We start from the raw sequence: 72,089 nt of genomic DNA, 5'->3' as shown, positions 1-72,089 counted from the left end.
CAGCTTTGTAGTAAAGCTTGAAATCAGGTAACATGATGCCCCCAGTTTTATTTTTGTTTTTCAACATTTCCTTAGTGATTCGGGGGTCTCTTCTAATTCCATACAAATTTTTGGATTATTTGCTCCAGCTCTTTGAAAAATACCAGTGGAGTTTTGATCGGAATGGCATTAAAAGTATAGATTGCTCTAGGCAGTATAGACATTTTAACAATGTTTATTCTTCTGATCCAAGAGCATAGAATGGTCTTCCATCTTTTTGTGTCTTCTTCAGTTTCTTTCATGAGTGTTCTGTAGTTCCTCGAGTACAGATCCTTTACCTCTTTGGTTAGGTTTATTCCCAGGTATCTTATGGTTCTTGGTGCTATAGTAAATGGAATCGATTCTCTAATTTCCCTTTCTGTATTTTCATTGTTAGTGTATAAGAAAGCCACCGATTTCTGTACATTGACTTTGTATCCTGCCATGTTAGTGAATTGCTGTATGAGTTCTAGTAGTTTGGGAGTGGAGTCTTTGCGTTTTCCATATAAAGAATCATGTCATCTGCGAAGAGAGAGACTTTGACTTCTTCATTGCCAATTTGGATACCTTTTATTTCTCTTTGTTGTCTGATTGCTGTTGCTAGGACTTCTAATACTATGTTGAACAAGAGTGGTGAGAGTGGGCATCCTTGTCGTGTTCCTGATCTCAATAGGAAGGCTGAAAGCTTTTTCCCATTGAGGATGATATTTGCTGTGGGTCTTTCATAGATAGATTTTATGAAGTTCAGGAATGTTCCCTCTATCCCTATACTTTGAAGCATTTTAATCAGGAACGCATGCTGGATTTTGTCAAATGCTTTTTCTGCATCGATTGAGAGGACCATGTGGTTCTTCTCTCTTCTCATATTAATTTGTTCTATCATATTGATTGATTTGTGAATGTTGAACCATCCTTGTAGTCCAGGAATGAATCCCACCTGGTCATGGTGGATAATCTTTTTAATGTGCTGTTGGATCCTGTTTGCTAGGATCTTGTTGAGAATCTTAGCATCCATATTCATCAGTGATATTGGTCTGAAATTCTCCTTTTTGGTGGGGTTTTTGCCTGGTTTGGGGATCAGGGTAATGCTGGCTTCATAGAAAGAGTATGGAAGTTTTCCTTCTGCTTCAATATTTTGAAACAGCTTCAGGAAAATAGATGTTATTTCTTCTTTGAAAGTTTGGTAGAATTCCCCAGGGAATCCGTCAGGTCCTGGGCTCTTGTTTTTTGGGAGGTTTTTGATCACCGCTTCAATCTCGTTACTAGATATTGGTCTATTCAGGTTGTCAATTTCTTCCTGGTTCAATTTTGGGAGTTTATAGTTTTCCAGGAATGCATCCATTTCATCTAGGTTGCTTAGCTTATCAGCATATAACTGTTGATAATAACTTCTGATGATTGTTTCTACTTCCTTGGTGTCAGATTCAAATTAAAACCACATTGAGATATCACCTTACACCAGTTAGAATGGCCAAAATTAGTAAGACAGGAACAAAAATTAGCAACATGTGTTAGAGGGGATATGGAGAAAGAGGAACCCTCTTACACTGTTGGTGGGAATGCAAGTTGGTGCAGCCTCTTTGGAGAACAGTGTGGAGATTCCTCAAGAAATTAAAAATAGAGCTTCCCTATGACCCTGCAATTGCACTACTGGGTATTTACCCCAAAGATACAGATGTAGTGAAAAGAAGGGCCATCTGTACCCCAATGTTTATAGCAGCAATGGCCACGGTCGCCAAACTATGGAAAGAACCAAGATGCCCTTCAACGGACAAATGGATAAGGAAGATGTGGTCCATATACACTATGGAGTATTATGCCTCCATCAGAAAGGATGAATACCCAACTTTTGTAGCAACATGGATGGGACTGGAAGAGATGATGCTGAGTGAAATAAGTCAAGCAGAGAGAGTCAATTATCATATGGTTTCACTTATTTGTGGAGCATAACAAATAGCATGGAGGACAAAGGGAGTTAGAGAGGAGAAGGGAGTTGGGGGAAATTGGAAGGGAACCATGAGAGACTATGGACTCTGAAAAACAATCTGAGGGTTTTGAAGCGGCAGGGGGTGGGAGGTTGGGGAACAGGTGGTGGGTATTACAGAGGGCATGGATTGCATGGAGCACTGGGTGTGGTGCAAAAATAATGAATACTGTTATGCTGAAAATAAATTTTAAAAAATAAAATAAATAAAATAAAACAGTTATAGCATTTACCCATTCAAAAAAAAATTCTAAATCAATGATGAGTATTCAATGTATGTAGACAGGAAAACTCAATATAATCAAGATGTCAATTCTTCATAATTTGATCTAGATTCAACACAATCCCAATCAAAATCCCAGGAAGTTATTTTGTGGATATGAACAAAGTAATTCTAAAGTTTATATGGAAAAGGAAAAGACCCAGAATAGCCAACACAATATTGAAGAACAAAGTCAGAGGAAAGACCCCAAATAGCAAACATAGTATTGAAGGAGAACAAAGTCAGAGGACTGATACTGTCTGACTTCAGAGGTTATTCTAAAGCTACTATAATCATGACGGTGAGGTGTTCCCAACAGAATAAACAAACGGATCAACGGAACTAGTCTCTGACCTTTGACAAAGGAACAAAGGCAATCAATGAAGGATACTTTTGTAACAAATTGTGCTGGGAACAACTAGATAGCTATGCATAAATAAATAAATAAATATAAAGACAGGTCTTACACTCAAAATGAATCAAAATGGGTCATAGACCTAAATGTAACTGCAAAACTATAAAATTTCTTGGTTATAGCATAAGAGAAAACCTAGGTGGCAATGAGGTTTTTTTTTTTATACAACACCAAAAGTATGACCCACAAATGAAAAAATGGACTAAGGGTGACTTCATGAAAATTTTAAAACTTCTATTGCAAGAAAGAGATACAGTTAAGAGAAAGAAAAAAACAAGTCACAGATGGGGAAAAACTTTTGCACAATGCATATGTGATAAAGAACTGGTATCCAACCCAAAATAATAAGAAGAATGCAAACTCATTAATAAGAAAATAAACAACCCAATTTAAAACAGAGCAAAATATCTGAACAGACACCTCGCCAAAGAAGGTACACAGATGACACATAAACATACAAAAAAATGCCCAACATCATATGTCATTAGAGAATTTCAAATTAAAACAACAGTGAGATACCATTACACATGTTAAAAGGCTAAAATGCAAAACACCAACACTAAAATGCTGACAAGGCTTATAGCCACACAAAATCCTGAACATGAATGTTTATAATAGTTTTATTTTTAATCACTAAAACTTAGAAGAAACCAAGATGTCCTTCAGTAAGGGAATAGATCAACAAACTGGCATCCATACACTGGAATATTATCCAACGACAAAAAAGAAATGAGCTAACAAGGCACAAAAGGATATGCACATTGCTAAAGAGTTCAATTGGGAAAGCCTACATCCTGGATGATTCCAACAATATGAAATTTTGGAAATAGAAAAGCCACAATGATAGAAAAATAAATAAATAAATAAATAAATAAATAAATAAATAAATAGTGAAAGATCAGTGGTTACACAGAGGGTTGAAGAAGAAATGAATACAGTTGGAGCACAGAGGACTTTGAGGACAGTGAAGCTGATCTGTGGGATATGAGTGGTGGGTACATGTCATCATGCATTTGTCAACATCCATAGACTATGCAACTCATGGTGAAGCTTAACATAAACTATGGACTTTAGTTAATATGATGTATCAATATTGGATCAATTATAACAAATGCATTGGTAAAACTGGGGGTAGAGGCTTAACCTGGGAAATCTATATGTTCACTCTTGTGTAAACATAAAACTGCTCTACAAATAAAATCCATTCATTGAAAAAAGTTGTAGCCACTAACCTGCATATTTCCAAATGTTTACAAAATTTATTAATTTACAATATAATTTTTGTCTGATCTTATAAACTACTTATATCATATAAAAATAAAAGGCAGAGTTAATCTAGGTTTATTCTGATGATTAATTCTTTCCTGAATTATTGTTAATAAAACCCATGCTTGCAAACAAGAATAAAAATCCTTTGGTTGCACCACTACATGAGCCACAAATAAAAAGACTGTTACATAGAAAAAATCTGTAGGTAATTCATTAATCTATGGGTAATTAAACAGTGTGATGTTGATGAAACAACAGATAAGTAGAACAGAATCAAGAGCCCAGAAATACACATGCACAGACATGGTCAGCTGATCCTTGACAAAAGAGCAAAGGCAAATAAATGGCCAAAGGAAAGTCTTTTCAATAAATGATACTAAAAAAACTAAACACTACATGCAGGTGGAATTGCAAGGGACAATGAATAGCAAACACAGTCTTGGAGGGACACCTGGGTGGCTCAGTGGGTTAAGCCTCTGCCTTTGGCTCAAGTCATGATCTCAGGGTTCTGGGATCAAGCCGCACATCAGGCTCTCTGCTCAGCAGGGAGTATGCTCCCCCCCACCCTCCTGCCTCTCTGCCTACTTGTGACCTCTCTCTCTCTCTCTCTCTGTCAAATAAATAAGTAAAATCCTTTAAAAAAAAAAAGAATCTTGGAAAAGAAGAACAAACTAGGAAGACTCATACTTTTAGGCATTAAAACTGGCCATGAAATGGCTATGAAATGGACATAGGACACATGTTTGCTTTTCTTGCTCACAACACTTCCTCCAGAAAGTGGAAATTTACAGAATACTTTATCTATTGCAATTATTTAACAAACAACAATACCTCTGTCCAGAGATCACATTTATTGGCAAAGAAAGAAAGGCAGTGGGCTCATGTCCACACACAGCATGGTCTAACCTTCAAGCAGAAGCAGCTGGCTTAATTAAATTGTGGAATGCAGTACTGAAGACTCAGCTCTAGGGCCAGCAAATATAGTCTTTATCAAATGGTTCTTTTGGATTTTTTCTAGTATTTTGCAAATATGAATAATTTATACAGTGAATGCTTGTGCACACATAATTTTATGCTTTTGCCAATGTAACTATGGATAGTTTCCTGGAAGAGGGATTTCTGGATCAGTGAGTAAATGCATATTTGATTTTACTAGGTAATGCCAAATTTCCCTCCCTAGGAGTGTACAATCTTGCATTCCTATCATCAAAGTGTGAAAATTCCTGCTTCCTCATATCTCCAATAGGACAAATTTTTTTACAGTCTAATATGTCAAAAAATAATGTCTCAATTTAGTTTTTAATTTTCATTTCCCTTATTATGAGAGAGGTTGAACAACTTTTAACATGTTTAAGGGTCATTTTTTTTTTTTTTAAGATTTTATTTATTTGAGAGAGAAAGAGAGAGAGTGTGCAATCAGGGAGAGGGAGAGGGATAAGCAGACTCCACACTGAGTGGAGCCTGATGCAGGGCTCAATTTCAATACCCTGAGATCATGACTTGAGCCTAAATCAACAGTCAGATGCTCAACCTACTGAGCCACCCAGGTGCCCTGATTTGATACATTTCTATGTTGTGTTATGATGGTCATTGTAGCAGACTTAGCACCTCTGTCACATCATAAAACTGTCATTTCTTATTTGTGGTTGGAATAATTTAAGATCTAGTCTCTTAGCAAGTTTGGTGATGACAGTATTACTGCCTATGGTCATTACATCTTTACATCATTACATTGCCTATATTGCATTACATCTCCAAGACTTATTTACCACTAGTTGCAAGTTTTTACTCTGTTTTTATGAGTTAAGCTTTTTTAGATTCCATACATGTTATATAGTATTTGTCTTCTTTGACTTCTCTCACTTAGTATAACATCCTCAAGGGCCATCCATTTCTTCTAAAGTGGCAGGACTTCCTTCTTTCTCATGTCTAAATAATATTCATGTGTGCGTGTGTGTGAGTGTGAGAGAGAGAGAGAGAGAGAGAGAGAGAGAGAGAGAGAGAGAGAGAAATACATCACATTTTATCTATTCATACATTGATGGACACTCAGGTTATTTATATATCTTGGCTATTGTAAATAACACTACAATAAGCATGGGAATGCAGATATCTCTTTGATACCCTGTTTTCATTTCCTCTGGGTGTATACTCAGTAGTGGAATTACTGGAACTGTACGGTATTCCTATTTTTAACTTTCTGAGAAAACTCCATGCTGTTTTCAATAGAGGCTGCACCAGTATACATTCCCACCAACAGTGCAAGAGTGTTATCCTCACCTATGCTGGTTATCTCTTGTCTTCTTGATGGTGGCCATTCTAACAGGTAGGAGGTGATAGCTCATCATGGTTTTAATTTGCATTTCCCTAATGATTAGTGAGGTTGAGCATCTTTTCATGTAGCCGTTAGCCATTTGGCTATTTTCAGCATGTGTTCTTTAAACTGAGTTTAACAGTTTAAACTACCATCACATGGTAAACTTTCATTTCAGGGGTTGTTAGGAGGGTTCAGAGTAGAAAGGGGAGGAATCTCAATTCAGTAGATATTTCTGTGATTTTGTGTACCTATTTGGGTTCCAAGGAGTTAGGGAAAGACTGCTCCCCTCTCGCACCCTGCCATCTTGGCTTCCATCATTTATATTAACAGGTCCCTCTGTGTTCCAGTATGTGAATAATGCCTGGCACATTGTATGCTCTTAATATTTTTCAGAAGAATTAACCTTACTATTTTAGTACAAATCTTAGTATTTTGGTTCTTTCTTTTAATCGGAACATTCAATTTTGAAAGTCACTTACTGTGTTATTACTCTTCTTCAGTTTTTAAACACTGTTCATTAACTAGGAATACTGATCCAACTTAAATGTCCTAAATGTCTGAACACATATTTTTATTATTATTGTCTTTGAATTTTGAATATAGGAGCGTTTTCTCTATATATTTGTAAGGTCACCCACTTTTTTAAACCTTTTAAAACTAGTTCCCCTCACTCCTGCTCTTGAAGTGTTTTCCTTGCTACTCAGATATTTTCTACATGGTTTTTATAATCAGTTTGTCTGGCTACAAGAAAAAACATACATTTTTGTTATGAGTATACTAAACATAGAAAACAGGATAAAAAGATATAGTTGTAATTTCGAACACATTTTGTAATATTAGTTTGCAGTTTAAAATGTTGAATTATCCCTTTTTTTCTGGTGTGATTTTTGTATATGTTGATATTAAGCACTTCATTTTCATCATGTTCTTTTGACATCTCTCTATGTGGTTTGATTGCAATCCTTTTCTGTTGTTCATATTTAAGTTAAATGTTTTCTTCTATTTTTTGTCTGAGAAGAATTCTGTATTTAGTATTTTTATAGAGGGTGGGAGTAAGCCAGAATAGTTTTCCTATCTTCACTACTAGGGGAGGCCTCTGTTGTTACCATCAAGAATCCAAAAATAGGATCTTCCCATGAAGGCACTTCTGCAGTTCTGAGATCTGCTTTCTCTTGGTCCATTCCGCCAATAGCTGGAACATTTTTCTCCCTTGTTCTCAGTGTTTTACTCTACTCTCAGCAGTATTTTCCTCAAAATATATTGCTTTTACTGAAGTGAATTTTTCCTGGACATTGCTGAGGTCCTTAAAGAATTACAGTCCCTCAAGTCTTGCTGACCATCCTGCAAACCTTAGGGAGTATTCGTGGACTTTTTGTGTTTACCCATATACTGGGTGCTCCATTTCTCAATTTCAGTGGTTCTCTTCAGATTTGCTTCCTGAGGCTTCCAGTCAGATGTAGGTCCTCTCTTTAATGACTCAAGAGTTTTGGGGGGGGGGATTTCTGCATTCTGGGGACACCCTCTGGATATCAGAACTTCTCTACCTTGTCCATCCGCAACTTCTACATATACTAAATCTGAGTTACACAGGATCCTACATTTTTAGGGCATAAAGCCCCACCCACTGGTGTTCTAAGTTTCATGGAGTTTACTTTGTCACCAATTTTATTGAAGTTGTCTGTTCTTTTTTTCTTTTTTCTTTTTTCTTTTTCCCTCCTGGTTTTTCTCTCTCTAGTCTGAGGGCATTTGAAAAGATTCAAACACTATACTGCCTTCATCATTTTCTCTTTCTAGAAGTCTCTCATAAAATCTCAAGCAAAATGGTATCGACCAAGAAAGAATTCACTGAAAATTAAAGGAAACAGGCATTTGGACAATTAGAATTGCAATTCAGGAAACATGGATTCAGATAGAAACCTAAATTTTATTACAAAGAAGACAAAGAGAGGGCAGGGTTATAAAAGCAAAAGGTTATAAGAGTAGTTCTCAGTCAGGTCCACTATACAAAATAAGAATTAAAACTAAGTTAACCAGGATTGTTGAGTTAATATGTAAATAGATCAGGGCTTCTTTAAATGTGAAGCATGGGAACAATTCAGGTCATGGTGAAGAGGGAGTTTAAATCCAGGCTGAAGGCTTGCAGTTGGCAAACAGGTCAAGCATGGTCCCTCTGATAAGACCATGAATAAGTTCCTTCTCCCATATGATCTTCTGACCCATTTTAAAAGAGACTCTTTTGACTAAACTTGCTTTTTCCATTGTGAAATCTCCTTTTAGACGTCCTCCCTTTGATCCAGATCTTCCTTGACAAGAAAACACCAAAGATCAATCTTTTGGTTTTGGTCCCGTTGTGTTGCCAGAGTTGTTAGTACCTGCTCTGGGTCCATCATGTCTCCCAGAGTGGGGGTTCTCATATGCTCATATATCTTTAAGCCTGGGACTGCATTTGTGTGACAAGGAAACCTTTTGGGGAAAGGAGATTTGGGCTACATCAATTGAAGTGTTGTTTTCTATTGTCAAAGTATAGAGCAGATGAGTACTCTTCCTTGCTCAGCTAAAAGATAATCAGGGACTATCTTATTAAGAAGAACTTTGGCCAGAGAGTTTAAGGATCTTCTTTGGGCTGCTATTGCTTTAGCAGAAGATCCTGCAATAATTTCAAAAAATAAGAAGAAGTTGTTCATTATAGCCTCAATTACATTTACAACTAATCAGGGAAGTAAAGACTTACCAAAAAAGTGAATCCTGAATCATGAACACCTCCTTCTAGGTCCTTTCTAACCTAACAATATAAATTCAGGGGCGGGAGTTGACCAATGAGATTTCTTATTTTACTTTTGAAAATGAGGGGCAAAATTAGATTTTTCTCTTAGTCTGAAATAAAATGTTGTTTAAAACTCCAGAGGTCACCACTGCTTAGGAATGATCTGGGAGATAAAGATGAGGGTATTATCTTCACAGGCCAATGCCAGAGTAAAGGCAAGGAAATAAGGAGAAAACGCTTTGATGTCTAGTTAAAGTATGAAGTCTTGATGCATTGTCTGGGGCAGAAGCAGTCTGCCCAATGTCAGATGTCAGCTGACAGATGTCAGAGATAGAGGATAGCTACCTTGATGTCAGCTACTTCTCTTCCTGGTCAATTTGATTTAGGGATCTCCAGTGCCTGTACAAGACCAGCATTTTTCAACTGTGAGATGTGTACCCAAGGCTCAATACCTTCTAGTTTTGCGGCAGTGTCAGTGGTCAAGAACACTTGGTAAGGTCCCTTTCAGTGGGGTTTGAAGGCTGTCTTTCTTTGATGACATTTCTAAAATACCTGGTCACCATGCTCTATAGAACAAAGGCTTGAACATAAGACATTAGAGACTTAACAGTAGTTGGCCATAGTAGCACAAAACAAGGGATCAGCAGCAGGTTGTATACTGACAGAATTCCAAGGGGATTGAAAGATTTCATTATGGTTCATATGATTTGTCCAGTGAAGTGGGAGACTCCATGACTGGAGACTGTGGAAGGTGTATCCCAGGTCGGAAACATTCTCTAGCAGTTTTTGTGGTGTTTTTATTGTTTGTTTGTTTGTTTGGTTGGTTGGTTGGTTGGTTGGTTTGGTTGGTTTGTTTTTTGCCATGAAAGAACATCAGGCAGGGGAAATCTTCAGCCCAACCAGAAAACATAAAAACAATAATGAGAACATCTCAATAACACACACTAAGTGACAACTGAAGTCCAGCTACAAGATGTTCAAAGGATCTAGAGGAAAGAGGTCTAAGGCTTCTGGGAACAAAGATAGCTTTCCCAGAATTATAGAATGCATGATTCCAACAACACTGAGATCAAGACCTGAGCTGAGATCAAGAGTCCAGATGCCCAACCAATGGGGCCATCCAGACACCCCAATCCTTAGTTCTTTTTGAACAAAGATTTAGTTTTTCTGAGTAGCCAAAATGTGATAAAGTGTCACTGAATAGGAAAAAATGTGAAATGTATATGAAAAGGTTATTTCAGGAGTTTGAAAAATAAATAGTTGCAGATAGAAGTGGGGGGAAAAAAGCAGAACTCATGTACCATTGGAGTCTCTCAGTATCCCTCAGCCATCAGAAAGTGGGCACCAGGATGCAGACAGACAGAACTGTGGTACATCCAGACAATGGAATATAATTCGCCACTAAAAACAAATGAGCTATCAAGACAGGAAAAGACACGGAGCAACTCCTGTGTGTATTACTAAGTGAAAGAAACCAATTTGAAAAATTGTACAATATTCTGAAAAAAAGACAAAATAGGAGACAGGAAAAAGATCAGTGGCTGCCAGGGATTAGGAGGGAGAGAAGGATGAATAAGCAGAACACAGAGGGTTTTTAGGGCAGTCAAATTATTCTGTATGATACCAGATACATGACATTATCCATCTTTCCAAACTCATAGAAGATACAATGTTAATACTGAATATTAATGGAAACTATGGACTTTGGTGGATAGTAATTCAAACAGGTACCTCAACTGTAGCAAATGTACTACTCTTGTGGGGGATGTTGATAGTGGGAAAAGTAGGGCAACAGATGGGACACCTCTGTACTAACTGCTCAAATTTGCTGTAAACCTGAAACTTCCCTAAAAAATCAAGTCCATCTAAGAAAAAAGAACTCACTGGATGGACTGAGTAGCAGAATGGAGGAAAGAAGAGAGAGGAAAACATTAGGAAACCTGAATATGTCGATGGAAATAATCCAACCTCAAAACAGAAATAAAAAGTATTTTTTAAAAATGAAAAGAGGAAGCGTGACTCAGTGGCACAGCTGGTTAAGTGTCCAGCTCTTGATTTTGGCTCAGGTGGTGATCTCAGGGTCATGTGATGGAGCCCCAAGTCAAGTTCCATGTTGGGGGCGGAGACTGCTTAAGATTCTCTCTCTCTCTTCCTCTGTCCCCCTCAAAATAAATGAATCTTTTTTAAAAAATCAAAAGAGGAAAGTAGCAGAATAGGGAACTCCAGGGCTCTGTCCTTTTAAACAACTGTCCTTTTAAACAACTAAAAAAATAACTAATGAGGGGAGGAGGGGCAAGATGGCAGAGAAGTAAGTCCCTAAAGTGAGTTAAGTATCTACCAGAACACTCTGAACACCCATGAAATCAGCCTGAGATGTAAGATTATACACTTCTGGATCCCCACAGGGGCAGATGCAGCAATGGAGAGCTAGGGTAACTGAGACAGAAGATTGAATTAGTGATCTAAAAGACAAAATGATAGAGAAGAAGGATCAGGAGAGGCCTGGAAGAAACAGCTTAGAAGCCATGAAAACAGAATTAAGGAAATAAATGATGCCATGAAATGTTCCAATTATTATTATTATTATTGGAATCCCTGAGAGGGTGGAGAAAGAGAGAAGACTAGAAGATATAGTTGAGCAAATTCTGGATGAAAATTTCCCTAATCTGAGGAATGTAACAAGTTTTCGTGTCCTAGAGGCAGAAAGGACACTAACCCCACCAAGATCAGTGAGTCTAGAAAGACCTCCAGACACTTATTTGTGAAATTCATGAATCATAGTTTTAGACAAGAGATCTATCTTTTTTTTTTTTTTTTAAAGATTTTATTTATTTATTTGACAGAGAGAAATCACAAGTAGTCGGAGAGGCAGGCAGAGAGAGAGAGAGGGAAGCAGGCTCCCTGCCGAGCAGAAGCCCGATGCGGGACTCGATCCCAGGACCCTGAGATCATGACCTGAGCCGAAGGCAGCGGCTTAACCCACTGAGCCACCCAGGCGCCCGACAAGAGATCTATCTTAAGTGAGCTAGGGGAAGGGGTTTCTTACATACAGAGGAAGGACCGTCAGAGTAACATCAGACCTGTCCACAGAAACCTGGCAAGCCAGAAAGGGTTGCAAGACATATTCAAGGCACTAAATGAGAAAAACATGCACCCCAGAATACTTTATCCAGCAAGGCTTACATTCAAAATGGATGGAGAGATAAAGAGCTTCCAAGACTGACAGGATTTAAAAGAGTATGTGACCACCAAGCTGGCAATACAAGAAATATCAAGGGGAGGGGGGTTCTATAAAAGAGGAACCCAAGAGTGACATAGAACAGAAATTTACAAAGACAATCTATATAAACAAGGACTTCTTAGGCAACATGATGTCAATAAAAGCTTATCTTTCGATAATCACTCTCAATGTGAACAGCCTAAATGATCCCATAAAAGAGCACAGGGTTGCAGACTAGATAAAATGACAGGACCCATCCATATGCTGTCTACAAGAGACACATTTGGAACCTAAATATACATTTAGACTGAAAGTGAAGGGATGGAGAATCATCTTTCGTGCCAATGGGCCTCAAAAGAAAGCTGGGGTAGCGATTCTCTTATCAGATAAATTAGATTTTAAGCTAAAGGCTATAGTCAGAGATACAGAAGGACACTACATCATCCTTAAAGGTTCTATCCACCAAGAAGATATAACAACTGTAAATATTTATGCCCCTAATATGGGAGTAGCCAACTACATGAGCCAATTGTTAATCAAAATAAAGAGTTATATTGATATGGATACATTAGTTGTAAGGGATCTTACCACTCTCAGTAATAGATCATCCAAGCAGAAAATCAATAAAGAAACAAGAGCTTTGAATGACACTTTGGACCAGATGGACCTCATATATATATATATACACAGAACATTCCACTCTAAAACAACAGAATTCTCATTCTTCTAAAGCACACATGGAACTTTCTCCAGAATAGACTACATACTGGGCCACAATCAGGGCTCAACTAATACCAAAAGATTGAGATTATTCCCTGCATATTCTCAGACCACAATGCTTTGAAATTGGAACTCAACCACAAGAAAAGGTTTGGAAGGAATACAGACACTTGCAAGCTAAAGACCATCCTGCTCAAGAATATTTGGATCAACCAGGAAATCAAAGAAGAACTTAAACAACTCATGGAAACCAATGAGAATGAGACATATTGGTCCAAAAACTATGGGATATGACAAAGGCAGTTCTAAGGGGGAAATACATAGCCATCCAAGCCTTACTCAAAAAAACCAAAAAATCCCTAATATACCAACTTTCTTTATACCTTAAAGAACTGGAAAATCAGCAACAAATTAAGCCAACCCCATGCACAAAAAGGAAAATAATTAAGATTAGAACAGAGATTAATGAGTTAGAAACTAGAGATACAGTAGAACACATCAACAAAACTAGAAGATGGTTCTTTGAAAGAATTAATAAGATTGATAAACCACTGGCCAAACTAATCCAAAAGAAAAGAGAGAGGACCCAAGTTAATAAAATTATGAATGAAAGGGGAGAGATCACGACCAACACCAAGGAAATAGAAACAATCATCGGGAATTATCAAAGGATGCCTAGGTGGCTCAGTCTGTTAAGCCACTGCCTTTGGCTCAGGTCATGATCCCAGGGTCCTGGGATCGAGTCCCACATCTGGCTCCTTCCTTGGCAAGGAGTCCGCTTCTCTCTCTGCCTCTGCCTGCCGCTCTGCCTGCTTCTGTGCTCACACACACACTCTCTCTCACTGACAAACAAACAAACAAACAAATAAAATATTTTTTAAAAAAGAAAGAAATTATTATCAACAGCTATATGCAAATAGGTTAAGCAATCTAGAAGAAATGGATGCATTCCTGGAAACTTATAAACTTCCAAAAGTGAAACCAGAAGAAACTGATGACTTGAATAGACCAATATCTAGTAACGAGATTGAAGCAGTAATCAAAAACCTCCAAAAAACATGAGCCCAGCACCTGACGGATTCCCTGGGGAATTCTACCAAACATTCAAAGAAGAAATAATACCTATTCTCCTGAAGCTGTTTCAAAAAATAGAAACAAGAAAAATTTCCAGACTCTTTTTATGAAGCCAGTATTACCCTTATCCCCAAACCAGACAAAGAGCCCACCAAAAAGGAGAATTTCAGACCAATATCTGGATGACTATGGATGCCAAGATTCTCAACAAGATCCTAGCTAATAGGATCCAACAGAACATTAAAAAGATTATCCACCATGACCAGGTGGGATTTATCCCTGGGATGCAAGGGTAGTTCTACATTCACAAATCAATCAATGGAATAGAACAAATCAATAAGAGAAGAGAGAAGAACCACACGGTCCTCTCAATTGATGCAGAAAAAGCATTTGACAAAATATAGCATTTGTTCCTGATTAAAACTCTTTGAAGTATAGGGATAGAGGAAACATTCCTCAACTTCATAAAATCTATCTATGAAAAACCCACAGTGAATATCATTCTCAATGGGAAAAAGCTGACAGCCTTCCCTTTGAGATCAGGAACACGACTAGGATGCCCACTCTTGCCACTGTTGTTCAACATAGTACTGGAAGTCCTAGCAACAGCAATCAGACAACAAAAAGAAATAAAAGGTATTCAAATTGGCAAAAAAGTAGTCAAACACTCTCTCTTCACAGATGACATGATACTTTATATGGAAAACCCAAAAGTCTCCACTCCCAAACTACTAGAACGCATACAGCAATTCAGTAATGTGGCAGAATACAATGTACAGAAACAGTGGCTTTCTTATACACTAACAATGAAAATACAGAAAGGGAAATTAGAGAATCGATTTCATTTACTATAGCACCAAGAACCATAAAATACCTGGGAATAAACCTAACCAAAGAGGTAAAGGATCTGTACTTGAGGAACTACAGAACAATCCTGAAAGAAATTGAAGAAGACACAAAAAGATGGAAAACCATTCCATGGTCATGGATTGGAAGAATAAACATTGTTAAAATGTCTGTATTGCCCAGAGCAATCCATACTTTCAATGCCATCCTGATCAAAATTCTACCAGCATTTTCAAAGTGCTGGAACAAATAATCCTAAAATTTGTAGGGAACCAGAAAAGACCCCAAGTTGCTAAGGAAATGTTGAAAAAGAAAAACAAAGCTGGGGGCATCACCTTGCCTGACTTCAAGCATTACTACAAAGCTGTGATCAACAAGACAGAATGGTACCGGCATAAAAACAGACACATAGACCAGTGGAACAGAGTAGTGAGTCCAGATATAGACCAGCAACTCTATGGTCAAATAATCTTTGACAAAGCAGGGAAAAATATCCAGTGGAAAAAAGACAGTCTCTTCAATAAATGGTGCTGGGAAAATTGGGCAGCTATGTATAGAAGAATGAAACTCAACCATTCTCTTGCACCATACACAAAGATAAACTCAAAATGGATAAAAGAACTCAAACGTGAGGCGGGAATCTATCAAAATCCTAGAGGAGAACATAGGCAGTAACCTCTTTGACATCAGCCACAGCAACTTCTTTCAGGACATGTCTCCAAAGGCAAAGGAAACAAAAGCAAAAATGAACTTTTGGGATTTCATCAAGATCAAAATCTTCTGCAAGAAAACAGTCAACAAAACAAAGAGGCAACCCATGGAATGGGAAAAGATACTCGCAAATGACACTACAGACAAAAAGCTGATATCCCAGATCTATAAAGAACTCCTCAAACTCTACACCCAAAAAACAGATAATCACGTCAAAAAATGGCTAAAAGACGTGAACAGGCACTTCTCTAAAAAAGACACACAAATGGCTAACAGACACATGAAAAAATGTTCATCATTTTTTCTCAATGATGAGATACCACCTTACACCAGTTAGAATGGCCAAAATTAACAAGACAGTAAACAACAAGTGTTGAAGAGGATGTGAAGAAAGGGGAACACTCTTACACTGTTGGTGGGAATGCAAATTGGTGCAGCCACTTTGGAAAAGAGTGTGGCGATTCCTTAAGAAATTAAAAATAGAGCTACCCTATAACTCTGCAATTGCACTACTGGGTATTTACCCCAAGGACACTGATGTAGTGAAAAGAAGGGCCACCTGTACCCCAATGTTCATTGCAGCAATGACCACAATCGCCAAACTGTGGAAAGAGTCAAGATGCCCTTCAACAAATGAATGGATAAAGAGGATATGGTTCATATATACAATGGAATGTTACGCCTCCATCAGAAAGGATGAATAACCAACTTTTGTATCAACATGGATGGGACTAGAGGAGATTATGCTGAGTAAAATAAGTCAAGCAGAGAAAGTCAACTATCCTATGGTTTCGCTTACTTGTGAAGCATAAGGAATAACATGGAAGACATCAGGAGAAGGAAAGGAAAAGTGAATTGGGGGAAATCGGAGGGGGAGATGAACCATGAGAGACTGTGGACTCTGAAAAACAAACTGAGGGTTTTGGAAGGGAGGGCGGTGGGGGGTTGGGTAAGCCTGCTGGTGAGTATTAAGGAGAGCATGTATTGTGTGGAGCACTAGGTGTGGTGCATAAACAATGAATCTTGGAACACTGAAAAAATAAAATTTAATTTTTAAAAAAATATAAAATAAAAAATTGCAAAAAAAAAAAAAAAAAACTAATGAGCAGGCAAAAGTGTCAGCCTCGTTTTTTGCAGAACTTTGGAGTCTAGTCAAGAACTTAAAACAGGGGCGCCTGGGTGGCTCAGTGGGTTAAAGCCTCTGCCTTTGACTCAGGTCATGATCCCAAGTCCTGGGATTGAGCCCCGCATAGGGCTCTCCGCTCAGCAGGGAGCCTGCTTCCTCCTCTCTCTCTGCCTGCTTCTCTGCCTACTTGTGATCTCTGTCTGTCAAATAAATAAACAAAATCTTTAAAAAAAAAAAAAAAGAACTTTAAACAATCAGGGGTATGCTTAGGGAAGAAAGAAGCTGCTGCTTTTCAGTAAGAGAGAGTGCTGGCCTCTCGACCTCACATGGCCTGCCGACCATCCCCCACAACCCTGATCCATGGCAGCCATGAGGACTAAGCCCACACTCCTGGTACAGGATGCTACTGCCACAGGAAACAATGGAGATGTTATTCTCAAAGAATTGTCATTGTGGGTCCCAGCTTGTCTGGTGGCTCCGTGAAGGAACGTGCAAGGGTTTGCTTTTACTTTGCCTAACTTAAAACATTTCTAGGACAAAGGTAGCTGCCCAGGAGGCTTTTGTGGTATGCATTTAAAGACAGAAATTTTAGGGGCACCTGGCTGGCTCAGTCAGTGGAGCGTACAGATCTTGATCTCGGGGTCATGAGCTAGAGCCCCACATTGGGTATAGAGATTACTTAAATAAACAAACTTAAAGAAAAAGAAAGAAATTTTGGCTCTGGCAGCCTGGGGTTAGTTGGGACAACCAATAGACTGAAAAGCTTGGGAAAGGAGATACGTGATGGTGGGGGGTGGAGGCACTTTAATCAAGAAGGCCACACAAAATGTCAGAGCTAGGCACGTGGTCAAAAAGGCCTGAGAAGACCCTCAGCTTTTTTTATCTAATAAATATATTTATCTCTGACTGGCCTTCAGGCTCCATGCACGCTGGGAGCAAAGACTAAGGCAGCATTGTAAGCAGTGGGGGTAAGCACTGAACTCATGCCCCGAAGAGGTCAATGTGCAAAGACTAAGAGAATTTTTTTTTCTTTTTTGCTCCAAGTGTTGAAGGAAACCATCAAAACACCAAGTGACCATGACTGCTAAGTTCACCACCACTTTCACATAACAAATAGTTTAGAGAAATGGTAAAAATAGCAACCAATAACAACCCACAAACAAGCAGTAGCAATAAACCCTGAGGAGGAGGAAATATCTGGTTTCCAGAACTGTCACACTATAATATTCAAAATCTCCAGTTTTCAACCAAAAAACTATAGAGCATGCAAAGAAACAAGAAAATATGGCTCTTTCACAGGGGAAAAAAAGGAAATTACAAGTGTCCAGGATGTTGGGGCATTGGACTTACTACGTGAAATCAACTCTCTCAAATATGCTCAAACAGCTAAAGGAAGTCACAGGGAAAGAAGCAAAGGAACCAGGAAAACCCCATCCCACCAGATACCGAACATCAGTAAAGAGATAGAAATTATAAAAATGAACCAAACTAACTGGAGAATTTCAACTGTAGATTTGAGACCGCAGAAGAATTAGGGAACTTGAAGATAGATCCATTGAGATCATCCAGTTTAAGAAGAAAAAAGAGAAAAGAATGAAAAAATAACTAAACCAAACTTAAGACACCTATGAGACACCATCAAGTATACCAACATATACATAATGGGAGTCCGGGATGGAGAGGACAGGAAGAAACTAAAAGAAGGTTTGAAGAAATAATGCCTCCGAACTTCCCAAATTAAATGAAAATCATGAATCTAAATATCCAAGAAATTCATTGAGCTTAACGCCAAAAGAGTGAATACTAATAAAAATAGAGAAACATATACTAGCCAGCATCTAAGCACACAAAGATGTACAATAAGTATTTGTTGGATCAATTTACAAACGATGTTGAAGACCACCATTGCCCATGTTTCACGCCGCCCCAACCTACTTTAAATCATCATATCCACTGGCTGGTCATGTGTATATAAACAAGAATGGCAGTTCCCAGGGAGAGGACAAGTGAATTCTAGGGAAACTTCAGCACACTTTCACCACCCTGAACACAGTTGTCCTTGAGGTCATTGGGTCCAAAGCTCACATTTTATAGACAAAACAATCCTTTGGAGGAAGACTCTAATAAGCTTTTGTTAGTTGTTTCTCTACCCACTACTTCTTTCCTTTTCCTTAACAATCTCCAGATTCTACCCAGAGGATATTAACCCCAACTCTAAATTTAGAAATGGCTTCTAGTTGTCTGCAGGTGATCAATCTTTTATGTCCGCTTTGACCATCATGATCGGCTTAGAGAGGCATACATGAAGGAAGAAAAGCAGTAGAGACCAAAAGATCATGGCTAGGGTGCTGTGTGAGCAATGGGGAAAGTTAAAATCTCTTTTTTGTGTAGGTTGTATCTGGAACCATGTCACTCTAAGGACCGGTCACCACTCTTTAACAGTAAGGGGTGAGTCTGCTGAGAGAGCAAGGAGGCAGAGACATGGACTGAAAGGTTACGAAACTGGTTCCAGGCCACCTCACTTATTCCTCCAGCCCAGTGTTTCCCAAACTAAAATAGGTAATAAAATCCCAGACCCCTTTTTAGTTCTGCTGCTTCAGAATCTACAGGCTAAGACCTGGGAAACTGCTGTAGTCTCACCTGAAGCCAGCCCTAATGTTGCAGCTTTCAGAAACATGAACCAATAAATGTCCTTTATAATTTAAGAGAATTTGAGATCAGCCAGTTACTTGCCAATGAAAGCATCCTGACTGGTAGAAGCCAGCTAGATTTGTTTCTTTGGGGGGTTTCCCTCTTTATAGAGAAGTAAGCATCAGCTCTAAATGGATTATGTTATTTACATGCCTCTGATAAAGTTCAAAGGACAAGCTCTGGCTTTTCACAACAACCTGGAAAAAAAACAGGTTGAGAAATACATCTGCTAATCTCTTTTCCCTCCCACTGCTCCTCCCTCTGGCTCTTCTTAGATTAATAGGGCCCTAGAAGATCTTTTCAAAGAGACTCCTCTAGAGGCATCCAGAATCAGTGCTAAAATTTGAAACCCAGAGTCTCTCCAGGATGTACCTCAGCTCTGTAAATCACCGCATTCCTCTAAGTGATGGAAACAGCATTCCGATCATCGGTCTTGGGACATACTCAGAACCTAAACTGGTAAATTTTTCTCTCTCTCTTTTATTTTAATGTTTTGAAACTCTCCTAGAACATAATCTTTAACTCATTTTGAGTGGATCTCATTGATTGACTTTTTATAATGAAAGTTATCTCCACAGTACTATTTGGCATTATGAGTACTGAGCCAGAGGTTAAAACTCTATCAGTTTATAATTTTAAAATTATCTTTAAGCTTAGAAGATGGGACCTTTCTTCTTCCTTTGATGAAATTTAGCTGAATACGGATTATTAGAATGAAATGAGGCACATGAAGTTTCTGAGTTTACCACTTGTGGGGTTTTTAAAACTTTTATTTGAGAATTTCCAGTTCAATCTAACAAATACTTAATAAAAATCTCCAGGTATGAAGCACTAGGCTATAGAAGCTTCAGATATGAAGGGAGCAGTGTCTGTGCTACCTAGGTATTAGAAATCAAATAGGGGAGGCAGATTCTTTAATAGCTAATTATAGAATGATGAAGATAAGAATAAATGCTATCCTAGAACTACAGACTATTTCTCTGAAAACACTGAATTGTTAAATTTGACCTTCAGGAATGAGTGGGTTGCCATTTAAACACAGTTTCTACTTGTAAGAAAAATATCTTTCTGCTTTCCTCATTGCAATTCAAATTTAATGCTGATTATCAGAATGAACCATCGTATGTGTAGAAATGCTACCAGAATTGTAGCATTAGATCAGATTTGTGTGATCACCTAGGAATGACCTCCAGAAAGCTAACCACGAGTTAGAAGGCAGAAAAAGAGAGCTGAGGCAGGGCATTTGGGGCAAAGGAGAATTACAGAGGCACAACGATTGATATGTCCAGCAAAGGCCAAGCCCGCAGTGGCTGGCACAAGGAATTAGTGGTGGAAGCAACGGCAGCTAGCTCTGGAAATGCAGGTTGAGACTAGATCATAAAGGACCTTGAATGCCATGCCAATGAGCTGGAACTTCACTCTGTATAAAAGGAGGAATTATGTGAGGTTTGGAAACAAAGGAAAAGCATCATGAGATCAGTACTTTTGAAAGATAATTCTGGGGCAGCATAGAGAATGGAAGACAGAAAAAGAAAAATAAGCCTAGAGTAACCAGTTAGTTAATGAACTCTCATATCACAATCCCACATTCCACTGCAATTGCCCAGTCCCCTTGTTTTTGATAATGCAAGGGAAAACCACTATTGGAACAATTACAAGGATCTAAATCATTGGCCCCTTCCTCTTCTTTCTTTGCCCATTATCTGTCTTTGATCTCATTCACAACCTTGGCTCCGACCACATCCATGCAGAGACACCTATTTCTTATTTTTTTTGGTTATATGTCCCCATACAACTGTGGACCGGCTACATCAGAACCCCTTGGGGATTTAAAAAAAAAAAAATACAGATCCTCAGGCTTCACCTCTGTTCTACTGACTCTGGATCTTAAGGGATAGAGACTGCATTTAACAAGCTCTTTGGATAATTCTGTTGGACAGTCAAGTATGTACTCTGTCTTCCTCAGACATCTCTAACTCAAAATGACAGAATTACACTATCCATCTCTCCTTCCCCCAGCCCCTGAAATACTTCTCCTCCTAGAAAATAACATTATCACTCTGAGCTCCCCAAGCCAGAAGCCTGACCATATTCCTACATTCTGCCCTCTTCCGCATGTTTCTCCTTGTCCACATTCTATCCAAATGATTGCTATTCAATTTATCTCAGAAATATGTTTTCAATTCATACCATTCTCTCTAACCCCTTTGTCACTGCCTTAGTTTAGGTTCTTAATTTATCAGTAAGTTATTCTCCCAATTTTCTCCCCTCCAGTTAATGATCCAAACTGGGGCTCTCAGGATCTTTCTCAGACCCAAATCTGATCATGTCACTTCTGTGCTGAATTATTTCAGTGGCTCTTTTTCAATTACAGGGTAGAGACCACATTCCTGACCTTGCACACTGAGCTTTCAAGGTTCAGACAAGATCCATCTGTCTAGCATAATCCACCACCACTCTTCTACCTTTCCCTCTGGGTGTAAAACACACCTGGCCCAGTTCCTGGAACAACTCTCCCGTCTCCATGCTTATGAACATGCTGCCTTCTACCTGGAACACCCTTTCTCTTGGCTTTTCACTTAGCCAACTTCTACTAAACCTTCAAGACTCAGCTCAAGGACACCACTCCTTAGAATCCCCACCCTCCAGCCACCACAACTTGTCCCTTTTGTGTGTTCACATGGACTCTTTTACTTGACTCTACTGTAGATCTTATCACACTGGATTGTAATCCTTATTTCTCTACAATCTGCCCCACAAGACTATGAAATCCATTATAAAAGAGATTTCAGTTCTGTATTTCCAAGGTAGTATTTAATAAGTAATGGATATTCAGCTGATGCCTTCCAATTAATTAGTTTATAAAAGGGGATCTCTATGTTTGTGAGCATGTGACGCTAGGAAGATATAAATAGACATGACAGTAATAGCGAACATTTTGAGGACACTTAACATGCACCAGAAACTCCTTTGAGGGCTTCACATTACATGTATTTTCTAATGTAATCCTCAAGACATTATGAAATATATACCATGTGACCCCATTTACAGATGATAAAGCTGAAGTATAGAGAGATAAAATTGCTCCAAACTTACAGTGCTAGGGAACAGAGTTTGGATTTGAACAGATGTACTTTGGGTCCAGACCCAATATTCTTTTTTTTTTTTTTTAAGATTGATTGATTGATTGATTAACTTGACAGAGAGTGAATGCACAAGCAAGGGATGTGGCAGGCAGAGGGAGAGGGAGAAGCAGACTTGCAGAGGAGCAGGAAGTCCCAAGCAGGGCTCTATCCCTGGACGCTGGCATCATGACCTGAGCTAAACGCAGACGCTCAACTGACTGAGCCATCCAGATCCAGTGTTCTAATCCCTCTACTCTATTGTCTGTTAAGAATATATCTAATGTCAATGAAACTTCAAATTTCTATAACTTTCTGTGTATTTCTATTTATGAAAGTACATAGGAATATACATCCCGAAAGTATGTAGAATGTGTGTGTGTATCCTGAAACTCACTTGGGCTTAAAGTGTTGTGCCTAACAATAAGTACTATTAAGTACTTTCTGGGTGTCTAGTAATATTCAATGCTATAGGTTAGAGACATTCAGAATCACATGTTATTTCCCCAAGAGTTATAATTCACTTCAGAAGATAAGACATACACCAGTTAGACAATATGATGTAAGAAGAATACTATGAGAAATGGAGGTCACGCACACACCAACTACATTTGTGATCAGAAATATTACCAACTGTAAAATAATGAATGGAGTTAATGGTCTCACAAAATCAGAAACTCTGATGTAACGAAAAATACACCACATTTTTCTGGAAGGTTTGTTGGGCTGCAGAGGGAGATGAAGGGTGGGAAGAATGGATTATCTCACATAAAGCAGATTCATGGCTTTCTATTCCAACCTATGCAAGTGCTAACTAACTCCTTTATCATCTTCCCAGGACGGATGAGAAAGAGGCTAGAACTATCCGTGCCCAAGTCAGCCACCTTGAAATAAAAGTACTCAATTTGATTTAACTTCAGAATCAGTCTTAGTCCTAAAGGCAAAGTCTGATGCCAAAATTTAGTTTTCTCTACTTGGCATGCCTGAGAGTCTTTTCAAACCCTCATTCCACAACAAAGGGTAGAAGGCAAATGCCAGGCTGAGGTAACTCTTTACCTGAAATTCATTTCTGTTTTGTGTTTGGGGTCCTGTCAGTCAGTATCTGTCTGTCCTGGGATCCTGTTCACTTTTTACAGAGAAGTTAGACAGCAGGAGAGTGCCGGGGAAAGATCCAGTCACATCTTCAGGGGATTACTTCAGAATTCAATTCAGAATTACTTCAGAATTCAGAATTCAAGGAATTACTTCAGAAAGGGTGAGAGCCCACATGAAAGGCCAAAGTCAGAAAGGCTAACAATGGCTCGTGTGACCTCTGCCCTGGTCAGATTCCACCAGAGCATGTAGGGACAGGAACTGGAAAAGCAACTGGAGGAGTAGTACCATGAAGCTGTGTGAGGGACCCCAGCCCAGCTTCTCCTGGCTTTCAAAAAGATTTTTCTTTCTCTGAATGTGCCCAAATTTCTTATAAAGGTGTTTCATGCCCGTCGACTCAGAGAATTTAAGATGGAACCAGCACTTAGTGTCACCAATCACTCTGTGCATTACGCCACCTGGTGATGGCTAATGAAAACTAAAAACGTGCAAATTATCTAGGTGACTCTTTTCCTTTTGAAAGCTTCCCAGAACATTTTCACCCAGGAATGCAATAGTTTATAACAGCTTCCCAACAGATTTCCCTACAGCTCCATCTGAAAAGGTCTGCCACGTGACAGTGTCTTATTCCTTTGGCTCTTATTCCTTTTTTCAGTTTTGATAGAAATTAACTGTGTTTTTATGAACATCAGCCCATGGAGTTAATAGCCCATATTTATCAAAAACTTCAAGTAAAACTCAAGAATGTTACCAAATGTGCAAAGGACACAAGTCCAGGACCACTGGTAAATATTTTTACAGAGAAAGAGACACATATGACTAAAATATAAGGAAAAGCTGAACTGCTTTAAGAGAGATGAAACTGGTTCAAAGTTAAAGTAGAAATGAGAGAATCAGTTACAAGGTAGATCAAGTCCTAGGAAGTGGAGTGGGGGTCGTAAATGATCCGGTATTCCTTCCTGGGTGGTCCACATTGAGATTTCTGTAGCTGCAAGCAGTTTTCAGTCTAAAGAGTGAGCCAAAGGCTTTGTATCTGGGGCAAAGGAGAGGTGAAGTCCAAACCTTTCATGAGTACCAAGGGGGAGCTTTAAACATCAAGTACATTCTGCCCCTGAGCTGGATGGGGATGGGAGGCACAGGCTTAGGACTGTTCTCAGGATTTTGCCATCCTTTAAATACCCCAAGCTTTCTCCTCAGTGCCCATCGAATCCTCCTCCTCTTCTCAACCCAAGGAACCGTGTTTCGCTTTGTTCTCATACCAGGCATATTTATTATACACAGGGAACCACATGTTAAAGGAAAAGAATAATGCAATGACACTTGTTATAGCTTGAAAAGGAGAACTCTATTCACAGTCACGTGCTGTCGTGATAGGTCTAGGAACCACTGTGATGGGATTTTGCACGAGGGGTTACAGAGAGGCTGGGCTTCTACTCTGAATACAGTATGGGCAAGTCGGAATTTACAGCCAAGGTCAGTGGCTGGAAAATTACTGAGAGGAAACATCAGGGATAAGGGGGGATTCTTGTGAGCCAACTAGACATCACCTGGGCTGGTGGTGGCAGATGACGAATCTAACTAGACAGGAAGGGGGAATCAGATATGGGGGTGGGGGGGTTGTTCCTAAACAGATTTATCAGGATTCTTGCTGAAGTTGGGTGATGCAAAGGCAAAAAATCTTTGTCTTGTGATGGTGGTTCTATAGCCTCTACCTAAAAAGACCAGGAACCAGGCAGGAAGTTCAATCAAGTGTCCTGGGGAGCTAAGTCTATTTCTCTGTTTTGTCCTGCTTTTCCATTCTAATAGCAGGCATGAGAGCAAGATTAAGCAGAACCAGAGGTCCACTGACCCGTCCAAGGATAGCGACTTTCTCCACTACAGCCAATTGTATGCATAAGCAAGGGTCCAGTGTGGCCTGATTTTCTAACAGTTTTCGGGAAATCTTATAAAGTAGTTATTAATTTTAAGTAATAGCAGCTCATTTAGAGTTTTGTAAAATACTCTGTGGGCTAATATTCTGAGGGTCAAGAATTCAGTTGGTGTTTATTTTTACTTTTAATATAGTGTATGTTCTGAGGGTTTTTTTTTTTTTTTTCCGGCATGTTCTGAGTTCTTTCCAGTACATGTGATCTCCTCACCCTCACACACCTGCTACAGAAGCCTTGGCTTTAAAAAATCAAACACCAAGAAATGACCTCTGCATTTTGTTTATATATGTATATATTGCCTTCCTTCTATCTATCTTATCTGTCTATAGATATATATGGAATATGGTGTGTATGTATACATACACACACACACACACACACACCCAAATTATATATACATATATACCATTCCTCTGCAGAGTTAATTAGTGCTGTACACCAAGCTACAAAAAAAAAATGGTATGGGGAGGGGAGCCATTGGGGGGTAACAAAAGCATAACAGGGTGTAAACATAGGTTTATTTTTCAAAAATATTAACCTGCCCAAGTTACAGTGCATTAAAATGAGAAGAGACAGAACACATAGAGATCAGGTGAGAAGGCCTCCATAATAAATCAGGCAAAAAAGAACAAAGACTTGAACATGGTTGGTGGCTGTGAGGAAACTAATTTGGCTGGAGCCTTGGAAGGAAGTAACTTGGCTGAAGGCCACACACCCCTGGGAGAAGCTCTCCAAAGCTGGCGACCACTCGGATCTAGGCTAAGGAGAACAGATGGGAGACCCAAGGCCAAAAATGAGGTTTTAGACCAAAGTTCTTCAAATCTAAAGCTTTGAAACTTACTGAGTCACTTATCCTCTTATTTTTGATCTACCTCCTTTTGTTTTTTTAACAGTTAACATTTTGAAAGACAATGGACTTAAGGAGGGACAGATACTTAGATAGCTAATATTTCTTTACTGTAAGATCCAAAATGAGAGTGTACCAAACCCCAGAAACTCTGGGTGTGTCTTTTTCAACCTGAAAGCCTTCCTCTGTCATGACAGGATTGCTCTTCTAATTTTTATGAGGATAATTTTCTTGCTTTTTTCTAACAGTTACACAACTGTAATATTTCTATACAATTTTTGAACTTTATATGAATAGAAACACTGGACGTACTTTTTTTTCTGCTTCTTTTTCTAAATATAATGTAAAATTCACCCATGTTATTAATTGTGGTCTTTGGGCACCTGGGTGGCTCAGTTGGTTAAGCCACTGCCTTTGGTTCAGGTCATGATCCCGGAGTTCTGGGATCGAGTCCCACATCAGGCTCCCAGCTCCGTGGGGAGTCTGCTTCTCTCTGACCTTCTCCCCTCTCATGCTCTCTTTTACTGTCTCTCTTTCCCAAATAAATAAATAAAATCTTAAAAAAATCATGGTCTTTGACCTTTTTTATTACTCTGTAATTGCTTAATTATAAAAATATGTCAGCATCCATTTTACTGGGTTTTTTTTAAAAGATTTTATTTATTTGACAGAGATCGTAAGTCGGCAGAGAGGCAGGCAGAGAGAGAGGAGGAAGCAGGCTCCCTGCTGAGCAGAGAGCCGGATGTGGGGCTCGATCCCAGGACCCTGAGACCATGACCTGAGCTGAAGGCAGAGGCTTTAACCCACTGAGCCACCCAGGCACCCCCATTTTACTGTTGATGGGCATTTGAATTGCTGCCAGTTTAGGGCTTTGCAGACTCTAGTGCTACAGATTCCTACACAGGTCTTATTGTACACATGCATGAGTTTCACTAAGATGTACACCTAGGAGTGGGACTGCCATCTCATCAAGTACAGTATCTTCAATTTTAGGAGATGATGTCAGTATAAATAATTTCCAAGCTATTCATATAATTTATACTTTTTCCAGCAATGTATGAGAGTACCCCTGCTCCACATGCTCACCAACATTTGGTGTCATTTTAATTTATGCAGTTCTAGCAAGTGTGGAATGGTCTCTTATTGTGGTTTAATTTTCATCTCCTTTACTCTAGATGAAACTGACCAGTTTTTCATATTTTTATTAAACATTTTGGTAAAAGTGTGCCTTCTGTGCATTTTTCTTTATTGGACTTCTCTTACTGATTGTGGATTTGTAAACGATCTGGTATCAGTCATTTGTCAGTTATACCTATGTGAAAATACCTCTTCCTATTTGTCTTTTTACACTTTTAATGATGTGTTGACAAAGGAGTTTCTTGGCTTTAATGTGGTCACATTTATCACTCTTAATGTATCATTAATACTCTCTGTAGCTTAAGAAATCCTTCTTTACCCTGATGTCTTGGGTTGGCTACTCTGGAGAACAGCCTCTAAGAAGGAGACTTGCATGCAGGAGGCTTAGTGGGGAGTAGTCTCAGGAATCAGACCTGCAGGGGAGTAAGAAAAGTCAGTCTGTTTGGTATAAAGAATTGCACTGTGATCCATTTGCTCATTAGTCCCACAGGGAGCTCTGGAATGGTGCTATAGGGTTGTGCTAAGTTGAGGTAAGAGAGCCTGGCTGTTGTGTCCAATATCATTCATAGAGGGGATCAGATGTGAGTAACCAGCAGCCAGCCCTGCTGGCAGCTGAGCAAATGAGTGCCTCCATCCTGTGGTACACCGCGACAGCCACTATGTTTTACCCCTGGTGCCAACTGAACCTACTGGCTTTGTAAGCTGAGTTCACCCCTGGGAAAAGCTCTTCCAGAATTTTGTTGGGTCTGTCTCCTGGAAAAGTTTTTAAAGAGGTAGGTTAGCAGGATGAAGTAGCTCCTGTGACTAAAGCTGCCTTCAATTTGCAACTTCTCTGCCTCCTGGACTACCCATTCTAGATTTCTCTCCTCCTTAACCAACATCTCTTCTGATCTAGGTGGCTTATGAAATATCACAACCTAAATCCTTATCTCTCAAGTTGTCTGAGTCCCTGGTCCAGTTCTCCTTCTCAGATCATGGCTGCTGCTTTTATCAATTAACTTTCAAAAGTGGGAAGAGGTATATCATTGGATGGCCTAAGTGCCCAGTGTTTTCCTCCCTGGCTTATCATGTAACAGTGAAGGAGGCGTATCTCTTCCTGGGATATAGTTACTTACCCCTGCCGGCCAGTATGGCAACACCTTTCCGCACATACTGAACTCCTGAAATAAGGGGCCTGGGTTCCCCCTGGGAACTAAGACTAGAAACTACGATCCACAGAGCCTTAAATTCACGGGTGAGAAGTATTCATTTTCTAAGTGAGTCAAAGGGAGTAATGCTAAGCTGAACCACTTCTACTGTGTTTTCAGACTTGTGTATACTTACTGGGGACACAACACCGTCTAATGGATGTTGACTAGGGTATGCGTTACGGCCTGGAAGATGGCAGTGCATCCTCTCCCCTTTTTTAAGTGGAGGAAGGGTGCTGTTGACCATTTTAGAAAACAGAATTCTTTATTTCACTGATATCATCCTTAATGGTGGGTCAAAATTTTGCATTTAAGATTCTACTATCATATCCTTTATTTAGGTCTCCGAATATGGTATTCTATTTGATCTTTCTGAGTTTTCCTTACAGTGAATTTTCTTAAAGAATCTATCAGAATGCACATACAGTTCTCTTATGCTACATTTAAGAATTATAAAGAAGCATTTTTCTCACATCCATATTTCCAACGACTTCCTCCATATTGATTAGAATTAAGTCCAAAATAGTAATTCACCTCATTGCTGCTTCTGCCATCTGAAGGAAAATATTTTTAGCAAGCAAAGACTGTACCAGATATTCAGCTTTTAGAAAAGGCTCTTTCATGGTAGCTGAATAATAGAAGACTCTCACTACTATAACTTTCTTCTGTGCCATGTCTTTATGAAATAAAGCATCATTCGTACGTTACTTCAGACTAATGGTTAATACCATGCTCCTAACTTAATCTTTGTCTTCTTCTTTATCCTAAATGCTCTCCCCTATGCCTCTTGTCTTGGGTTGATCTTTGAAAACATGAGCATATATTTTAATATGCATTGTTTTGGGGGGTTTTCCCCTTGTATTAAATCTATTCATGTTCTATACTTACATTTACCAATTTCAGCCACAAAAATTTCAGTGCTATTTCTGAGATTGTTTTTACCATTCCACATGAAGTCTTATTCTTTCCATTAATACTATGTATATACTGATAATGGAAGTATATTTTTATCTTTTCCCTTAAATTTCTGGATTCTACCCCAAGCCTCCTCTTCCAGTATACTTTTGTTGTCACACTTGCTGTCGTCCTTAACATCTCATTTTACAGAGTGTTTTGCAGAGCTTTTTGGCCTCAATTTCTATTCAAGCTCTATTAATCATGCTGTCAATTAAAAAAACTGAAGAGGTATTTCTGACATTCCTGGAATGTGTCTCTTTTCCTAGCTATTTGATATTTGTGACTCTGAATCTTATTTTCTAATACCATCTGTGTAGCCAATTTGTTCATTTTTCATATCCTCTTATTTTCCTAATAGTGATGACTTTCAACTGAAGTAGGGAAAGAAAATATAATTTATGCTTCCAGTGCTTTTTATTTCCAGCCCAGGACTATAAAGTCACTAGAAATGTACGAGATTTCTTGTCTCACTCAATCTCAATAAATCAACTTCTGTGGGCCAGAATTCACAGGTCTGTTGAGATTTGTCAAGCATTTGGTTAGAACACTGAAGATACAGAAGCAAGCACAAGTAGTTCTCAACATTTGTGAACAAGATCAGAATGATCACCATCTGAATAAGAGATCAATTAAAATCTACAAATAAGATTAACCCTCTCTTCCTTCACACAACTGAAAAGATGATTTAAACATTTTATTTGGCAAGCCTAGATGCTTGTCTTGATGGAAATATCCACCAAGGCTTCCATTTTTCCTTAAGAAAAAAATGTAAGTAAAATGAGACACATTCGGGGCGCCTGGGTGGCTCAGTAGGTTAAGGCCTCTGCCTTCAGCTCAGGTCATGATCTCAGGGTCCTGGGATCTAGCCCCGCATCGGGATCTCTGCTCATCAGGGAGCCTGCTGTCTCCTCTCTCTCTCTCTGCCTGCTTCTCTGCCTACTTGTAATCTCTGTCTGTCAAATAAATAAATAAAAAATATTTAAAAAAATGAGACACATTCACGTTTATTTAAAACATGTTATGTCATGTTTAGTTATGTCATCATAACTAAAGAACAGTGATTTATATGCAATCTGAGACATGGATAACTTAACACTTCCAGTGTCAAGAGTTTTTCAGGTTTTTTGGTTCTATCAACATCCGGGAGAGAGTATATTCATATGTTTCATGCAGGTTAATAAAATGAACAAACATTTGGCTACCAAATTTAATAAAAATATATCTTGAAAATCTAACATGCCCCCCAATACTCTTATTTCTCAGTTAATTGAGGAATAATTGATATACAATAAACTGTACTTATTTAAAGTATTCATTTTGATGAGTTTGACTCATATGTACACCCATGAAGCCATCACTATAATCAAGATGGTGAACATATCCATCACTGCAAAAGTTCCCTTGTGTTCTTTTATAATCCTTCCCTGCCACCCATGCCTGTACCCCCTGTCCCCCACCCCAGGTCATCATTGATCCGCATCTGCACTATACATTAGTTTGCATTTTCTGGCATTTTATATAAATGGAATCATAATGTTTTTATTTTTCATCTGGCTTCTTTCACTTAGTATAATTTTCCTTATATTCACCCATGTGGCTATAGCAGTACTTCATTTCTTTTTACTACTGAATGATATTCCATCCTGTGGATGTATCTCTGTTTATCCAAAAATTTTTTATAATGGAGCCTTCTTCAATGAACTAGTGCCTTCCTATAACATAGATGTCATGAAATCTCTTGTCGGTGGTAAAACTGATCAAGTTTCATTTCTGAGGCCACAAAGCTAGGGCAGACTTGGTATGGAAGGAGTCCTCCACTGAAGGTGGGAAGGGAATTCCCTGTGAGGTCAGTGTCCTCAACCTCCAGACACCATCTTCCAATCACAACATGGAATTGGGAATTTGTCCTTTGTTGTAAAACAATGCCTATGTGCAGAGCATCCTGATGAAGAATGATTAAAGGAAAGGTCCTTTTCTCTTCTTCCCCACCTTGCCTTTTCAGACCCCTAAGGGGACCTGTGCAAAGTCAGTGAAGATTGCCATCGATGTAGGGTACCGGCACATTGATGGGGCCTACATCTACCAGAATGAGCACGAAGTTGGGGAGGCCATCAGGGAGAAGATAAAAGAAGGAAAGGTGCGGAGAGAGGATATTTTCTACTGTGGAAAGGTAAGATCTTCCCTTCATCCTCCAATTCTTTATATTAATAATGGGTCTTGTATCACTTTTCTCTGTTAAAGAATGCTGGGCTCGCCAAGAATAGTGAGTTCTCAACTCCCAAATTCCTCAACTTCCCAAATTTGTGCCTAGAAGTCAGGGACTGATTAATTAGCTTGTTGAAGATTAAGGCAATACTCCTTCTTCGTACATGGGCATTGATTTAAGACAGTATGGGAAGAGCCAGAAAAAGAACTGGGGAGTCAAGGCAGGGGGGGGTTGGTGGTGGTTCATATTACATAAGCATTTGCCAAAGCTTTCTTTAAAAGGGCAGCCTTCTTTTTTTTTTTTTTTTTCCCTATGCCTATTTGTCCATAGATCACTGTTTTTTTTTTTTTAATTGAGCTACAATTCACATACCATAAAGTTCACCAGTTTAATCAATGGCTTTTCATGTACTCACAAAGTTGTATAACCATCACTACTACCTAATTCCAGAATGTTTTCATCACTCCAAAAAAGAGCCCCATACCTACCAGTAGTCACTCCCCATTTTTCCTTCTCCCCCTCCAGTCACTGGCAACCACTGATCTGCTTTCTGTCTTTGTAATTTTCCTATTTTGGACAACTCATACAAATCAAACATGATACGTGGCCTTTCGCATCTAGCTTCTTTCACTTAGTGTAGCATTTTCTAGGTTCATTCATGTTATAGCATGTATGAGAATTTCATTTCTTTCTTTATGGTCAAATAATACTCTATTGTATGGATATATGACATTTCATTTATATCATTACTTTTGAGCATTTGAAATTTCCAATGTTAGAAATCACTATCCACTGAAGAGCAATCAGAAAGATAAAGCATCAAGATAAAGCCTGTGGAAATACAGGTTGCATATTTCCAAGCAGCTTTGCAGAAATTAAGCTGTACAACTTTGGAGAGCATGTAATACAACTCTCCTGAGTGTTCTAAAAGAGAACAAGATACCACTTCTGACTTCATCCACTCCCCAGACACCCCCTCCTCCTAGCTCCCTACTCAGGCTCTTTGCCAAGATCCCTAGGAGTTTGTGGTGCCCCAAGTCTCCAGCCACTTACAGATTATCATTCCAAGGGGCCACATATAGCCACTGTCCCAAAATATCAGCCTGAAGCTTTTTACTTTATCATAGCTTTATAATTTTGATTCCTTAAGATTTTATTATTACGGTCTCTCCTTAGAGTAAATACCAAAGATTAACCTGGTGCTCCCAAATGTTTCTGATGAAAAATTTCTTGAACTCAGATCCTGAGAACTTAGACCAAAGAAGCCTGCCCAAAGTGAGGAATATTTTTGAAGATTTATGTCTTATTCAAAATTTTTTTCAGACTTTTACATCCCTCCCCATGATATATTCTTATTTGTTTCATTTTGTTTCAGTGTAAAAATTAGGTTTTTAAGTTACCACTGAGAAAAATAAACCAAAAAACTTTTCTTATCTCCCCTGGTAAACAGTTAATGTTATTGCAGTATCTATCATATTGGAAAAATTGAACCAAATTATGTCATCTATTTCATAAAGTTGCTAAGAGTTAACATTTACAAAGCACTTAAACATAGTACCTGGCAGAGAGCTAGGACTATTTGTGTTTGTTGAATAAAAATAACATGTATAAGAAAGAGTTTTCAGCTCAATGGGATGGCAGCAATAACACACCAAATGGGCCCACAGTAATGACAAAAACACATTTTCCACTACTCCTTCTACATTGTTTTTGCTTCTTTATACATTTAAGGCAAGAAAAAAATTATTGTCCAATATAAAGGAAAATTAAATTTTACCAATTTTGCTTGCCCTTACTTGTGACAAAAAGGGTACAGAAATTTCATTTTTTTCCCCAAAAAACACTTTGAACATATTTGATGCTCCAAGAAAATGTATAAACTTATCCCAAGGTTCTGAGGCTCCCTCAGTGCCCTATGCTTTTTAGACCCTGAGGGGATATACCCGACAGTTTGACAATCTAAGCCTTAATCTTTCATTATCTAATATTTTAGAGACTGAGTAATTTCTTTTTCTTTATTTCTTTCTTTTGTTAAGCTAAGATTCTTTTATTTTTCCCAGCTTCATTGAGGTGTAATTGACATATAACATTTTATAAACTTAAGGGGTATACCATGTTGATCTGATACACTTCTCTATTTCGCAAAATGATTTCCACCATTGTGTTAGCTAACACCTCCATCATATCACATAATTGCCATTTCCTTTTTGAGGTGAGGACACTTAAGATCTCTTAGCACCTTTCAAATATATGATATAGTAGTGTTAACTATAGTCACTATGCTTTATATTAGATTTTATTTTATATTTATATATCTCATATATAAATTAGAAAGTGTTTAATATAGTTAATTGAATGATATAAAATACATATTATATAAAATATATTTATTATATAAAACTAAATTAATAATATTTAGTTAGTTAGTTAGTTATATTGGATCCCTAAAATATGTTTGCCTTGTCATTGAAAGTTTGTATGGATTGATCAACATCTCCCCATTTTCATCTGTGGATAGCTGTCAAATTATTGACCTTTATCGAGAGGCCCAGGCTGGGTCCTTCACACCACTATTTTAGTGATATTATTAGTTTAGTCAGAGAGCCAATAATTTCATAGTATGAACTGGCAGAATTTCCCTGGGGTCTGAGTAGGACCAAATGAGAACAAAGGAGCAGAAAAAGGATATCTAAACGTTTGCAATAACTTAAGGTTTCACCAGCTTCTGCACCATCTGTCCCAAGGTGAAGGATCCGGTGAAGTCACTCACACAACCCATATTTCTTGTCCACTAAAGCACATCTTTTATCACAGTGTCATGAAAATAAAGCGCTAAACCCAACCCTCTAGTGGGATCCATGTTCCCTAGCTACACAATGAGGAAAAGCCAAAGTAATGAAGGTCAATTCAGAAGTTAGCAGAGAGCAGAGCAAGACTTTGTCCCTGAACTAGGTACTCTGTGCTTCAGGTGGATTTTCAAGTCTCTGGTACTGTGTTTGGATAAAGTATATTCCAGGTGTCAAAAGTTGTATGAACTCATCCTATACCCAGATGACACTGCAGCATAAAGATATTTTTGTAAAATGAAAAGAGTGAATAATGTATAGGAGTGCTTTATTAAGAATAAAGGGCTGCATGGTTGTTTTAAAAAAAGTGTAGATGTTAGTTAACTATCATCTTTTTATTCTTTCAGCTGTGGGCTACAAAGCATGAGCCAGAGATGGTCCGCCCAACTCTGGAGAAGACACTTAATGTCCTCCAGCTAGATTATGTGGATCTTTACATCATTGAAATACCCATGGCTTTCAAGGTAAGTGCAGATGCCTAAAGGCTAGGTCTTTGCTCGCTGGCAACCATTAGCCAGCAGCTGTGCTTGTGATGCTATGAAACCAGTTTATTACTTATCACCATGGAGTGTTAGGGTGTTCTGTTACTATAAATCAGATAGTACTGACCAACCCAACAAATGCCTACAAAGATTATGTGTAACAGACTCAGTCCTGGAACCCTAGTTTCTTTATTCATAATCCAATGAACTTGCTAATATATCTGCCCTTTACAACTATAGTTTAAACCCTCTCCATCAAACCAACATGTAGTCTCCTGACTGCCCTCTATATTTTAGCTAGCTAGCATTCAGACACACCCTTCTTGTTCACACAGTCATGAAAATGTCCCTGCAGAACATAATGCAAGATAATATATACAACTGAAAACCTGCTCGCCTCCCACTCCCTCCAAAATGACATAGCTCAAAGAACAGTCAGGTTTTTGAAGCCAGATCCAAGGACAGATTATGTATGTGATATCTATTCTTCTAGTTCAAATTCACTCCTCCTTTGAACTTTCTCAGTCTATGGGCTTGTTAATTTAACTACCCACAACACACCTGTATATGCCCTGCTAAAGAGCTGTCACTGCATTAAAATTTCATTGAGGGCGGGAGAGATTGAAAAACAAAATTGGCCGCTTGTCCACAGGATACATCAGATCCTGCTGCTAGTCAGGAAGAACAAAGACTCTGCCAGTACAGCGGCCGGAATTCCTTTATGTAGCTATGTAGCCAACCTGGTTGCCCCTGTTTTGTTCTCTGGAAACATTTCCTTCTCGGCTATCTTCTGTGGTCACATCCAACATGGACTTCGGGAAACATTGCCCTTTTGCATCCTACTTCATGTACATATAGGTTTGGGGACTTCATGATGGCCTTGGTAATCATAGGCTTTCATGGTTAAGTTCAGATTTCATGGACAAAGAAATATCCCTTAAAATGTAATATGCTTTCAGTAAATTCACATTCAGTCAAGTCCACGAATGAGTAGTTAAAAGTAGAAATCTAATAGGGTCACATTTCCTGTATCTAACTTGTGGCCTATGGTTTCTGTCTCTTAGTCAAGAACTCCTTATTCTACTCACCTACCCCATCTTCAGCTTACTGACCTTCATCTGACATGAAATAATATAAAACAGGCACAGCTAATGTATTCCTTGCACCCAGTCTGTACCTCATTGCATGGTGCACCTTTGTCCAGTAGGACATCTGTGGCCAGAGATCTTGTCTTCAGACACAATCAGAATTCTCCCAAAGTCCATTACTTCCCTCTAGGATTCCTACCTTTGGCTGCTTTGGCTGTCACTAACTTCTCTATCTCCTGAAGGCTCAGATCTAAACCTCTGTCATCTTGGATGACATCCAGAAGTACAGAGTATGCATTTTAGAAAAATAACATCTTACCTCTCATTTTACAAGCCTAGTAGCAACAAATACATCTTTCTTCAAGACCTACTTGAAGACTGCAAAAATGACCAACAAATTCTAACACCCAGTGGTTTTCTACTAAGTCCCTTAAAGCTCCAGTCTTAGTAGGCCCATTTGTTTGCATCTCAGGACAGAACAAAGCAACAATTTAACAGATTCTGTGCTATTACAGAGCAGGGATTACCAGCAACTTGAGATGGGATTCTTCTGATGGTCCACAAGCCCATGTTGACCTCATCAATTTCCCATTTTGGGCCCACTACTTGCCATAGCCCAGCATCTTTGTATTAGTTAGAACTTGTTATAAATGGCAGAAATCCAACTCAAATTGGTGTTAGCTAAAAAAGGAGCTAAGAATTCCAAGGGGTATCTAATTCAGGCGCAGCTGGATCCTGAAGTTCAAACTATGTATTCACCCCTTCATCTCTGTTTTGGTTGGCTTCATTCTCAAAAATCCTTCTCTATATGATGGCAAAGTGGCCATTGACATGCCAAACCTCCATTGTCAGCACAATATGAGAATTTAGAGAAAGAGAGACCACACAGTAAACCTCATGGAGAAATACCGGCTAGCCTTCATTTGGTCGTGTACCTATTACTGACTAATCTTTGCTGAAGGCCAAATGAGTGACTGACTGACTTCTATGACCAAACAACATGGAAAGAGCTCCTCCAGAGGGGACAGAGTAGGTATGATAGAAAACAAAATAACAGATATCTACTCTAGTTAATTAGAGGCCACTTAACATAGCGGTAAGGAGCATGAGCTCCAAAAGCAGGCTGCCTAGTTTGAATCCCAGCTGTGTCATATACAGGCCAGATGACTTGGTCAGGTTATTACCTGATCACTTTCCACAATACCTAAACACCAGGCAGTAGAAAAAGTCTGTATGGGCTTTGGAATCATGCAGAAGGGGAGAATGAATTTCAGCTTTATTATTTACTAGCAACAGTCACTTTGATCTTTCTTTCTTTCTTCCTTTCTTTTTATTCTTTCTGAAATTCAGTTTCTTTATCAGTAAAATGGAGACAATAGCAACTACCTTGACAAGTGTAAGGAGTCATTAAATTATATATGTGACATTGCTGGCACAATGTCTAACATTTTATAGATAATAAATGAAAGATGATATTCTGAAATCTTCACATGGAAGGGAACGTTATTAATAAGATATCCCAATAACCTAATTTCACAGAAGAGAAAGTTGAGGCCCCAAACAAGGAAGTAACTCACTCAAGTTTAAAGTTCATTAGAATGGGACCAGATGGTGGGTTCCCTGATGCCAACCCCATTCTTGTTCTCCTACATGACACTGCCTTCTGCCTTGTCTTTCCAAACCTAGAAATCCCAATACTCTGTGGACTATAGTGATTTTTTTAAATTTCAGGTTCTTGGGACTTGTAACTTTAGCCCTTATCCTCACATAGCTAACTTCACTCATGTTCAAATGGTAGATTTCTAAGCTAAGTCTTTAAGATTTGGAAAGAGCCTATATCTAAAAGTGAGAAAATGAAATTTACTTCTCTGTGGCTGACCAATGATTTGTAAAATCTTTTGGGGAAAGATAAACAAAGAATTTCCACTCCTATTCTCAGATGGGATCAAGGCTCAAGGATACAGAGAGACAGTAAAACTTTTAACAGTAAGAAATTACACAGTATAATGACATTACTTCTCACACGAACCTATAATTCCTATAATGGAGAAATCAATCTTTGTAGCCAAAATATCACATGATTTTTGAATCTCATCATATTTTTAACAAGAAAACTTTCTTGCTAAAATATTTTTACACTTTAATATTTTTTAAATGTCAAGTTAACAAGCAGATACAATTTTAGAACAACAAAATTTAAAAAATCACAATAGGACATTTTTAAGGATTTTTTTAAAGATTTATTTGAGAGAGAGAGCATGAGTTGTGGAGGGGGAGCAGAGGGACGAGGGGAGAGAATCTTAAGCAGACTCCATGTGGAGTTGGACAAGGGGCTCAAACCCAGGACCCTGTGATCATGACCCGAGCCGAAACCAAGAGTCTGACATTTGAGCAACTCAGCCACACAGGTACCCCATGATAAGACGTTTTGAAAAGAAAGAAGTTACTGCTGAGTAGAATGAGAGTCAGTAGCATGGATTTTTATAGGGCTGGATTATTCTTCTAGCAATATCTTACAGTAAGGAGCAGGCATAGAGGACAAAGACAATGGGTTTATCAGGATGAATGGATTGGTAAAGTAGACACAGATGAAGGGAGGCATCATAGAAATATTTAACATGGGTGCAGTCTTCATAAGGACTTAATTAGATCTGGAGAAGTAAAAATTATTTAACAGAGTTCATAATAGAGGCATAAAAAAAGCCATTTCAGAACAGAAGGAAAACTAGGAAATGCAAAAGGCAAGAAATATGGAGAAAGACTGGAATGAAAAATGTGGGTCATAAGTGTTGAGAAGTTCAAAGAGCTTAATAATCAGAGATAGAAAGGGTAATTAACATGAATGGTTATGGGGCATTGAGGAGAAATGAGCCCTTTTCCTGTTCTCAGTGAGACAGAGGAATTGAGAAATTATTTTCACTAAAGAGTATAATGGAGAAAATGTTATAACCGGGGGGAAGTTTCATTCAGGTGAGATGACAGAAGGAAAATTTTTCAAAAATTTTAAGAGTATAATTGATTTTTCCGGTTGCTTTTCAACAAAAAATTTCTATTATCAAGGTCTACAGACTTCCATCCTGCCATCCAATTCTAAAAGACACTTTGTCCCCATATTATCTGATCTCTTTCAATACAGGTGACTACTGCCTTTTTCTTTAAACATTTTCAGTTCATGGTTCTATGATAACACCGTCTCAGAATGCTTTGACAGATTCTTCCCTGTCAACCTCCAAATGTCATTATGTCAGTACTCTATTCTTAATATTACCCTACTGGGCCACACCTTCTCTAAAGGTGATCAATCAAATGGATTGAACACCACTTTATATGCGGAGGACTTCCAGATTTGTCTACAGTCAAGACTTCTCTCTCAGCCTCTCTCAGATTTCTCTGTTTAATTGCCTCCTCAAATACCCAGTGAATGTCTAATTGCCATTTCAGTCTCAAAATATCCAAAACAAAACTCTTGGTGGCTAGCTTAAACTCAGGGAATGATCACCATCAGCCAGCCAAGGAACCTAGAAATCATCTTTTATTTCTCTCTATCCTTTTTCCAAGCCCATAAGAGAAGGGTCCTATTTTTAGATAAGTGAAAAAGGAAAAAATCTGAAAATCAATGGTCAGTTTGAACTAATCCTTTAGTTGAAAAAGGATTACCCAAAAACTAGGTTTGATACTGAGATACTTTGTGAAGTAGAAAGCAGATGCTAAACTCCTTGAGGGCCCAGAAAGGAAAAGAAGAGAATCATTGGGCAGATTCATCAGAGCTAAGAAGTAATGGGCTGAGTTTTCCCTTATATGTAGGGAGCATTCCACTCATTAGCTACACTTTTCTTAGCTGAAGAACTTCCTCTCACCCTTCATGATGATCTTTGGTTTCTTATCAGAGTAAGAAATTTGCTGTTTTCAAATTTGGCAAGGGTTAGTGTTAGGTCAAAATACTGAGCATAAAAGTCTTAATTCTCAACTTCTACTCCTTGTTTATGAGTAATTTTGTTATTAACTGTTAGAGTGGCTGGTGGTGAGTGTGGCAAAGAATTCCACGAAGAGTAGAGCAAAGCAATAAACAGGACAGAGTTTATTCACTCTCCAAGGGAGGAAAGGGACCAGACATCCAGAGAAATGTTGGCCCCCAAGTTTCTGTCAGGCTGGGCCTTTTAAGGGACTTCAAAGGATCTGAGAGGGTTATAGCTGTACCCATTGCCAGGAGTGGGGGTTGGGGGGGTGGTAAGGGGAAGGGTTGACTCAGCCAGGTAGAGCAGGAGGCAACAGGTTTTTCAAGGGGCTCTGTCCAAGGCTCATCTGGGATGTGGGCTAGAATATATTTTGTAGTTGGTGTCCATTTTCAAAAAATGTAGGGCACCATGATCTAGAAAAACAGGGCAAAGTACGGACACCTGTGAGTTTTGTCTGTAAGTGTGGCTGGGGTCATTGTGGGAGCGGGGGAATTGAACAGATTCCTTTCATTACAAGAGAACGTCATGGTTTAAGAACAATAATAATCTGTCAATAAATAAAGGAAAATGAATGCCTGGGTGAGATAATGAGACTAATGTGTCATATTTATTATATATAAATATAAAAATAATTAAAATTGAATTGCTTTCTCAGGGCCAGGCTATATGGTATAATGACAACTCAAATTCCATAATTTTAATTCCCAGATATAAATAAAATAAATTATACTCATTTTTTTTTGTAGCCTGGAGATGAACCCTATCCTAAAGATGAGAATGGCAAGTGGTTATATCACAAGTCAAATCTGTGTGCCACTTGGGAGGTAAGTTTAAATGGGTCTCTTTTCTTGAAGACTACATTTTTAAACTGTGATCTGACTATTCCTGTTCAATAAAGGGAGAGATGCAGCCTTTACTCCTAATGGAAAGTAATAGTCAGGGCAGGTATTTTTAAAAATAAGCAAAGTTGTGTAAAATTCCCACTTCTTTGCACTGAAAAATTCTTGATTTTGTTTTGATGGAAAAGAAAAATGCCAAAAGAGAGAAGTGTAGAAAGAAAAAGAAAGTAGAGAAAGTAAATTCTAATGTAACTATAAATAAAAAATGTATAAATGGGATAAATTCACAAATTTTTGAAGTTTCTCAAATAGAATTTACAAAAATCAATAATATGTTTAAAAGAAACAAACTTAAAACAATTCATGAAAAACTGAAAGAAAACTCTGGTTCCAATTCTGAGCAAGCTCCTTCCCCAGGATCATCAGAGTAGGAAAACTAGGAGAGAGTAATGAGAAAACCTGCATGGATTTATGATTGGGGTGGGAGATACAGATATTTTGAACTGGTTTGTTTATGAGGTAATATGACAGCTTTTACCTAGAGTAGAAGGCAGCCCAATAAGCTGTAAGAGGATAACATAGGAGAAGACCTTAGAGTTCTTTTTGCTGTTTCTTCTCTTCTGCTATAGCTTGGAGCAAATCTTGTCTGCTCCACCCGTGCAGAAACTTAAGACTCATGTTCAGATGTCTTCAGGAATCAAATCAGAGTAGCACTAAAAACCTGCACTTGTGAGAGGCTGAGAAAAACCTAAGTTACTGTCTGACCTCTGGTAATTGTTTCCCTCCTTCTCCCATTCCAAACTCCAGAGGCTGGGAAATTGCACTTTAACAAGTACCTCTTTCTAATGGACTTCCACCCTATAAATAATAGCTGAACTGTGGAATTGTTTTGAAGGGTGAGGAGGCATTGACTGCATTTTCTGGTGCCTGGGACTCTCCACCCAACAGACCATAAACTCATTCTTGACCTCACTGTAGATGACTAGGTTTGGAGTGTAGTGTTCCCTTCCAAGTGACAGACTGATAGCATAGCCGGTATGCCCAGGAAAAAAAAATGTGTTCACAGCCCCAAATTACAAGGCATTTATTTTACAAAGAAACTTCATATTTTAATTAGAGATCTGAACATAAACAGAACAGAGAACCAACAACTTTTAACTTTTTAAGCCAATTAATATATTCAAGGAGATAAGATATTAGCAATATGAAGCAAGAACAAGAATACATCTTTTTAAAAAACAAGCAAAAATAATAATTAGAAAAATGTAAAACAATGCAATCAATGGGATAATAATAGAATAGATATGGACAAAGAAAAAATTATCAGATTGAAGATCAGAATGAGGAACACTACCACCCAATATGAAGAAGGAAAAGACAGGAAAATTTTTTTAAATATGAAGGAAAAGCTAAGAGATGTGAAGGATAAAATTGGAATTTCTAGTATTCATATAATAGGAGTCTCAGGAAAAAAGGAAAGAAAAAAGTAAAAAAGGTAATATTTGGGGGGAAAAAAAAGAGATAAAGGGCATGGATTGCCAAAGGAAAGAAAGAAAAGAAAACCCTTACCTAGACACATTACAGTGAAATTTCAGAATATCAAACATACAGAGAAAATGTTAAAACTTCCTGAGTATAACAAACAAGCCAGTAAGGAAAAAAAATTGAAGAAACAAAAATAAATCAAGGAGAAAGCAGGAAAAGAAGAGAAGAGAGAAAATGAATAGATGGGAAAAATAAAAAACAAAGAGCAAGATGGGAGATTTAAACTCATTTATATTAATAATCACAATATATATAAATAGTCTAAACAACTCAGTTAAAAGGCAGAGATTATCAGAATAGATAAAAAGCAAAACCCTGCTACATAGATTTAAAAAAAATCCATTTTAAATAAAAAGATACACACAAATAGGTTAGAAGTAAAAGCTTAAGGGGAAAAGTAAAAGTATAAAAAAGATACACTATGCTGACAGTAATCAAAAGATAGCTGGAGTAACTATTTTAATATCAGAAAAGACTTCAGAGCAAAATGTATTACCAAGCTTGGATAAAGAAGTTTGTTTTATAATAATGAAGAGATTAATCCTAAACATCTTTGTACTTAATAACAGAACTCCAAAATATATAACACTTAAATGAAGAGAACTAAAAAGAGAAAGAGAATAGTCTGAAATAATGGTCAAAGATTTTAAAACCTCTATCTCAATAATTGAGATAATAAGTAAACAGAAAAATCTATAGAAGATATTTGAACTTTATCAACCACTTGATCTAATTGACATTTATAGAATACATTACCAAAATATAACAAAATGCTGTTTTTCAAGTGCACATAGAACATTTTAACAAAATTGTCTATGGTCTGAGACATGAAACAAATCTCAACACATTCAATAACATTCTTTATGCAAAGTAGGCTGTCTGATAAAATTAGAATTACATGCTCTACCAACTAAGATGGCCAGGTACCACTACTGAGAATAATTTTTAAAACTCTAAGTAAAAAGATATATCATGTTCTTTGATAGAAAGACTGAATACATTAAGATTTTAATTCCCCCCAAACTGATTGAAAGATTCAATGGAATCGTAGTCAAAATACCAAAAGAAATTGAAAAGTTGATTCTAAAATTTATAGGGAAGTGTAAATAGCATGAAGATAAAAGATTCAATTTACCAAGAAAATATACCAGTTTTTAAATACATATGTACCATATAAAATATCTTCAAAATATATAAAGCAAAAGTTGATAAACTGACATTGATAAATGCTTCTAATATAGTGGGAAATTTCTTACATGTCCCTTTAAATTATTGAGAAGCCAGGAAAAGCTAGACCTAATTTTGTATAGTGTGTGTGTGTGTGTGTGTGTGTGTGTGTGTGTATGAGAGAGACAGAGCAAGAGGAGAGAGATTTGTATCTAATAAAAGGAGATTATACATTTTCACACACACCAGACATTTTAAAAAATGGATCAGATACCATGCCATAAAGCAAATCTCAACAGATTTCAAGAAGTAAAATCATTGTTAATGGGCTAGTATACATTGTGAAAATTCAAAGGAAAGATAGGCTGTACAATATTTCCGAAACTAATTCAAGTATAGAATTCCTGCCTGTCTCTCCCACTTTTTTTTTTCTTCACAGAATGTGTATTAATATATCCAAGGACTGACTTTCTTAAAGAATTCATCAACACTCCCATAAACATTCTCATTTGTTTTGTTTTGAGGCTTTTTTCTAACCCATTGACCTTTACTCAACAGGCTTTGGAAGCTTGCAAAGATGCTGGCTTGGTGAAATCTCTTGGAGTATCCAATTTTAACCGCAGGCAGCTGGAACTCATCTTGAACAAACCAGGACTCAAATATAAGCCAGTCAGCAACCAGGTATAGTTTGCTAGGAGGTAGGAGGTGAGAGGGGGAGGGTGGGGTGGGCGAAGATTCCAATATTTACTTACCAGGAGAACCCTGGACTGGAAGTCAGAAATCTTGTGGTCACTCTACATATATCTCATCATAAGACCCTGAGAACAAATCTTTTTATTTCTCTCAATTTATGTCTCTTAAAAAAAGAATTTGCAAGTTCAGATCCAGGCAAAAATAATCCAAAAATATTTTTGAGGAAAAGTGATGAGGAAAAGCTAGATGCTAAGATATGCAGCCAGATGCTAAGATATGCAGAGTACTTAAAATTATGTAAGATTAGTGTAAAAACCAACAGATAACCAAATTAATAGAAAATAAGCAATACCTTAAAAACAGGCCCAAGTATAATAAAAACTTAATGTAGAAACGGTAACACAAACTAATGTCAATGGCAAAGAGATGAAATTTTCAGTAAATAGCTTGGAGGAAATGGCTAATTGTATAGAAACAAATACAGATCTTTGCCTCATGTCATACACCTAGTAGCTCTTCAATCAGGAGTTAAAGATGAAACAGGAAGTCACTTGTGAACACTACAAAATGGTTTTAGTTTTCTAGAGCTATAGGTAGAAACAAAGCCATTGGAAAATTATAAAAGAAACTGACATATTTAATAGTATAAAAACAAACTCTAAAAATATTGGAAACAAAGAATAAAAAATGGATAATTATATTTTTAAATATAATAGAAAGGGAGATCATATCCTTATGAATTAAAGCTTAATAAAAATTAATGAAAAAAATTAAAAAATACTAAAACTCCACAGAAAAGTGAGCAAAAGAACTGTGAATAGAAATTCGAGAAGACAAATTTTAAGACTAGTAAACATATAAAAAATGTTCAACTGCGCTAGTAATTACAAGTATTATTTTGTATCGTATATCAAATTAGCAAAGCTTTTATTTTTTAATGTAATGTTCCATATAAGCAAGTGATAAAGTGCTGCTGGCAAGTACAAATTTGTTTGTCCTTACTGGAAAGCTATTTGGCAATAAGTGTCAAGAGCCTTAAAAAATGTTCATAGTCTTATATTCCTAAGAATTTGACCTTGTAAAAAAGAAAATCTGAAAGCCTTTAGGTGTGTTTGTCACAGCACTGTTTATAAAGACCAAAAAAAAAAAAAAAAAAAAAAAATGGAAAGGAAACAACACAAATATGAAAAATTAGGAGAATATTTCAATTATAAAACTCATATAATGTAAAATCTTAATTAAAGATGTTCTTGAATCATTTTTGAGCAAAAGAGCAATGGCCATGATATTAAGGGGGAAAACCAGGACACAAAATGTAGTTCAATATTGATGTGAATATATTATTTAAAGACATGCATAGAAAAAATATTGGAAAGAATGAAAATACTAACTGTAGTTATCTCTGGCTGAGAATTACAAGTGAATTTTGTTTTCTTCTTTATGCTTTTCTATATTTTCCAAGTCTTCTATAGGGCACATATGTTACTTTTATAATCACAACAAAGTACTGTTACCCACTAGTTAAATGGGGATAAAGATACTCTTCACCCTACTTCATAGAACATTAAGAAGCTACATTCAAAAAACGTTTTGGGGATAAATATTCACGTATTGGAGTTATGGTTGACTTGTTTTCTTGATTCATTGGTTTTAGCAACTCAAAACAGTCTTGAGTTCATAACGGAAAGAATGAATTATTACCTATCATAACAATTACCAGCTAAAAGACCGGTGTTGCTGTGTTTAGAAGTATTACTTCCTATGACACTTAAGCCAACACTATACCATGTGCTCTTAAGGAGCCGAGAGCAACAACCCTTGATTTCGTTACTGGTCTCCATCTGTCCCTTTGTTCCTACTCTAACCCTCACTAGCACGTCTCCCTCCTGCACCCTACAAGAATAATATTTTGTTATAAAAGGTTAAAATGATAAATGTTTCTTCTTACAAATATACTAAGAAAGATGGTGATTTTTGACCTCAGAATGAAAAATGGAATAAGAATTGCCAGTGTGTCTCCTCATGCCAAGGAAGAGGAAACTAAATTTCCCATTAGAATAAATCTGAAGTAGAATTTGCAAATTTTTGTATTTTTTCATAAACTTTATGAACAAGGGCCCATAGAATATGATCTTACTCTATACTTGTTCTCAGAGCCTGAGTATTCCAAGCTTCCTTAGTACTATCCATGGTGTCTATCTAAACAAATGTGTCTCCAGGCTCCACCCCTGGCTTAGCCTCTCTGAAAGCCTTCCTGGTGGACAATTGTCATGCAGCATTCTCCCAGCCTAATTCAAAGTAGACTGTGGATCTACCTCAGGCCATTTAATCTCACACACCCGACTCTACTAACAAACGAAGGGAGGGAGGTGGGGAGAACAGTAAGATCTCCAAGTTCTTCAGTTTTTCCTAACCCTATTCATTATGCTGAAGTCATAGATGTTCTGATAGGAATCAATAAATACTTTTTGAGTGACTTAATGAAATGGAAAACCCAACACCAAGTTTTACAGAAAGACACAGGATGGGGGTTAATGTCTTCCTTCACAGGTTTTGTCCAGCTTAACTTCACCATGTGAGATTTTGATATCTGAAGTTCTGTACTACCAAATAGTGTGGTAAAAGCCCCAGACCTGTCAAGACACTGACACGTGACATCAATTTTACATAGTATGCAAGAAAAAGTAAAGACTGCATCTCCATTGGCCCATCCACAAAGGGCTATACCCTGTCTGTAGCAAAGGAGCAAGTGTGCTTAGATATGCTTCTCCTTGGAAATGAGCAAGTTAAAGGGCAATGACGACATCAAGGCACTGTGACAACAGAAACCATTACTACCCCCTACCTTAAACTGGACACCAAGCTGCAGTCCTGACAAAGCCCCTCCTGTAACAGTCCCCAGCATCAGTAATACTTCCTAAGGTGCTAACTTGGTCCTCTCTGCATCATAACATTTTCATTCAACAGTCATTGAGCACCTGCCCTAGGCCAGGCACTTTCCTAGGTTCTAGGCATGCATAAGTGACAAAAGACAGATAAGGCCCTTCTTCTTGGAACACCAGCTGTCTAGTGGGGAGCACACATTAATCAAACAATCACAAAAGTTATCAATAATTAGAAACTGAGATAAACACTCTGAGAAGAAGGAATATGGTTCTCTGTGAATTCATAAGCACTTGGATATTAGTTTATCCACTCCAACCCCCAGCATTTCCCTTACTGGTTGTCCCTTTAGTGATATGCTGTCAAATTTTTACCTGACAACTATCAATCCAAAGATTTATATGCTATTTTAAGTTATGTTGTTGAGTTTCTATGTTAACTCAAAAGCTTTTGTTGAGCAGAAGTTTCTAGTATGTTGCACAACACAACTCTCTGTGTAGTCCCAAGCTTCAGTTCAGTCACAGATCCTAAATGTGCATACCTATCTGTTTTACTTCTAACTGTAATAGCCTTATTACCCATACCTTCTGCCACAAGCCGTATGCGGTCTTTTTAAAAGGGTAGGTTATAAAACTGTTTGATGTGTATGTGAGCACACACATACGTACATACATATATATGCATACATACTTCTACATATTTAATAGGCCAAAGACAAGCAATAGCACACCAATTTGATTAGAAAGGAGTCCTTGTGAGAAAATGAAATGTTGTGTTTGGAATGAGCAGGTGGCCATTAAGTTAAGGAACTCATACTTAGTTTCTAAGCAGTGGAATGATGTGATATACGTGTTTTCGAGAGACCAGTCTACCAATAATAGACAAGATTGGAATTGGAAAATGTAGGGAGCGATGTTGGAAGTCGGAGAGGGTAAAGGAAGGAAACACTAAGAAGTGTGATTCCTGCCTTATTTTAGTCTGTGTGTTACTTTGTAGAATTATTTAAGAAATGTTCCAAGGGGGAGAAACTCCACAAGTGTTTCTTAGGGTAAGGGAACAAGATTATGTCGAGGGAAAAAAAAGTTAATCAAATTAGAGAAAAGAAAGGAGACCCACCACGAAGAAGCCCAGTTTACTTTTTGCCATTTCATAAGCAGCATCTCCTTGTGCCTTCTAGAAATAAAACTTGTCAAATACTCACTATTCCAGACAATGAAGATAATAAATATATGCTTCAATTATTTCAATTCAGCCTTGGTTGATTTTAATTTAAAAAGAAAAAAAAGAATAGGTCAAAAATTATCATGGTGGTTAAGAAGAAACTTTGAGAAGAACTTTCTGACACAGTATTTTTAGTGCAGGAATCTTGCCAGTAAGATACTAAAGATGAACATAGGCCTGCACAGGGTGGTGTAAAGAACTCTTGGCCAAAACGACAAAATTCATCTTTAGATTTCATTTTATACATACTTTACCCCTTGTGAAAATATTCTTAGATGCTTGAGAGCTACAGGGAGAGGGCTTCTGCAACATGTCACTTCTACTTACCAAGACTGTAATCTGAACCTTGAGACTGGTTTTTGTTTTTGTTTTTTTTTTTTTTTTTGGTTACAGAAAATTGTATTTGTGGAATGGTGACTATAAATAATTAAGTCTGTTCCCTCAAAGTTTTAAACTATGATAACTTTACAAAATTGAATTTGTTCCCCACTCACTTACTTTAGAATTATTCCACAGATGGTGACCTCACTAAACTCATTTTAATTAATCTCACCAACAAACAATGTAAACTTCCTTGTTAGGAAAAGTATTTAGCATTTGCCTCATTATCCATAATACTCATAAGTGGGTTTTATTGAAAAACTTTTTAAAAACTGTGTAAAACTGCATTCACTACAAGATTTTAATTTTGTGTTCTGCTTTCCAATGCAACCGTGCAGGTTGAGTGCCATCCATATTTTACCCAGCCAAAACTCTTGAAATTTTGCCAACAACATGATATTGTCATTATTGCATACAGCCCTCTGGGTACCGCTAGGAATCCAAGCTGGTAAGCAATACTGAATGTCTCTTCAGCAGTGTTTCCTTCGGTGTAGAGTATGAGACTAATGTGAATTATTTGATTGGCATAACTATATGGCTCTGTGATTTTAAGAAAGTAAGTTAATCTCTTCAAGCCATTTTCTGTATATACAAGTTGGAGCTAATAAAACCTTCCTCACAAATGTGGTATAAGAATTGATTATACTGGGGCGCCTGGGTGGCTCAGTTGGTTGAGCAACTGCCTTCTGCTCAGGTCACGGTCCTGGAGCCCCGGGATCGAGTCCCGCATCGGGCTCCCAGCTCCATGCGGAGTCTGCTTCTCTCTCTGACCTTCTCGCCTCTCACGTTCTCTCTCACTGTCTCTCTCTCAAATAAATAAATAAAATCTTAAAAAAAAAAAAAGAATTGATTATACTGTATGTATAAAATTACGTAACAGTGCCCAAAATATAGGAAATGTTCAGTAAATGTTAGTTTAGGTATTATTATTTGACAAAGAGTCTCCATGACCATATCCTCAAAATTTAGGATTTTTTGATCTCTGGATTCAAAGGTAGCACTTCTGATGGGATGTGTTCCACAGACTTAAGTAGACATTTTTTACATGAAGATGACTCTAAGAGTTGTATGTAACTCTGTTTCTTCCACTTTGGTCTTCCTGCCTTCCCCTGTGCCTTCTTCCAAGTCAGTTCTCTCTCTGAGACCCATCAAAGAAATACTGTTTACCCTCTGAAAGAGACAGCTCGATCAATTTGCCTCTCTTGATATTCTCATGCTAAAAGCAGCTCTTCACTGAGTGCTTTGCTCCGGGAGAAATTGGTGATTGAGACCTGATGTGTCCTGGTAGGGGACCAGGTGGATGGGGAGGAGACGAGGAGGGTGAGTGAGGATGATGTTCTCATTACTTGAGCTAAATATGATGCAGGTTTTGATTTTTTTTTTCAAGGGTGAATGTATCGTCCCCACCTTTGCTAGAGGATGAACTTCTAAACGCACTGGGAAAAAAGTACAATAAGACAGCAGCTCAAGTTGTTTTACGTTTCAACATCCAGAGAGGAGTGGTTGTTATTCCTAAAAGCTTTAACCCTGAAAGGATCAAAGAAAACTTTCAAGTAAGAGAACTGCTTCTGGGAATGTAGAAAGTGGAATTGTTTGGTTTTTTTGAGAACTTTCTGTTCAGATTAATAAGAAACTTGTAATGCCTTCATATTTTATACCTGCTCCCCAACCCACACTCTGTAGATGTGAATTAACTTTAGCTGAATCTGAGACAGTTCCCAGCACTTTGGGGATTGCTTTACTGCTTGTATATTACCTAGCTCCCTTATGTCTTCTGTTTCCTTACTTAATGACTCTTGGCACTACCTACTCACTTCTCCACCAGCACAGCAGGAATGGAAGGTATAAAATTTGAAATTCATAATAGTAAACCTTCCACCTTCTTAATGTCCCTGGTAAAAGTTAGGGACAAATTTGGAAATTATTGAAAAGGATCGTTTGACTTCAAGAATGTTCATTGCCTTTATTTCCTCTATAAATAATCTGTATCAGCATCATAACTTAGAGGTGAGAAGAAGCCACTAGACAAGGGAGTGATTAGTTTACTCTGCTAGAACTCAAGGTCAAACTTCTAGGTAAATACAGCCATAGAAAAGTACCATGAAAAATTAATTAATTACTCATCAGTTAATAATCTCAAAAAATAAGTTGTTATTGTCTCAATTTATAAGTTTAATAATCTCAGTATTTAATAAGTTTTACTAAATAAAATAAAAAATAAGTAGTTTAATAAGTTTAATAATAATAATCTCAATAAGTAAATTGATAAAGATAAGACAAGATTTATCCCCTCAGGTAGGAAAATAATCAGAATATTGAATGTATATAAAAACAGACACTTTCATATACTCCTGTTAAAGATATAATTGGTATATGATTTGAAGTAGCAGGATGTCACTTCTCCTGATCTATCAAAATTCAAGCCCACATATCCATTTGACCCAACAATCTTGATACTATATTTACACATTCATGCACACATATATGGATATTTACTACAGCATGATTTATTACTTTTTTAAAAAACTGGAAACAATCATTAGTAGAATGTAAAACAAATTATATTTGTACAATGAAATATTATACTATAGCCTTTTTAAAATAATAGAGTGAAAATTGAAGTACTGCCATGGGAAGATATTCATGATACTAGACAATTTATCTTCAGAGTTTTTGCTACTGCATGACAGAATGCAACTCAAACTTACAAAAGGGAGACATGATTTATTGGGCCACATAACTGGGAAGTCCATGGATAAATCAGGCATGACTGGACAGGAGTATTCAAATGATTTATGAAAGGACTGAGTTCCCTTCCTCCCTCTATACTACCTCCACCCAACCTTCTCTGTCTCCACATGGTGACACAACATGTCAACATGACAGCTCTAGGCTAATCTATAACTAATAATCAGTGAAGATGATCACAGGTAAAGGTTCTTATAACAATCTCTATCAATCCTTGATTGTCCCTTTGTGGGGCATGCACCACTCCCAGATTAATCACCGTATCCAGTGAGTACATCCCTAATCCTGTACTAGAAATGGATTCATGTGACAAACAGCCCTACTAGGTGATGGAAGAGAAGTTCATAAAAGGAAAAAGGGGATTCTGTTATTAGCAAAAAGAGGAAAGAATGATACATAGTTATATCACTACTGATAGCATTTTAACATGTAAGAAAATAGCTCTTACCAAAAGGAGTTGACACTGTTTTCAGCCATCTTAAAAGAATAAGATATCTAGATCGCTAATGTGTTAGTTCAACAAAAGTTAAAACAAGTTTTGATGCACCTGAAACAAATATTTTCATGGATTCCAAAGTTTATTATTCAGAAAATGAGAGTGGTTACTAGTGGTCCGTGTAATGGAAGATTAAAGCCTTTGGACTTTATGTTATTTAGTGAATCACAATTTTGTAGTAAAAGTACTATCATTCCTTTAAAAATTTTATTGCAACAATTTCTGTTATAGCCAATATATTTCCATAACCCTAATGATAAGGAAATGGAGTTCAGAGGTTCACATACCACAAGAAAAATATGAAAGAGATACAGATCTACAAGGAAAATGGCAGTGGAAATCACAGCCAATTTTCACTCTATGGGGTTTATATTTGCCCTGTAACCAGAAATTTTGTTGGGTAGTACAACCAAGAATTGACTAAATAGAAAATTATTATCTTTTAGAACTGAGGTAAAGTAATATTTTAAAAGAATGGGAAATAACCACAGAACATAAAGGGAAAAGGGAAAATTAAATATGTTTACAATAAAAGAAGAAAAAGTTACAGAAATAAAAATTATGTAATAAAAAGTTAAATCATAAATTAAAAACAAAAACTATATCAAATTAAAGGTAAGAATGAAGAAAATTAAAAAGCAGGATATTTTTAACATTAAAACAACAAGAAATCAAATTTTACCACCCACCTTCTGCCTTGTTGCCATCACCCACTGACCCCCATTCCTTGAAGTTTTTATCTCTTGATTCACTATCCCTCTCTCTGAAACCACTCCCATCACATTCTTAGTGAATTCAACATGCATATAGATAGTCCTTCCAATAACATGGCCTGATAGTTCTTTAACCTCCTCGCCAACAATGATCTCGTCCTGTATGTTCCAGCTACTAGTTCCCATTGTTATTCCTTGGGAACTGCAGTTACTAATACCTAATAACTCCTTCATACCCCTCAAAAATACCCCTCTCTCTCCTGCATTATCTCTCCACTGCATAACTCCTATCAACATACAAATATGCTGCGATCTCCAGTCTTGGAAGCTATATTCCAGTCTAAACTCATGTTCCTCTACAGCTATTATCCAGTTCTTTCTTTCTGTTTACAGCAAACCCTTAAAGGAGAATTCTATTCTCACTACCTACAAGTCTCTTTCCCCAATTCTCCCTTAAACCCATTGAAACCAAGCTTTCTTGTCAAGTCCACCTTGCTAGATCCTATAATCACGTCTCTGTCCTTGTCTTAGTAGATCTTTCAACAGCATTTAATACAGTTAACACTTTGTCTTTCTTGAGTCTCTACTACAAGAGAAGTAGATTGGGGGGTGGGGGAAGCAGAATATCAGGAACTAAGTTTGTGAGATTCTGAATAAGTGAGTAACTTTGGATAATTTTGGTCATAAAAAAATGATAATAAATCCACATAAAATAAAGAAAAACATTGCATAGAAAGAATGGAGGGAGAATTTGGAAGTTTACCTTAAAATGAAAACTGAAGGGGTGCCTGGGTGGCTCTGTCAGTTGAGTTTGCAGAAAATTATGAAATAATTTTAATTATTTCATATTCAACAAAATTTAAGTTACAATTGTATATGTGTACTAAATCTTAGAAGAAATTTTAAAATATGCTTGACAAAATTATGTGATAACAGAATGTGGCATTCTCTACTTCACAAAGGTTTTTGTAAGTGATCATAAAAAGAATAATTATGGTAAAGTTTCACAGGGCTTCATCTGAAGATTATACATAGTTTGATTTTTTTTCCAAATAACACTCTTTTGATGTATCAACTAGCCTTTAACTGCATCAGATTCCTACCTGAAAAATATTTTGCCTGTAATTAAGGCAAACTAAGATCACTTTCATTGATTTCATGAAATCCTGCATCTTTGCCAAGATTTGCAACTTCACTTTATATTATATATTCACTGAAGACAGAAAATGACTCACCAACACTCAAAAAGTGGACCTAATGTTAAGCAAAAATAAAGTTTGAGTAGGGGTTTATTTTATAAGTCATTGGTCATTCTTGACTTTTTATGTAATGCAGACTTTTGATTCATGACACAATCTCATAAACTCAACAGTTGGATAATAATCAAAGAAAAGCATTCCCTGAAAAGAACACTTGGAAGCAATCCATGGGGGTATGATTAGGTAAATCAGGTTACATCTATACTATGAATGCAGTGATTAAGTTAAAGTCAGTCTATCTATTTTGATAGAAAAGAGTCACTGAGACATATTATGTGAATGAAAGTAAGTTGCAGAATAATAAAGATACGATACAATTATTGTATTTTGCTCTTAGTGTGTTGGATGTTTGGAAGGAATGTTTGGGAAGAAGAAAAATACTGGAGTGGTGGGTAACAAAAGGACCTTTCATTTCTTACTCCATGCATGTCCATATACTTCTGTAGTGTTTTCTTTCTCACAAAAAAGCATATATTTATGTATCACTTATATAATTAAAATTGATAAATATAAATTATTGAAATAAAATTTAAGGGATAGCAAATTAAAACAATGAAATAAGAGAAAATCATTATAAATAAACCAAATGTTAAAAATGTAAATAAGCTAAAATAAAATATTAAAATGTTAATAAAGGACAATTATAAAACCAGAGTATAAAATGTACAAGCTAAGAAAAAATAAAACAATGAAAATGCAATAGAATTAAAAGGTAGAAGATCTATTAAAAATAGTGAAAGAAAAGATTAAGAGGATAAAACAAAGCAAATTAAAAGTTAAAAATATGCATAAGCAAACTTAGAGACTAGGGAATGTTTTTAAAAACAAGTGCACAAAGGCCATAGTCCAAAGTCAAAAGTTTAGCATCTCTCCAGCAACAATAAACAATTCCTCACTCTGGGATTTGTAGATGTCCTGAACATAGGTTATTATAGGTTATTTGGAATGTCCTGCAAGATGGCCCCAGCAGGAGTATCTCAAAGACAAAGAGCAGAACAGAACCCTGACTCTGCATAGGGATATGGCTCCCCAGCACCAGCCTAACTTCTCTCACATTTGCAGATATTCATAATTTTTTTTATTTTTTTACTTATTATTTATTTTTAAATGTATTTATTTAAATTCAATTAACCAACATATAGTACATAATTTACATTCATAAATTTTTTTTTTAAGATTTTTATTTATTTATTTGACAGACAGAGATCACAAGTAGGCAGAGAGGCAGGCAGAAAGAGAAGAGGAAGCAGACTCCCTGCTGAGCAGAGAGCCCAATGCCGGGCTCGATCCCAGAACCCTGGGATCATGACCTGAGCCGAAGGCAGAGGCTTTAACCCACTGAGCCACCCAGGCGCCCCAACATTCATAAATTTTTAACATGAAAACCTTTTATGTGTATGTCACTAATTACAGAGCTTCAACATAAATGAAGAATTAAAACAAAATACCTGACAACTGAAAGAAAAAAACTAACAATTATTTTTTGTATCAATTTTTTATTTACATCCTAATGGGTTAACATACAGTATAATATTGGTTTCAGGGATGCCTGGGTGACTCAGTTGGTTAAGCAGCTGCCTTCGGCTCAGGTCATGATCCCAGTGTCCTGGGATTGAGTCCCACATCAGGCTCCTTGCTCAACAGGGAGCCTGCTTCTCCCTCTGCCTCTGCCTGCCTGCGCTCGCTTTCTTGCTCTCCCTCTCTTTGACAAATAAATAAATAAAATCTTTAAAATATATATATTGGTTTCAGGAGTAGAATTTAGGGACTCATCGCTCATATAACACCCAGTGTTTACTACAAAATGTGCCCTCCTTAATGCCCATCACCCATTTAGCCCATCCCCACCCCCCTCCCGTCCAGCAACTTTGTTCTCTATGGTTAAGAGTCTCTTATGGTTTAGTTCCCTCTCTCTTTAGTTCCCTCTCTCTTTAGTTCCCTCTCTCTTTTTCTTTTCCATCCCCTATACTCATCTATTTTGTTTCTTAAATTCCACATATGAGTAAAATCATTTGGTATTTGTCTTTCTCTAACTTATTTTGCTTTGCACAATATTCTCTAGCTCCATACATGTTATTGCAAATGGAGAGATTTCACCGTTAATTATGGCTGAGTAATATTCCATGGTATATATGTATCACATCTTTTTTTTCCATTCGTCAGCTGGTGGACATATGTGCTCCTTCCATGATTTGGCTATTGTTGATAATCCTGCTGTAAACATCTGTGTGCATATATCCCTTCAAATCACTATTTTTGTATCCTTTAAGTAAATATCTAAGAGTGTGGTTGCTGGATCATAGAGTAATTCTATTTTTAACTTTTTGAGGAAACTCCATTCTGTTTTCCATGGCTGTGTAGAGTGGCTGTACTACCAGCTTGCACTCCCACAAACAGTGTAAGGAGGTTTCCCTTTCTCCTTATTCTTGCCAACACCTGTTGTTTCCTGTGTTGTTAATCTGACAGATATGAAGTGATATCTCATCATGGTTTTTATTTGTATTTCCCTGATGATAGAATGATGTTGAGCATCTTTTCACGTGTCTGTTGGCCATCTGTATGTCTTCTTTGGAAAAATGTTCATTTCTTCTCCCCATTTTTTACCTGGATTATTTGTTTTTTAGGTGTCAAGGCCTTTATATATTTTGGATACTAACCCTCTATCATATATGTCTCTTGCAAATATCTTCCTCCATTGCATAGGCTGCCTTTTAGTTTTGATTGTTTCCTTCAATGTGCAGAAGCCTTTTATCCTGATAAAGTCTAATAGTTCATTTTTTATTTTGTTTCCCTTGCCTCTGGCAACATGTTTCATTTAGAAGTTGCTATGGCCAATGTCAGAAAGGTTACTGCCTGTGTTCTAAGATTTTGATGGTTTCCTGTCTCACACTTAGGTCTTTCATCCATTTTGAATTTGTTTTGTGTTTGGTGTAAGAAACTAGTCCAACAAAACACCATTTGTTAAAGAGATGCTCTTTTTCCATTGGATATTCCTTCCTGTTTTGTTGAAGATTAGTTGACCATATAGTTGTGGGTTCATTTCTGTGTTTTCTATTCTGTTTCATTGATTTATGCATCTATTTTTATGCCAGTACCATACTGTCTTGATTACTACAGCCTTGTAATATAATTTGAAGTCCCGAATTATGATGTTCCTAGCTTTGTTTTTCTTTTTCAAGACTGCTTTGGCTATTTGGGGTCTTTTTTTTTTTTTTTTTAAATATGGGGTCTTTTGTGTTCCATACAAATTTAAGTATTTTTTATTCTAGCTCTGTGAAAAATTGTATATTAATAGGGATTGCATTGAATGTATCGATTGCTTTGGGTGGATTTAACATTTAATAATATTACTTTTTCCAATTCATGAACGTGGAATGTTCTTCCATTTCTTTGTGTCATCTTCAACTTCTTTCCTAAGTGTTCTCTAGTTTTCAGAATACAGTTCTTTTCCTTGTTTGGTTAGGTTTATTCCTAAGTATGGTTTTTGATGCAATTGTAAATGGGATTGATTCCTTGATTTCTCTTTCTGCTGCTTCATTATTGGTGTATAATACTGCAATAGATTTCTGGGGTCCCTGGATGGCTCAGTTGGTTAAGTGGTCAACTCTTGGTTTTGGCTCAGGTCGTGATCTCAGGGTTCTGAGATTGAGCCCTGCGTTGGGTTCCTCACCTAACACAGTCTGCTTATCCCTCTCCCTCTGCTCTTCCCCCACTAACACACTTTCTCTTTTAAATAAAATCTTAAAATAAAATAAAAAGAAAAAAGAAACCTAACAGATTTCTGAACATTGATTTTGTAGCCTGCAACTGTTGAATTTGTGTACCAGTTCTAGCAATATTTTGGTAGAGTCTTTTGGGTTTTCTACACAGAATATCATGTTGTCTGTGAATAGTGAAAGTTTGATATATTCCTTGACAGTTTGGGTGTCTTTTTATTCCTTTTTGTTATCTGATTGCTGAGGCTAGGACTTCCAACACTATGTTAAATAACAGTGATGAGAGTGGACATCCCTGTCTTTGTTCCTAACTGTAGAGGAAAAGCTCTCAGTTTTTCCCCATTGAGGAGGATATTAACTGTGGGGTTTTTGTATATTGCCTTTATGATATTGAGGTGTATGTTCCCTCTATCCCTACTTTGTTGAGGGGTGTTTTTAGGAATGGATGCTGTACTTTGTCAAATGCTTTTTCTGCTTCTATCAAAAGGATCATATGGTTCTTATCCTTTTATTAATATGGTATATCATGCTGATTGATTTGTGAATATGTGAACTACCCTTGCAGTCCAGGAATAAATCCCACTTGGTCATGGTGAATAATTATTTTAAACATGTTCATAAAAAAAAAAAAAAGGAAGGGATGCTTATACATTTTTGAAGGGCTCCTGCTGGCCCCATTCCCTGATCCCAGACCCACTCTCTACCTTCAATAATGTCTTTTACTTCTGTTATTTCAGATCTTTGACTTTTCTCTCACTGAAGAAGAAATGAAGGACATTGAGGCCTTGAATAAAAATGTCCGCTTCGTGGAGTTGCTCATGTGAGTATGGAAGGACCATTCATCAAGTACTGCCCAGTGGTATTAGATTATCCTAGGTCCATAGAAATCACAAGGATAAAGGCCAGTGGGCAGCATGTTCTGAATATTAAACAGGTGCAGGTAAATTACATTTATTCTAGGAAGTTTCTACAAGGTACAAGTTTTATTTAAAAGATTTCTGTCATTTATAACATCCCATGACTTAGGTTAGGGAATGACAGGCTAAATCACTTGATGAGAATTAAGTCATAGTGTACATATACTAATACAAATATAGAACCTACCTAATTTTTCCTAAAAATCAAAGTGATGCACAGTTTAGGGCAAAATTATCAACAAAAAAGAAAGAGACATGGGAGCATAGTAGAAAGAGTACCACATCAGAAGCTAAGAACCTAAGATTTTAGGCAAATGCTTGCCTGTAAGATGTGCAGCTTCTAACCCCACCTATTGGCTGACTTCCCACAAGCAAAACTCCTTACACGCCCTCAAAATGTTGCTAAATTCAGCTAATCAACTGAAGTAGCCCTTTATTCTCTAAATAGTACAGGGCCTTTAAAATAACAAAAGACTACAGTTCATACAGATATGATATTGTATACATATGTATGTATACACTTTTTTTTTCTTTTTTTCATTACTATTTCCAGTTCTTGAAATCACCTGGATAGTAATCTGCTTGTAATCGCTCTACATGAGCATTTGGAAAATGCTCATCAGGGTGGTTCGTACAGTTTGAACACTTATCTTACTGGTCCCCTATTTCTCATGAGTCAGAAAGTACAGTGACTATGCTAATATCAAATTTCTGAACCAATTTCTGAATTAATACAACAGCCTCCTAATGTGAATTTGCCAAGGATAAACATTATTTGGCATCAAAAGGTACCACCTAGCCTTGGGAACAAAAAGGTAAACACAAACACAGACCTAACCAAATACTTATTAGTTAATTAATAGCTCTTGAAGATGAACTATTTCTATTGAATAAATATCATTAAATTAAGAGATAATAAGAGACAGCCAATCCACCAACATACTGTTGTTGTTGTTGTTGTTACGATTTTATTTATTTATTTGACAGAGAGAGAGAGATCACAAGTAGTCAGAGAGGCAGGCAGAGAGGTTGGGTGGCGGGGGGAAGCAAGCTCCCTCAGCAGAGAACCCCATGTGGGGCTCGATCCCAGGAACCTAGGATCATGACCTGAGCTGAAGGCAGAGGCTTAACGCACTGAGCCACCCAGGCACCCCGTTGTTGTTGTTGTTTTACAGTTAGTTGGTGACATTATTTAGTTTGACATATGACATATTTAATACCTAATTCCCACAACACTGGGAAAATAACTCATGAAATAACTAGAAAAATCAGCATGGAGAAACAAATAGTAGGCCACACTGATCAAAACTGAACCATTTAGGGATGCTAGGCCATGATTCTTCTCTGTGTTTCATCCAGTTGATCGTTGACATTGAAGAGCTTTTATTTATTTTATATTTTAACTTAAAGCTCATAGTACTTGCAGAGAGCTGAATCTTAGACATGGTCCATGGCAGGCACAATACACGCCAGTCCTTTTTTATTGATTATTCCATCACTGTTGTTTAAGGGATAGGTTCATTATCATCATCACTACTGTGGAAACTTACTTCACTGATCACCTTTCTAGGTCTCAAATTTTCAGTTATCAGGAGTCCAGTGAGAAGGGCAGGTAATAACTCTGAGAAGAGAGTGGTACTGATGGGTCATAGAAATTTAAAGAGAAATGTTTATGTGGATATTTAATATGGAAGGCAGACTGTGTCCAAACAGCAGAGGAGAAGAAGGAATTGAGAAGATGCATGAAAAACTACAGGCAGGCATTACTCATCTCCTGTGCTCTTTTTCTGAGCAAAGTGTTGAGAGGGACGCAGCCAGCCTTCCAACACACACACACACACACACACACACACACACGCACACACACACACACGTGCACATGCACTTACCCAGGGCTTCAGTAAAAGATGCTGGCTTGAGGGAAAACAGAGGAACAGAGAGGAAATGAATAAGGGGGAGAGAGAGGGGGTCAGTGAAATTGTCAAAGGAGGCTAGTAACACATACAACTGTGCAATGCTTGCAGTGAACTTTTTCCCTTTGGGGACTTGTTTTGACAGGTGGTGTGATCATCCTGAATACCCATTTCATGATGAATACTGACTTCAGAATGCTCCTGAACTGATTTTTCCCTCCCATGAATGTCAGAACCTTGGGCCGGGTAGTTCCCCCAGATGAAGAAATTTTAAAGTTTTACTATCTTTAGATAAAGTGATGATGTTAACACGCTTAAGTTTTGTGCAGAGTAAATGACTTTGGCTTAGGTATATAAAGAAAAAATATGTTTAAATCTGTTGAAATAATTATTTGGAAATTATAAGCTAATATTTTATTAGATCAAGGTCTTCTGGTTTCCAGACCAAAAAAAAAAAAAAACAAAACCCAAAAAACAAAACAAAAAAAAACACTAGGCTTTAGAAAAGATAGCAGAGGCAATATAAAAGACAAATAACTCATGAATGTGAGTCCAGCTATTGGCAGTCTGAGGTCCTTACTTTAGCAGTTAACAGTGCAACAAAGAGGGTGGTAAGCTAGTGCGTGCAAGTGCTGTCAGTGACTTTGATGATTTGGACCATTGACTGTAACACACACACAGCCGAGTTAAGATCCTCACAAGCATTATTAACAAGGAAGTGATTTGCTACACCTTGTGTAAAGAGAAAGAGCTAAGCATAGAAAAGTCTTAAAATAGAGCTAATTAAACACCACAGTGGCCAGCAAAGACATAATGATTTGGTTGTTGTTTGGTTCCATCCAGTGTGTGTTCATTTAGCTTCTGAGAGATGGCTAATTGCTGGTTCTCTCTTGCATGCTTTCAAGGGTCTGAGAATGAACATAACTGGTGAGCTATTTTTCCACTGTCTATCACTCTTGCCCTACTCATCATATATCCACCATTATGTGAAGTAGCTTGAGACAATCAACCGACACAAATAAAACCCTGAATCATTAAAAAAAAAAAAATTCAAAGATGACTATTTTTTAAAATAGCCTCCATGCTGGGAAACCAGAACTCATGACCCTGAAATCAAGACCTGAACTGAAATCAAGAGTCAGATGTTTAACTGACTGAGCCACCCAGGTGCCCCCAAAGATGACTATTTTAAAAGAAGGCATTTAAAAAGGAAGCCAGTCCCGGCTGGCTCACTCGGTGGAACATATGACTCTTAATCTTGGGATTGTGAGTTCAAGCCCTGTGTTGGGTACAGAGATTACTTAAAAATAAAATCTTTTATAAAAAATAAAGTTAAAATTAAAAAGAGACTTCATGAAATTATTATACTTAGGACTTTGAAAGTGTCATTGGAATTTCAAGAAAGTAGCAAGTTTGAAAGAACACTGGTAATTTTACTGTATGTAAATTTTTAATTTTTGAAAAAGAAGGTTATTAGAATTCTGCAATAGAGATATACCAATTGCCAATTCAACTAGAACAATGTGTTTTTTTCATTCATATTAAGTTGCTCTCATGGGGCAAGAGAGTTCGTCAAAAATTTTGTCTTTCCAAGACCAATTGTTTACAGATAACCTTCAGTGACCTGAAAGCATACACTTCTGAGAAATCAGCACTTTAATTCGATCTCTATTCACTGTATCCACTGATTCTAATGTAATGCTGTTCTCTGGAAAATATTTTGTTTACCAGAAATAATAAAGCGTGATGATTTATTGAACCACATGAATGTCCATTTTGTTGCTAAAGGCAGGGAAAGAGAAGAGTCATCTGAATTCAATTCAACTAAAGGACTTTTGATTAAGTTCTTACTGTACATTTAGCATTGGGAAAAGGGAAGAAAAAGGGTATCATAGTATAAGAACAGAAACTTAAGCCGTATTCCCTGTTATCAAACTTCTTCAAAATATTTCAGGAGGCTGGTGTGGAGGAGCGACCATACCTTTCAAACCATTTTTAAAAGACAGGCATTTGGTTTGTCTCCCTCCCAAACCATAAGTGACTCTTAATCTCACAAAACAAACTGAGGGTTGCTGGGGGGGGGGGGTTGGGAGAAGGGGGTGTGATTATGGACATTGGGGAGGGTATGTGCTTTGATGAGTGCTGTGAAGTGTGTAAACCTGGTGATTCACAGACCTGTACCCCTGGGGATAAAAATAAATGTTTATAAAAAGTAAAAAATTAAAAAAAAAAAAAGGCATTTGGAAAGAGTCCTACCACTTCTCAAAGGAAAAAATAGTTGTAAAGATTAGAGGAGGGGAACCCTATCTTAGTTATACAGAGATGAGGGGGGAAGAGTTGAAGACAGAAAACAGGAAGTCCAGGAAAGACTAACGGTCTGATATGAGCTTCTGCATGTCACATCTCCCTCTGTTCTCACCCTTCACAAGCTTCCCATCTATTTTGGGATGAATTATGTCCTCCCCATCAAATTCAAACCTTAAAGTCCTAGTCTTTAGCACCTCAGAATGTAACCTTATTTGGAAATAGGGTCACTTCAGGTCATAGCATATGTAATTCATTAAGACGAGCTCATAATGGAGTAGGGTGGCTTCCAATCCAGTAAGACGGTGCCTTATAAAAAGAGAAAATTTGGACACAAACAACATACAGGGAGAACACCATGTACAGATCAAGACAAAGATACAATGATGCTTTAAATTATTTGTTCCTTATATAAAACAACAAATATAAAGTAACTCACCGATAATAATGCAATAATAGTAGAAGAATGTAATACCCTACTTACATCAATGGATAGATCATCTAAGCAGACAATCAACAAGGAAATAATGGCTTTGAATGACACACTGGACCAAAGAGGCTTAGCAGATATATTTGGAACACTCTCTCCTAAAGCAGCAAAACACACATTCTTTTCAAGTGCACATGGGATATTCTCCAGAATAGGTCATGTACTAGGTCACAACAACACAACAGGTCTTAACAAGTACAAAAAGATTAAGATCATACCATGCATCTTTTCTGACCACAGCACTATGAAACTTGAAATCAACCACAAGAAAAATTTGGAAAAACCACAAATACATTGAGGTTAAAGAACATCCTGCTAAAGAATGAATGAGTCAATTAGGAAATTAAAGAAGAAGCTTTTAAAAAAAAAAATACGTGGTAACAAATGAAAACAGGAACATGATAGTCCAAACTTTTGGGAAGCAGCAAAAGCAGTCCTAAGAGGGAAGTATATGGCAGTACAGGCCTACTTCAAGAAGGAAGAAAAACCTCATATAAACAACCAAACTTCACACCTCAAGGAGCTAGAAAAAGAAGAGCAAACTAAGCCTAAAGCCAGCAGAAGGGAAATAATAAAGATTCATGCAGAAAAAAATATATAAAAACAAACAAAAACTGTAGAAGAGATCAATGAAACCAAGAGCTGATTCTTTAAAAAAAAAAAAAATGTAAAATTTATAAACTCCTAGCTAGACTAATCAATAAGAAAAGAAAAAGTACCGGGGGAGGAGTCAAGATGGCAGAGAAGTAGCAGGCTGAGACTACTTCAGCTAGACGGAGATAGCTAGATAGCTTATCTAAAGATTGCAAACACCTGAAAATCCATCAGCAGATCGAAGAGAAGAAGAACAGCAATTCTGGAAACAAAAAAACAACCACTCTCTGAAAGGTAGGACCGGCGGAGAAGTGAATCCAAACCGATGGGAAGATAGACCCCGGGGGGAGGGGCCGGCTCCCGGCAAGCGGCGGAGCAACGGTGCACAAAATCAGGACTTTTAAAAGTCTGTTCCGGGAGGGACATCGCTCCAGAGGCTAAAACGGGGCGAAGCCCACGCGGGGCCAGCGTGGCCTCAGGTCCTGCAGGGTCACAGAAGGATCGGGGGTGTCTGAGTGTCGCAGAGCTTGCGGGTATTGGAACGGGAAAGCAGGCTACAGAGACAGAGCCGACAGTGAGCTCACAGCTCGGGGTTACCTTGAACCGGTCGCAGGCTCGGTGAGCTCGGAGCGCGGCCAGAGGTCAGGCAGACGGGAGTAACTGGGCGCTGTTCTCTGAGGGCGCACTGAGGAGTGGGGCCCTGGGCTCTTGGCTCCTCCGGGCCGGAGACCAGGCGGCCGCCATTTTCATTCCTGTCCTGTGGAACTCTACGGAAAGCGCTCAGGGAACAAAAGCTCCTGAAAGCAAACCCGAGCGGATTACTCACCCCGGCCCCTGGGTAAGGGCGGTGCAATTCCGCCTGGGGCAAAGACACTTGAGAATCACTACACCAGGCCCCTCCCCCAGAAGATCAACAAGAAATCCAGCCAGGACCAAGTTCACCTACCAAGGAGTGCGGTTTCAATACCAAGGAGAGCAGCAGAATTCCAGAGGAGGAGAAAGCCAAGCACGGAACTCATGGCTTTTTCCCTGTGATTTTTTTAGTCTTGCAGTTAATTTTTCATTTTCATTTTTTGTTTTTTTTCTCGCCTTCTGGTAAAATTTTTTTTTAACTTTTACCTTTTTCTTTTTTAACGTTTTTTAACTAGTTTATCTAATATATATATTTTTTGTTTTTTCTTTTTTCTTTATTTGTTTTCTTTTTTTAATTCTTTTCTTTTCTTTTTTCTTTTTTTTTCTTTCTTCCTTTTTGGACCTGTTTTTACCCCTTTCTCCCCCCTCACGATTTGGGATCTTTTCTAATTTGGTTAAAGCATATTTTCCTGGGGTTGTTGCCACCCTTTTAGTATTTTACTTGCTCCTTCATATACAAAATGACAAGAGGAAAAATTCAACACACACAAAAAAAACAAGAGGCACTACCGAAGGCTAGGGACCTAATCAATACAGACATTGGTAATATGTCAGATCTAGAGTTCAGAATGACAATTCTCAAGGTTCTAGCTGGGCTCGAAAAAGGCATGGAAGATATTAGAGAAACCCTCTCGAGAGATATAAAAGCCCTTTCTGGAGAAATAAAAGAACTAAAATCTAACCAAGTTGAAATCAAAAAAGCTATTAATGAGGTGCAATCAAAAATGGAGGCTCTCACTGCTAGGATAAATGAGGCAGAAGAAAGAATTAGTGATATAGAAGACCAAATGACAGAGAATAAAGAAGCTGAGCAAAAGAGGGACAAACAGCTACTGGACCACAAGGGGAGAATTCGAGAGATAAGTGACACCATAAGACGAAACAACATTAGAATAATTGGGATGCCAGAAGAAGAAGAAAGAGAGAGGGGAGCAGAAGATATACTGGAGAGAATTATTGGGGAGAATTTCCCCAATATGGCAAAGGGAACGAGCATCAAAATTCAAGAGGTTCAGAGAACGCCCCTCAAAATCAATAAGAATAGGCCCACACCCCGTCACCTAATAGTAAAATTCACAAGTCTTAGTGACAAAGAGAAAATCCAGAAAGCAGCCCGGGAAAAGAAGTCTACCATTTTTACAATGGTAAAAATATTAGATTGGCATCTGACTTATCCACAGAGACCTGGCAGGCCAGAAAGAGCTGGCATGATATTTTCAGAGCACTAAACGAGAAAAACATGCAGCCAAGAATACTATATCCAGCTAGGCTATCATTGAAAATAGAAGGAGAGATTAAAAGCTTCCAGGACAAACAAAAACTGAAAGAATTTGCAAACACCAAACCAGCTCTACAGGAAATATTGAAAGGGGTCCTCTAAGCAAAGAGAGAGCCTACAAGTGGTAGATCAGAAAGGAACAGAGACCATATACAGTAACAGTCACCTTACAGGCAATACAATGGCACTAAATTCATATCTCTCAATAGTTACCCTGAATGTTAATGGGCTAAATGCCCCTGTCAAAAGACACAGGATATCAGAATGGATAAAAAAACAAAACCCATCTATATGTTGCCTCCAAGAAACTCATTTTAAGCCTGAAGACACCTCCAGATTTAAAGTGAGGGGGTGGAAAAGAATTTACCATGCTAATGGACATCAGAAGAAAGCAGGAGTGGCAATCCTTATATCAGATCAATTAGATTTTAAGCCAAAGACTATAATAAGAGATGAGGAAGGACACTATATCATACTCAAAGGGTCTGTCCAACAAGAAGATTTAACAATTTTAAATATCTATGCTCCCAACATAGGAGCAGCCAACTATATAAACCAATTAATAACAAAATCAAAGAAACACATCAACAATAATACAATAATAGTAGGGGACTTTAACACTCCCCTCACTGAAATGGACAGATCATCCAAGCAAAAGATCAGCAAGGAAATAAAGGCCTTAAACGACACACTGGACCAGATGGACATCACAGATATATTCAGAACATTTCATCCCAAAGTGACAGAATACACATTCTTCTCTAGTGCACATGGAACATTCTCCAGAATAGATCACATCCTCGGTCCTAAATCAGGACTCAACCGGTATAAAAAGATTGGGATCATTCCCTGCATATTTTCAGACCACAATGCTCTAAAGCTAGAACTCAACCACAAAAGGAAGTTTGAAAAGAACCCAAATGCATGGAGACTAAACAGCATCCTTCTAAAGAATGAATGCGTCAACCGGGAAATTAAAGAAGAATTGAAAAAAATCATGGAAACAAATGATAATGAAAATACAACAGTTCAAAATCTGTGGGACACAACAAAGGCAGTCCTGAGAGGAAAATATATAGCGGTACAAGCCTTTCTCAAGAAACAAGAAAGGTCTCAGGTACACAACCTAACCCTACACCTAAAGGAGCTGGAGAAAGAACAAGAAAGAAACCCTAAGCCCAGCAGGAGAAGAGAAATCATAAAGATCAGAGAAGAAATCAATGAAATAGAAACCAAAAAAACAATAGAACAAATCAACGAAACTAGGAGCTGGTTCTTTGAAAGAATTAATAAAATTGATAAACCCCTGGCCCGACTTATCAAAAAGAAAAGAGAAAGGACCCAAATAAATAAAATCATGAATGAAAGAGGAGAGATCACAACTAACACCAAAGAAATACAAACTATTATAAGAACAGACTATGAGCAACTCTACGCCAATAAATTTGACAATCTGGAAGAAATGGATGCATTCCTAGAAACATATAAACTACCACAACTGAACCAGGAAGAAATAGAAAGCCTGAACAGACCCATAACCAGTAAGGAGATTGAAACAGTCATTAAAAATCCCCAAACAAACAAAAGCCCAGGGCCAGATGGCTTCCCGGGGGATTTCTACCAAACATTTAAAGAAGAACTAATTCCTATTCTCCTGAAACTGTTCCAAAAAATAGAAATGGAAGGAAAACTTCCAAACTCATTTTATGAGGCCAGCATCACCTTGATCCCAAAACCAGACAAGGATCCCATCAAAAAAGAGAGCTATAGACCAATATCCTTGATGAACACAGATGCGAAAATACTCAACAAAATACTAGCCAATAGGATTCAACAGTACATTAAAAGGATTATTCACCACGACCAAGTGGGATTTATTCCAGGGCTGCAAGGCTGGTTCAACATCCACAAATCAGTCAATGTGATACAACACATCAATAAAGAAAGAACAAGAACCATATGATACTCTCAATAGATGCTGAAAAAGCATTTGACAAAGTACAGCATCCCTTCCTGATCAAAACTCTTCAAAGTAAATAAGGGATAGAGGGCACATACCTCAATATCATCAAAGCCATCTATGAAAAACCCACCGCAAATATCATTCTCAATGGAGAAAAACTGAAAGCTTTTCCGCTAAGGTCTGGTACACGGCAGGGATGTCCATTATCACCACTGCTATTCAACATAGTACTAGAAGTCCTAGCCTCAGCAATCAGACAACAAAAGGAAATTAAAGGCATCCAAATCGGCAAAGAAGAAGTCAAATTATCACTCTTCGCAGATGATATGATACTATATGCGGAAAACCCAAAAGACTCCACTCCAAAACTGCTAGAACTTGTACAGGAATTCATTAAAGTGTCAGGATATAAAATCAATGCACAGAAATCAGTTGCATTTCTCTACACCAACAACAAGACAGAAGAAAGAGAACTTAAGGAGTCAATCCCATTTACAATTGCACCCCAAACCATAAGATACCTAGGAATAAACCCAACCAAAGAGGCACAGAATCTATACTCAGAAAACTATCAAGTACTCATGAAAGTAATTGAGGAAGACACAAAGAAATGGAAAAATGTTCCATGCTCCTGGATTGGAAGAATAAATATTGTGAAAATGTCTATGCTACCTAAAGCAATCTACACATTTAATGCAATTCCTATCAAAGTACCATCCATCTTTTTCAAAGAAATGGAACAAGTAATTCTAAAATTTATATGGAACCAGAAAAGACCTCGAATAGCCAAAGGGATATTGAAAAAGAAAGCCTAAGTTGGTGGCATCACAATTCCGGACTTCAAGCTCTATTACAAAGCTGTCATCAAGATAGCATGGTACTGGCACAAAAACAGACACATAGATCAATGGAACAGAATAGAGAGCCCAGAAATAGACCCTCAACTCTATGGTCAACTAATCTTCGACAAAGCAGGAAAGAATGTCCAATGGAAAAAAGACAGCCTCTTCAATAAATGGTGCTGGGAAAACTGGACAGCCACATGCAGAAAAATGAAATTGGACCATTTCCTTACACCACACACAAAAATAGACTCAAAATGGATGAAGGACCTCAATGTGCGAAAGAAATCCATCAAAATCCTTGAGGAGAACACAGGCAGCAACCTCTTCGACCTCAGCCACACCAACATCTTCCTAGGAACAACGCCAAAGGCAAGGGAAGCAAGGGCAAAAATGAACTATTGGGATTTCATCAAGATCAAAAGCTTTTGCACAGCAAAGGAAACAGTTAACAAAATCAAAAGACAACTGACAGAATGGGAGAAGATATTTGCAAAGACATATCAGATAAAGGACTAGTATCCAGAATCTATAAAGAACTTAGCAAACTCAACACCCAAAGAACAAATAATCCAATCAAGAAATGGGCAGAGGACATGAACAGACATTTCTGCAAAGAAGACATCCAGATGGCCAACAGACACATGAAAAAGTGCTCCATATCACTCGGCATCAGGGAAATACAAATCAAAACCACAATGAGATATCACCTCACACCAGTCAGAATGGCTAAAATCAACAAGTCAGGAAATGACAGATGCTGGCGAGGATGCGGATAAAGGGGAACCCTCCTACACTGTTGGTGGGAATGCAAGCTGGTGCAGCCACTCTGGAAAACAGCATGGAGGTTCCTCAAAATGTTGAAAATAGAACTGCCCTATGACCCAGCAATTGCACTACTGGGTATTTACCCTAAAGATACAAACGTAGTGATCCAAAGGGGCACGTGCACCCGAATCTTTATAGCAGCAATCTCCACAATAGCCAAACTATGGAAAGAACCTCAATGTCCATCAACAGATGAATGGATAAAGAAGATGTGGTATATATACACAATGGAATACTATGCAGCCATCAAAAGAAATGAAATCTTGCCATTTGCGACAACATGGATGGAACTAGAGCGTATCATGCTTAGCGAAATAAGTCAAGCAGAGAAAGATAACTATCATATGATCTCCCTGATATGAGGAAGTAGTGATGCAACATGGGGGCTTAAGTGGGTAGGAGAAGAATCAATGAAACAAGATGGGATTGGGAGGGAGACAAACCATAAGTGACTCTTAATCTCACAAAACAAACTGAGGGTTGCTGGGGGGAGGGGGTTTGGGAGAAGGGGGTGGGGTTATGGACATTGGGGAGGGTATGTGCTTTGGTGAGTGCTATGAAGTGTGTAAACCTGGTGATTCACAGACCTGTACCCCTGGGGATAAAAGTATATGTTTATAAAAAATAAAAAATTAAAAAAAATTAAAAAAAAAAGAAAAGAAAAAGTACACAAATAAAATCACAAATGAGAAAGGAGAAATAACAACCAACACCACAAAGGTACAAATAATTTTAAGAAAGTATCAAGAAAATTGGGGTATCTCGGTGACTCAGTCAGTTAAGTGTCTGCCTTGATCAGGTCAGATCATGATCCCAGGGCCCTGGGATCAAGGTCCATCCATATCAAGCTCTTGGCTCACTGGGGAACATGCTTCTACCTTTCCCTCGCTCTCTGTCTGCCTCTCTGTCTGCTTGCATGCTCTCTCTTTCTCTCTAATAAGTAAAATCTTTAAAAAAAATTAAAAAAGAAAGAAAGAAAGAAAATGTTATGGAAATTTCTTGCCAACAAATTAGATAACCTGGAAGAAATGGATAAATTCCTAGAAACATATAAACTTCCAAAACTGAAACAGGAAGAAATAGAAAACTTGAACAGACTGATAGACATCAAAGAAATTGAATTAGTAATCAAAAATCTCCCAAAAAACCAAAGTTCAGAACCAGATGGCTTCACAGGGGAATTAGACCAAACATTTAAAGAAGAGTTGATACCTATCTTTCTCAAACAATTTCAAAAAATAGAAATGGAAGGAAAACTTCCAAATTCATTCTATGAGGCCAGCCTTATTCCCATTCCAAAACCAGACAAAGACTCCACTAAAAAAGAGAACTATAGGGGCATCTGTGTAGCTCAGTTGGTTAAGCGACCGCCTTCGGCTCAGGTCAAGCAGGGTCCTGGGATCAAGTCCCTGCTCAGTGGGGAGGCTGCTTCTCCCTCTCCCTCTGCCTACTGCTCTGCCTACTTGTGCGCTCTCTCTCGCTCTCTCTCTCTTTGTCAAATAAATAAGTGAAATCTTTAAAAAAAAAAAAAAAAGGAGAGAGAGAGAGAACTACAGGCAATATCACTGATGAACATGGCTGCAAAAATTCTCAAGAAAATACTAGCAAATCAAATCCAGCAGTACATTAAAACAATCATCCACCACAATTGAGTGGAATTTATTCTTGTGCTGCAAATACAGTTGAATATTCACAAATCGATCAACACGATATACCACATTAATAAAGGAAGCATATGAACCATATGATCCTCTTAATTGCAGAAAAAGCATTTGATGAAAGGTACAACATCCATACTGGATAAAAACCCTCAACAAGTAGGGAGAGAGGGAACGTACCTCAATATCATAAAGGCCATATTTATTGCAGCATTATCAACAATAGCCAGCCTCCTCCCCCCAAAAAACCAATAACCAAATTATGGAGAGCCCAAATATCCATCCACTGATGAATGGCAAAATAAGATGTGGCATATGTATACAATATACTATACACACACACACACACACACACACACACACACACACACAATATACACATATATACAATATACATATATACACAATATACATATACAGGTAGTATATATGTATATATATACAGTATACAATATACATATAT

The 72,089-nt window shown here is 37.6% G+C and overlaps 1 protein-coding gene across 1 annotated transcript; it reads left to right on the top strand.

Annotated features, from left to right (window-relative positions):
- Positions 1-19,700: 19,700 nt before the first annotated feature.
- Positions 19,701-62,520, top strand: AKR1D1 (aldo-keto reductase family 1 member D1). The gene is made up of 9 exons (XM_032305604.1): positions 19,701-19,876; positions 31,690-31,857; positions 35,087-35,203; positions 41,012-41,089; positions 44,375-44,497; positions 49,333-49,442; positions 50,382-50,547; positions 58,664-58,746; positions 60,902-62,520. Exons 1-9 carry the CDS (start codon positions 19,784-19,786, stop codon positions 60,942-60,944), a joined length of 981 nt encoding a protein of 326 aa, XP_032161495.1. The 5' UTR covers positions 19,701-19,783; the 3' UTR covers positions 60,945-62,520.
- Positions 62,521-72,089: the final 9,569 nt, after the last annotated feature.

The sequence above is a fragment of the Mustela erminea genome, chromosome 11 (assembly GCF_009829155.1).
Source record: "Mustela erminea isolate mMusErm1 chromosome 11, mMusErm1.Pri, whole genome shotgun sequence".
Taxonomy (NCBI): Eukaryota; Metazoa; Chordata; class Mammalia; order Carnivora; family Mustelidae; genus Mustela; species Mustela erminea.
Note: the sequence above shows the minus strand (reverse complement) of the source record. Positions and strands in the feature narration are given on the sequence as shown.

Coding starts and splice junctions, on each gene's coding strand:
- AKR1D1 (XM_032305604.1), top strand. CDS start 19,784: ATGTACCTCAGCTCTGTAAATCACCGCATTCCTCTAAGTGATGGAAAC. Junction 35,204..41,011: donor AAATACCCATGGCTTTCAAG/GTAAGTGCAGAT, acceptor TTTTTTTTGTAG/CCTGGAGATGAACCCTATCC. Junction 41,090..44,374: donor ATCTGTGTGCCACTTGGGAG/GTAAGTTTAAAT, acceptor TTTACTCAACAG/GCTTTGGAAGCTTGCAAAGA.